Consider the following 60,948-nt stretch of genomic DNA (forward strand, 5'->3'; position numbering starts at 1 on the left):
TCACGTTAAGAAAGAACTGTGTGGACAAACATTTCTGCCGACGGTGGCTGCTTATGCTCTATATATACGCACCTAAAACGCTCATCGATAACGGCGTTGCCTGGCGTTTGATCTCTTTGCAACTACAAATATTTCCGTTGTCATATCGCCGCGTACGGTGAAAAGGGACAGCGCTAATGAATGCTGAACGTAGAGAAACTGGTAGCAATGAGGGTTATGGCAGAAAAGCGCTCCTCTGTTTTTTTTTTTTTTTTTTGTACGCTGTGTCTAAAGGTACGTCGGGCGTACCCGCAGTATTTCTTAAATTTTTTTATAATCTGATTGGCTCAGGCGTTTTGGAACTTGCGGGAGCGCTTTGGCTCATTTCTAAATTTAGGCCTAACGGATGTCCGACTTGGTTGGTTTACGATTATTTTAAGAATGGTAAACCAAGATTCTTGTCGGGGTCGGGGAAAGCCATTAAAGATTGCTTTCGGCACGATGCGCCTTTCGGTGAACCCATGCATGCGTGCATATTTCAATTTCTCTGCCTGAGTGCATGTGAGAATGTGGGCGTGTGCGTGCATGAATGTGTGCGTGCATTCGTGCGCTAAAAACTGAAGAGCAATTTACTTCGGTGTTTAGCATACATGCCAAAAACGCACAACCCAACTTAATTTGCAGGGGATGCTGTGGTGATTTGAATTATATTAATGCACCGATGGTCCCGGTGCAGTATCAACTATGGGACCCTCGTCTAAATATATATGCTCTTGTAACCTTCCTCTTTTGCAAGAGTCAATAAACTTTTTTTCATTTCTTTCGTTAAATAATGCGAGAGCATTACGCGGCCCCTTGAGTGAGAAAGCCGGCGTCGACCGTCGACGTCGGCGTTTGCGTCTGTGGCTGCAAAACAGCTCCTTGGGAAGCGTTCCATAGCACGAGGCGTTCCATGTGCGAACTTCAACTCGGCAGTAGCGAGAAGTGGCCGTCCACGCCAGCAAAGCACAAACTAGGGAATCGAAGAACGCACCCAAACGAGCGAACTGGAATGAAACTCACCATCGTCGTCAAATCTCCGATTACGCAAGGTGTGATGGTATGGCAAGGTTGATGTCTGGGCTTGTAGGTTCCACATGCTTAAGCTACAGCGCAATAAAAACACACACAAGGACTGCCTTTGTGTGTGATTTTATTGCGCTGTAGCTTAAGCATGTTATGGCAAGTTCAGGGCCGTAGTTGGAGCGGCTCAGATGTCACGAGGCAGGTGACCATATTAGGAAAACGTAAGTCTTTATGCAGAACGAGAAATGGGAAAAGACGGGAAAAAACAGATAAAGTAGTCGGACAGTCAGGCTGAACACGCGAACACACTCTGGAAGCTAATGCTCCAAGCATATTAGAGTCCAAGTCCGCGGGGCGCAAAGCACAAAGGTAATGCCTCACTTGGCGTCGGCGGCTGCTGCGGTGAGCAGAAGTTCCCGTCGATGGCGACTACCGCTGGCGGTTGATATCGTTGATGCGGCGGGGCCCAGGTACCCGAGGACAGTCACGGCGCCATGATGACGCTACCGTGGATCCGCCCGAAGAAGCTGGTCAGGCTTGAAGCACGAGCACTGCTTGTGGTAGCGCTCCCGCAGTCCGGTCGACTGCCGCTGGTCCGCCGGGCTACCTTGGAATAGACGATCCGCCGCTTCTCAATCTTTCTCGAACAACCCCGTGGCTCGTTCCTCTTCTTCTCGCCTCCCTCGTATCAACCCCTCCTTGCTGCTTGCGTCTCAAGCGGGAAGACTACAAAACCCTTGACGACACGAGGCGGAAGCAAGGCTGCAGGAGTTTAACTGGGCATTCAATTCAGGCTTGCGCATTCACGGCCTAAAAAAGTGCTTATATGTCCTTGGGCTTTATTTAAAAATGATTTGCTGAAAAAAAAAATATGAGAGGGGGGCAAAATAGGAGTACGAATAAATGGAGATGGAAGGTATGTAGCGCACCGCCGAAGTTTTCTTCTCTAAATACATTCAAAGCACACATACGCTAACTCGAGTTGGCGTATGTGATCTCGTGATCATTACATCCCATTAACTTGAAGGAAGCTGCATGGTTTAAAGCTAGTTGAAAAAAATTGGTTATTTCTTTGTGGTCCGTATAGTGAGAGCTTGCTTTATGAGTCGTATAGTAAGCCTCGGTTTTGAAAGGCACGTAAATACACTGACTTATACAATACTCAGAAGGCCCATGTCGGAGCCACCGTGAGTCTCTCTAGCTGTGATAAGCTTTATGGGTAATTGACAGCGATTGCACGCGTAGCCTACCTGCAGCCGGCGTGGACAAGATTAAAGGGACACCGCAACACTTTTTTCAACATTTTTCGAACTCTGAAATACTTGCAGAACGTATTCAACCAGCTCATCCATACTTAGATTTGGGGTCGCAAATGACCTCAGCATAGAATGGTTTCTCTATGCCCATCAGATAACTTGGAAACTTGTTCAAAAGATTTTAAGTGCAGATCACTTTAGGGGCTCGCCTTGTCGTCGTAGCTCGATCGCTGGAGCCAATGTGCGTTCCGTTGTAGCGGCGTCCTACAGAGGCTTCGAAAGCCAAGCGTTTTATATGGTCATAAGAGTTCGATACTCGTGAACCGCTGGCGCTTGTCCTACATCTCCCCGTTGTTTAGCGCAAAGTAAATTGCAGGTACATTTGAGACAAAATATACGTAATTAACCGGCAGCCCCCGCTTTCACTTAGATAGGAACGCTCGAGGGTTGGTTTTTACGATAGTAAACGAAAAAAGCGGCCGCGCAAAAAAAAAAAAAAAAAAAAGGCGCGTTCGAAATGACGCAGAAAGGCTCCAGCCTCGCAAGAAAAAAATTACGCGTTCGAAATGACGCAAAACCGCTCCAGCATACGAAATTAAAGCAAGCACAAACAGAACAGAACTCCCGCTGGCGCAGTTTTATAGGCAGGGGCGCGCGGGTACTGTGAAGGCGGGAAATTTTAATTTCATTGGACAAACCTCCATTCCATTCATCAATAGAGGAGTGAGACAGGGCGGCGAAGAGCGCGATGAGTGGTAGCAGTGAGCGGATAACGGTGCTACAGCCCATTATGGCGAATCACTGCTGTACACTTCCGACAGCTTTCACATCGAGTGTTGGAACGGCTTTAATTTTTTTTTCTCTCATTCTTGGCCTTGGCATTCTTCGACAGCTGGGTTTACGTCATTAGAGCGGCGTAGCAGCTATTGGCAGGCTTTCCTTCAGCTGCAGCAATTAACGCATTCGATAGCCACTTTAAAAAGAAAGTCACAAAAGCAAAGCAGAAACGGAAGGCGTATCTGCTGCCACGAGCAAATCACGCAGTGCCGCTCCGTACTGGCGATAACTACAGCTTTCGCAGTGCTTGCAGACGGGAAGGAAAGAGTGAAAGCGTTTATCGGAAGTGTTTAAGAGTCTCTTTAAAGTAAGGAAAAAACTGTACGGCAAGGCTGCGGTGCCGTTTCCATGTCATTGCTTTTCTTGTTCGGATACCTCCTGTACGACTTCTTCGACCATAGATTGCATTGTATTGCGTCCCACGAGGAGTTGGTGAGATGTGCTAACCGTAAACCACGTCTTATCCTCTCTACCTACTGGGAAGTCCTCTTAATGCGCCCTCTTTTTTATAGAGTTCCTGTGGCGGACCGTTTACGAGCACTTTTTTCTCACTCCAGCTTATCTTTGTCCGCAGTGTAGATTTGAATCTACACTGCGGACAAAGATAAGCTCGTAAAGATCTTTACGCACCCACCCCTGCTTCGATGTAATTGCGCTTATTGGAATAACTGCGCATCCGCTATTGAGAGAAGGCTTGAGATCCCATGCATTCGGCCGAGATGCGCTGTAACCTGACGGAACTGACAGCTTTCCCGGGGACCCACGCAGCTCACGATAAAGAGTGAAAAGATCCATTGACAGCTCAGACTTTTTAAAAAAAAATTATCCGCTCTTTTAGTGGGGTGCCCCTAACGCGACATAACTTGGTGAGCTCAAATCCTCCATGCCACTGTTCATTGGCGTATACGAATAAGCTTTCGAACTCAGAGGAGACCTTTGTGTGGTGCCTTATTGACAAAGAATCTTGAGCTGCAACTGGAAGAAACGAATTTGTCTGGCTCAGGTTGGTGGTGTACAGTAGTATAAACAGTGTGGGGATCCATTTGGCATACTCAAAGCTAGCATCATAGAGCTCGTTGGTGAGGTTGCCGTGGAACTGTATTTATTGTCCGACGGGCGACCAGAAGTCGTTCAAAAAGAAAAGAAAGAAAAAGGTGCCGCCTCTTGTGCAACTATGCCCACCACATTTCGACCCGAACTTGACGTGGCCTTAATTCCAGATACGCGGTTCCACCTAGAGTTTTGAAATGAAATATATATAACTGAGAAAATCGTGTACAGGCGGAGAAACGCCTCCAGCACCTATGTCTTTATCACTTGCGCCCACTCGTACATGACGCGAGTGCACAGGAAAGGGGTCTCGCCACAGAACAGAGACTGCTTCCAATTACAGTGTGCTGGTCGACTTTGAGTGGCGCCGAAAGGGTTATAATCACGCGTCGAGGGCCCTAAAAACAGACAGCTTCGCTCCATTCCGCACTGTCAACCGACGCCCGCGGCAGAGAGGTTGGTCGGAGCCGTCAATCAACGACCCGAAAACTACCTGGAAAAGCCAATGGCCCCGCAAAACAAACTCTCCGCTCGTAAAGATGGGTCAGCAGCAGCAGCCGGCGCATTAGGCTGCTTTTCCCCAGCGGCTGATGTACGTTCGGCCCAAATGCGGAGAGCAACGGGCCAGCGACTTTACGTTGCGTATGTGCGTGTGTGTGGTACTGGTCGCGGAGAGAGGGGGTAGGGAAGCGTGTTAGAGAAAGAAGCGCGGCAGATTCAAGGGCCGAGCGCGCGCCGGGGCCGCGGCGAATGCGCGTGAGCGCCGGACCATGAACTGCAGCGGTTCTGCCGCTCGCGAAAGGGCGCGAGGAGGGAGACGAGTCTCTGGTTTCCGGCTGCCGTCCGTCCATCTGGCGACGCCGTGGACCGTGACGGAGGCGACCACGGGCGCCCAGTGGGCCGCGCGTCGCCGTCCATGCTGGCGGCTTTGCTGCTGGCCGTCTCATCCGCCGTCGCGGCTGCCTGGCCCCCGACACCGCGGCCCATCATCCTGCTGCAGAACAGGCCGCGCTCGCCGCAGTACATCACCGAGCCCAGCGTCTTCAGGCACGGGTCGTTCGTGCTGCAGCCTCCGCCGCAGCCTCCGCCACCGCCCGGCGACCACCTGGAGCCCCCCGGTCGTCCCGCATCATCGCGACTGACCACGGCTCAGCTGGCCTACCTGCTCATCGGGTCGTGCACCGCTCTCAGCGTGCTCTGCCTGGCTGCCGTGGCCGGATGCAGTTTCCAGCGCTGCCGCCGCCAGCGGCCCTCGGCAGCCCGGGCGTCCACGCACCTACTGGACCCGAGCTGGTCCCTGGGGCCCCGCAACGTGGGGGCCTTCGGCCGCAGGCTTCCCTTCGGCGCCGCGTCCACGCTTCGAGGAGGAGGTGCCGGCTGCGGCGGCCCCGGCAGCGAGTGCTCTTCATGCGTCCCGCCGCGGTGCACTTGCGTGGCGGCCGCAGACTGGTCGATGCCCGTGTGCTGGTCTTCCAACGACGAGCGGCTCGTGTGAGCATCGATCGTGCGTTGCCACGGCCCGTTATTTGCCGGGAAAACATGGCGCACCGCGCGCTGCCGCTGCTCTACGTGAACATGGGCGGCGAGATGCTCTACATCCTCAGCCAGAGGCTGAAGGCGCAGCGAATAGACGCCGACAAGGCACACCGAGGTACGTTGGCGGGCCTCCTCTTGCGAGCGCCGTGCCTTTCTGCCTGGCCACACGCACTGCACGATGCTGTCCGTTTCCAACGAAGCACCCGCAAGAGTACACCACAGCCCGTGCCGGGTCGCACACTGCTGGCACCTTTGGCGTTATCCTCGCGTTAACCTCGTGTCTGGGGTATCCGTGCGGTGTCTTGAACTAAACTGTCCGATTCCAGTGACCATGGCTAGTGCCTGCAACTCTCGATCGCCTTGACGTGTCATCACCCATTTATAGCCAACCACCATCGGATGCTTCCGTGGCTGCCAGCGGTGCACAGGGAATTCGAAACTGTGACTGTGTCATACTGTGGTTTAAGTGCATCGATTGGACGAATTTATGAACGAAATCGCTATGCTAGCAGCTGAAATAAGCCAAACTGGCGAACGGACGATCCACGTTACACGTTTGTGTGATGAAATGTGGTGCTAACGCCTTTCTCGCTCCTGAAGACGTGAGTTTCATTAAAGTTTGTTCTCACTGACGTAAGATTTTGGTCAAATGCGTCAACGTTTTAGGGCGAAGCCCCTTAGGGGATGGGGCTGTCGGCGTCTCATGTCGTCGTCGTAAGCGTCGTCTATGTAGTCACGGTACTAAAACATCGGAACACTCGTTTACGCCTCGCGCTGGAGCGCTTCGTAACGCGTACCAGAAAAACACCGGAACAGTCGTTTACGCACCGCGCTAGAGAGCTTCGTGCTTCAAAGACAAGAGACTTTTACAGCAAAGCTGTATACTTGTACCCCCCAACGGTTTTATCTCTGTTGGCAAAAACGCCAAGGCGCCAAAAATACGCTTGCACAATGCATGCTTCGCCCCTCCCCAGATTTCACGTTAGTGGAGATGCCCCGGGATTTTGAGGAAACCAATGAGAAAATGACTTGAAAAAAAAATATATGGGGAAGATTGAATCCTGAGGAAGCTGGGGCGAATATTTAAAAGAAGATGAAATTAAGGTTAAACATTAAATGATGGTTGATGCGAAGGAGCCAAGTGTACAGATTTTTCTCCTCTTTTTTCACTATACAGCTTTTGTTTCCGTGCTTTCAATTAACTATGTGCGCATGGCCCTCTGGCAGACGCATGAATAATTGCATAGAAACCATTAATTAACTTTCTTGTGTCGTTTTGACACTGCAGAGCTGATATCCACCTTTCAGAACAAGGTAAGATGTTCTAGTGGTCTATATTGATATGGTAAGAACTGAAAATTCAGCCGCCATGAAGCACTGGAACTTGTCCAAGGAGGGCGTGTAGCGCCTAATTATGACAGAACTGTAGAAAAGCGATAACTTCCTTGGCGCCTTTCGCAACAAATTGTCACTGTACATATCAAGGCGAGAAAGAGAGAAAAAATTCTTTAATGAGACCGAAGAGGTCAGCCCTGCATAATGCTGGGCTTGCTACTTCAGATGGTTGGTGAACATATGATGAGGGTTATATGCTTGCATGAATAATACAAATAAGAAAACGAAAAAAAAACGAAAGAAACTCGACCAGACGGACACACGCACACACGCACATAAAAAAAAACAAAAAAAGTCAGAGGCGGTCACAGGCTGGAGTCGAGTCCAGAGTCTCCGAGAAAACGCACAAGAGCTTTAAAACCCCGCACCGCACTGTCTTCGCTGTTCCAGGTGCCTAAAAAGTCCTTCATGTTGAGAGTTCTCGCCCGTAATAAACTTCGCGCTGTCGTTCGCGCCGATTTCTGTCGTTCGCGCCGATTTGAAGCGTGGCCAAACACAGAACAGTTTTCTGTTTGTAGTATACTGGGAATAACTGCAGGCTGCAATATGGCTAAAAATGTTAGCTGATAAAATAGGGCATCCAAAGCTAACTGAGATAAGTTTTTCTTTATGCGGTGTACATGGTACATCGTTGTTACGAGACTTACGACATGTTACTTGTTACGTCACTTGGTGGTTGTCGAAGTTTGTATTGGGACTGTTGGCGCCCATTCGCCACTCGCTTGCACTAAGCGCCACGTCACGAGCGGGTAACCAGCTTAGCTGGCATTACACGCGGCACCTTGGAAATGTCTAAAAGAAGAAAAAAAATCAAAACGCAGCGGCTTTGGTGATTTAAATTTCTTCTTTGAAATGAAATGTGCATTTTGAATTAACAGAACCCTGTTAACTTCTAGAAGCATTTACTATGTTTTGTCTAAGTTGCTCCCAACGTCACCCTTGCGGTAAAAAAATACACAGTCTCTATAAGTTCGAATCCCCTTCAGAAATGCGCTCCCTCAAAGTCGTCGTCAAAAAGCGAGATCAGAAAATCCACGACAAAAAAGAAATCTGCGACTGTTCTCCGAGACTTGCTGCGCATTAAAAAATTGCACGAATATAAACTGGTGTAAACGCGAACACAGAGAAAACAGATGTGACGGATTCGGTGGCGAGTCATATTTTCACACGCCAAAGCATAAGCAGAGACGCTGGGATGCATGACGAGCGAAAATTTTATAAAACACTATTAGTAATACCAGAGTCCTTCAATGGTATTAAGAGACTCTGGTAATACCGTGCAAGAAGACTTCCTCAAGCTTCAAGTACGTTTCCACGCCCATTGTCGTTAGGTCAGCACTTTAGGATCGTGGGCCACGCCCGTTTTTCCCCCATATTCGTTGTACCCGTTGCAGTCCCACTGTACGGTCGTTTCGGAGAGAGAGAGAGAGAGAGAGAGAGAGAGAGAGAGAGAGAGAGAGAGAGAGAGAGAGAGAGAGAGAGAGAGAGAGAGAGAGAGAGAGAGAGAGAGAGAGAGAGAGAGAGAGAGAGAGAGAGAGAGAGAGAGAGAGAGAGAGAGAGAGAGAGAGCAAAACTTTATTTCTCGAGCAGAGGCTGATGTTACGGGGCTCGAGGCATCCCTAGTGTGGAATTCCTTGGCTTCGACTAGCTGTCCTTGGTCGGGTCAGCAGGCTGAGATTGGGCGTCCGGTTCTCTTAAGTACAAAGTGATGGAAGTTGAATGCCTCAGGCATGGAGGAAAGAAGAATTCCAGAGACGGCATGACATCACACAGCCACCCTTCCCAAGAAAACCTCCATTGACGCCACACTGTTTTTTTTTTTTCCTTTCCAGAGCCGGCAGTGGCCGACCCAGCAGTTGACCAGCGCTAATTTTTTTTTTTGTAGTTTCATGGCTGGTCCGGTCCCTCAAGGCGAAAACCACCTGGGGACATGCGGGCCGAGTTTGATTTTACTTTTTATGAAACTTGTCGTGGGATGCCATCTCCCAATCCTTTTTCTCCATGGTCTCAGCTTGAGGATAGCTGGTTTAATGGCGCCAACATCTGGGGCGCCGGTGTTCCGCGACATTTCGAACAAATTGTACGGTGGGTAATTCGGAAATAGGCAATATTACTGAAGCTCACTGTCGCGAATTCGGTACTGTGTATGTAATCAAGAACCCAATCAGGCCTAGAAATAAACTAGTGGGAGGTAGATAAATTGACTGTAGGGAATATGGCAAAGCTGTGAATGAAGCAGCACAGGGATACATGGGCTGGTCATCCTTTGAAGCCACGAAAATAGACAGTAAAAAAATGAGGATAGGTAAAAATTTGAGAGGAAGGACCAGAAAGCTGACCGCAAAATATAATATGACTGGAAGTGAAAGCGGTGTATCCAGGTTATACGAGGAATTGAAGGTTGCAGAGACGACTAACAGGAAGAGTAGAATAGAAGCCAGAAACTCCCTTGCCACTTGCAAATCATCATCATCATCATCATCATCATCCCATTTATGTCCACTGCATGACGAAGGCCTCTCCCGAAATGGTAGAATTGAGCAGAATACTACACCGGAGAGTCGTGCTGTGAATGATGCACATGCTGATCAGTGAAAGAGTGAACGAACAGCGTCCACATAACTGATACTGAGGGTTTATGGGTGAGCAACAGTTTTAACTTCAAGGCCGTAGTTGTGACGGAGAGGAGGCTGCAATGATTGCACGAACACAAGCAGGGAAGAGAGTGGATCAACCCTAGGTAAATAAAATGAAAAGAGATCAAAATCAACGGCGTTCGATTTCTAATACGAAGCTGTCTATGGCGAGTATTCAGGATGTTATGGCGTCCGCGCGGAGAAACTGAATTGTGCCAAAGCCAGCTTACAAAAAACAATCTTACCCCGATGAGGTTATAGGGCCTTTATATCTCGATATATATCAACATGGCTCAAATTGCCCCGAAAAGATGTTTTCCCCGCAATGCATTTGTCATTCAAAGTAAAGCCGACTTTACGGCAATCGGCGCAAGCTTGGTCTTTGTAAGCTGGCTTTCCCACAATATGTGTTGCACAGTGAAGCCTGCTTACTCACACAGAAAAATGCCATGTGAACAGGTCCCGATAACAGCGACGTGCCGCTACAAATGCGGTGTCCGACGAGCGTGCCAGCGAAACGGCACGTAAGCGACGAGCCAGAACCGATGACGCATATCGGCAGTCTGAGAATGCCGCAAAGCGTCTTCGGTGGCAAGGGGCCAACTTGGAAAAGTCCAAGGGCACGTACGCAAGGTTCCAGAGAGACTTTCTCGGTCGTCATTTCGGCTCGAGCTGCAACGTGTGCGACAGACTGTGGTTCGATAACGACCTGACCGCGGACACGAAAGTCCGAAACACGCTCGCCGGGGAAGCACGGCGTTAATACTTCCCAACGCACGCAGCTTTGAGGGACAACCTCCTTCACAGATTTTTTTAAGTATACATTTCGTTACGGAGGTAATAAATAACTGCTGACTGGAACAGATAAGGCTCTTCTAAACCTGCAGACGGTACGAAGAGCAAGTCTCCAATCCGCATCACTGCCGTCATCACTTAGCAACACGCGCGACAGAACCTCTGAGTGTCACTTGCATTGTTGAAAAATGTATGCTTTGGCTGTAACGGCTTACAGATAAAAATAAGGAAATAAGCAATACCAGAGGGTAGCACGCGTTGCATTTGTGTGGGGCACAGTTTTATATATACGTCGTATACACGGAAAGTAATTTTCGAATGTTGCGAAATTGCAACGGATGCCCTACATTCGTCCGAAAGTTAACCTGGCTTCCATTGTTACCCTTCCTAGCATGGCTTCGATTTTTAATCATAATCATCACTATCGTCGTCGTCGACAGTCACCTGGGGCGAGATTCCGTTTCCTTGTGTGTACAAGCTCATCATTTCCTGTGCACTGGAACCCTACTTGGAATGCGACTTCACTTGGAACACTCCTGTTATTTCATGCAGCTGGTAAAGGGACTCCACTCTTCTGACTCAGTAGCGTGGGAGTGCAACCATAAGTTTTGGAACGAACGACCCCGGATTAGAGCCCCAGCACTTCTAATATTTTTTTCCCAAGACTCCTGATTTTTTATTGTGAAGTGTTCTCTTAGTTCAAATCTGCGCACCGTTTTAAAAGTGGAGTGGTATCTTTTAGTTTGGTTTCAAAGTAGAACGCGGCATCGCAACAACTTTAATTAACGTCTTGCATCGCACCGGAAGTACCGGGCTTGTAATTGTCTTGAAACGGAATATCGCTTCCCTGGGCTAGTATACCTGGTTTCTGCAAACTGAAAGACAACACCCCGCCCCTATTCGTGCCGGATTCGCTCCCGCTTTTGTTGGGGCTGCATCCCAAGAGTCTACGGTACTCATTTTCGGGTGGCGCAGTGCCTTATTACGTGCCGGCACAGCCCGTGTCGCTGATCAACGCCGCCACGTGGTGGAATAATGCGCCGTAGCAGCGGGAATTTGCTCGCGCGCGCTGTCAGGCGTGCCGCACTCGGCCGCGGGGGCTGCGCCAGCCTGGCAAGTGGAGCATGCCGAAGTCTCGTAACGAGACGTTGTAGTGCCCCACACGGGCACAGCACGCACGCGACACGGCTCGTTACGCCAGCGGCACGACGCCCTTGCTCCTATTTACGAGAGCGCCCCGGTCCACACACAAACGGCCGAAGAGCTCTCCGTGCGCGGTTTACGTGAGCATACCGTCAAAACCGGATATAGCAGAATCAAAGAGGATTCGTAGACAACTTGTGATTCTGCAGTCGAACCTCGTTATAACTAAGTAGTATCGGGACAGCAAATTAGTTCGTTATATCCGATATTCGTTGTAACAATAGAGGTAAAAATCGGCTGTAACAAATCGACAATCTGGCTCGTGCAAAAATACTTGATACAAAAATGAATTTTTTTGTGGCTTCGAGCCTACTATACGCAAGGTAAAACCTACCTTTCTCTTTGTTCATTTTGAGCTCAATGAACCAGAACATGAGTGCGTGAAATTACAACGGAACGGGTGTGATCTTCGTCTGGTGGATACTCACAGCACTGAGCAGCATGAAGTTTTCCACAGTGTCCACGAACAAAAGGGCCTTTATAGTTGTGCAGTTTAGGACTATGGGGAGAGAGAGAGAGATGAAACTTTATTAGGCAGCTCAAGTCCGAGCCGCGGAGTTATCAGTCCACGGAGGAAGGGGGTGTTCCACGGTCCTCCGACGGTGGTGGGCTTGGCGGAGGTGCACAAAGAGTTTCAATGTGGGCAGCCAAGAGGGACCACAGGGCTGCCCGTAGGTTTTCAGGGGGAGCGGCCCAGCTAGACCACGAGTAGGGAATATCAGGGGGGAAGGGGTTGGTCGAAAGAAATGTGGAAGACGAGGTCGCCCGTACACAGCGCCAATATGTATGTTCATGGTCCGGATAGCCACCGCATACCTGACAGTGCGGACGGCCTGGTGACTTTTGTATGTAGTGGAGGAACAGATCACAGGGGAGGGACAATGTCTGCGCCTGTCTAATATATGTAGCGTGTCTCCGTGACATAAATTTAGATGGGGAGGGAAGTACCATTCTTGCTTTGCGGAGGTTGCCGAGATGTTCGCGGCGCCTTTTATGGTGCATTGCTCTATCCTCTTTTGGATTGTATTCCTCAGGCCACGGCTGAGGGCTGCCCGGGAAATGAGCGTCGCGGGCCAGAGCGTGAGCTCGTTCATTACCCTCTATGCCTTGGTGGCCAGGGATCCATTCGAGGAAAACGTGTAGGTGGGGATGCGCGTGCATATATGTTGTCAGGCTAGTGTGTATAGGGGATGGAATGTCATTCGAGGCGAAGCTTCGAAGTGCTCCCTGACTGTCCGTGCGGACTGTAATGTGGGCGGTCCGATGCTGGTGAAGTGTAATGGCTTCTGCGATGGCTTGAGTCTCTGCAGCTGTGGGCGAGGGGACGTTGACGTGATGCCGTACGTGAGCTGTGCAGGGGCCAACCGATGCCGTAGTCGTTGTATGGTCCACAAAACGGGCGTCCGTGTAGTAGGTGTCATGGATTGGTTCGGGCAGATGTTGAGCGCGCGATGCTCTACGTTCTTGATCTGTGGCTTGACTCATGTGTTTTGGTATGGGTAGCACAGTGATTCTTGGTATGCTTTCCCAGGGTGGCGGCGAGGGAGTGATGGGTGGGAGGTGGTCGGTGGGATACCCGAGGGCGCGAAGAATCTCCCGCCCTTGCATTGAAGTTGTTAGTCGGTGGTGCTGAGCTTCATGATAAACTGAGGCTTTTTCTTCAAGCGTGTTGTGGAGGGCAGCGTCATTAATTAATGCTGTGGGAGCGTAGAGAGGCACTCCCATTTCTATGCGGATGCATTTTCTGATGGCTGTTTCGATTTTGTTGGCTTGTGTCTTAGTAAGGCGCTGAAAAGGGTATGCATACATGACGCGTGAGAACACGAGGGCTTCCACTACTTTGCGTAATTCGTGTTCTTGGAGGCCTTGATGGTGTCGCGTCACGCGGCGGAGCATTTGGTGAATTTGGTTAATTTGAGCAATGATGGATTTGACCCATTCTGTACTTTTACCGTCTTGTTGGAGGATGAAGCCCAGGACCTTGATGTGGCTACGACGAGGGATGGGCAAGTTGTTTACTGTCAGATTAATTAGGTTGCGATATTGGTTATTTTTCTTGGTTCTGTTGTCCAATACCACTACATATTCTGATTTCTCGTTTGAGCAGGTGAGTCCTACGTCATGGGCGTGCCCGCTGATGATATCGAGACCCTGTTGTAACGTGTATTCCTGCTCGCCGGGGCTACCCTTTGTACACCAGAGTGTGACGTCGTCAGCGTATATGGCGTGTTGAAGATTTGGGATAGCGTTCAGTTTGTCGGGGAGATTTTTCATCACTAGATTGAAGAGCGTTGGTGATAATATAGACCCTTGTGGTGTGCCTCTGTGAAGTGGGTAAGGCCGAGATGGTTTCCCATCGGGTCCCAGGATGCAGATGGTTCGGTCTGTTAGAAAATTTTTAACGTAATTGAAAATACGGATACCCGGTCTAGTTTCCTTGAGGCTGAGAAGTATCGCGTCATGGAGCACATTGTCAAATGCTTTTTTTATATCTACTCCTACGATGGTGCGTAATTGGGCTGCACTTGGCTGTGCGTATACGTCCTCATGGATGCGCTTGGCAATGTCCTGTGTGCTCACATGCTTTCGAAATCCCACCATTGTGGCTGGCAGGTGGCCGTTGTTTTCGAGGTGCCATTCCAGTCTAGCGAGCACCATCTTCTCCATTAGTTTTCCAACACACGATGTCATGGAAATAGGGCGGAGGTTGGCGGGTGTGTTGGGTGGTTTTCCTGATTTTGGAATGAGGGTAACATGAGCTTCTTTCCATTCGGGGGGTAGGTTTCCTGATCTCCAAGCCCGATTGATATGGTCGAGAAGTTCTGCAAGTTTCTCGTCAGGCAGGTTGCGGATCATTCCGTATGTAATTTTATCGGGTCCCGGGGCCGTGTTGCGATTGAGTTGATGCAGTGCCATGTTTAGTTCTCCGGAAGAAAAGTCCGAGTTGATTCCTTCATCCTCATCTTCTGGGGCCGTTTCTGTGTAAATGATGTCGATGCGTGTGGTACTACAAGGGGGGTACAGTGCGTTACGGATCTGTTCTGTGATATCATGTGGTGTGCCTCCAATCGCTAAGTGAAGCCGTTGGACGGTGTATTTTGGTTTTTGTTGTCCCAGTAGTGTGCGAAACAGTTGCCAGACCCTTGCCATATGAAGCTTGCCGTTGAGCCCTTCGCACACTTGAAGCCTATTCTGTGTGGCTAACTTGTCGGCATACTCTTGGGCTTCGTGATTGAGGCGGTAAAGGCGTTCTTTGAGCACGCCGTTATGCTTGTCACGTTTCCAGCGTTTGACAATAGCACGACGCTTTCTCCAGAGGGTTAGGAGGTGCTGGTCAATGTAGGGATTGGATTCGGTGCGGGCTATTCTTTTGGTGTGTTTACGGACGACTGTCAAGATGACGTCGCTCCATTCAGCAAGGGTAATGCCGCTTGTGTCAATTTCTTGCAGGCGTTTACGGACAATCGGCCAATTCGTTATACTTGTTGTGGGCCTGTTTGAACCGTTTCGTTTTGATGACCGAGTGAGAGGGACACTTATTTGGATAATGTTGTGGTCGCTCCCGAGAGTTTCTTCGGTGTCACAAATCCCGATCTTACCTGGATTCGAGGTCCGTTAATCGCCGCCTAGGACTATGGGGTTTTTTTCCAAGTAGCTCCTCAGCCTCTTGGTCAAATACTTCTTCGTTATATCCGATATCGCGCAGCTCTCACGGTTTCAGTTTCGTTATAAAAGAATAAGCGTCATTTTAAAAAAAATTGTGAGCGACCAAAGTCTGAATTTAGTTCGCTATAACCGATAATTCGTTGTATCAGTGTTCCTTATAACGACGTTCAACTGTATATGCAAGATACAGTCATTGTGTATCCCGGTTTCGTATAGAATTTGCGATCTGATAAGCAGCACGCGATGTTTGCAAAGAGTGCGCGGTTTCTGTGAGAAAGAGGGAATGAATCCTTATTTAGCTGCCAACTGGAGTTTCTATAGGCGTCGGCCAAGAGCCCCTGGACTCTAACAGTGTCCTTGGCCAGCTGGACGGCCCAGACTTGGTCCTCCATGGTCGTAGCAGCACAGAGACGGTCTCCCACTGCTTATTGTTATTATGGTTGCGACGTATTGTGGCTGCCTGCAGACATTGCCATCACATGTGTGCTGAGTTTGCGCTTTCCTGGCATCTGTGGCATTCTAAGGGGTAACGCCCTGGGTAACAGTAGTTATAGGCACTGTGACCAGATTCGGACATGAATACGTCTGAAGAAGTCTCCAAACCACGGATTGTCGTTTAGTTAGTGGGGAATGCGTGGGTAGGTAGTAGGCCCGTGTCGGGACACGCGTCTGTCCCTGCCCGACAGGGAGGCGATACCATTACCTAAATTGACGTCGTTCGGTCGGGCGTCGTACGCGGAATATTCTTTCCTGGCCAGGCCGCAATGAGCAAGGGTGCAGATCAGATGAATCTTACTGCTTCGTTTTAGGGGGTCGGATACGGATGTTCAAATTGCGGACGCCTATTGGGAGAACTGCCCTCGGAAGAAATCTATAGGATTGCAGATTTAAAATTTTCGTGCAATGTATACAATATTACGCGAATTATCGCAGTGTTTTACAGTTTTACAGCACAGCGAATAAATAGCAACACGGGAGCCTCGTGTAGGTCATGGAGACAGTCTCGAACTTTTTCATTTTATTGGCTGGGCCAATAGTGCTGACAGTACCTTAGGTACAAAAATTCTGCTCCAGTTCCTACGAGAGACTGAACTGGACAAATCTCTCTAGATCACAGACAGAGCAAGTGTGTCACGATATCTACTCTTTCGCACTGTGGCGTTCATCTATTTATTTTTCTCGGGTTGGTGTTGTTACTTATTTTTTCCCGTCGTTTACTTTTCATTTTGTTTCAGCGTTTCCATTAACGATTTTCTTTTCTATTGTATTTTTATGTCCGGACTCTGTTGGCAGCATTCTCTTGTTTTTCTTGTCCTTTTTTTCTTTTTTTTTAACGTTTCATGTTTGTCTTCTTGCTGTAACCCTAATGTCTGATATTCACCACTCATTAACGTAGTCACCCCCCATCTGGTGTAGCAAGCCTTGTTCCTAGCAGGGCCGACCTCACCAGTTCACATTAAAGAGCATTCTCTCTCTCTCTCTCTCTCTCTCTCTCTCTCTCTCTCTCTCTCTCTCTCTCTCTCTCTCTCTCTCTCTCTCTCTCTCTCTCTCTCTCTCTCTCTCTCTCTCTCTTTCTCTCTCAAAACATGATTCTATTGAGGGATCAGATCAATTTAAACGAGCTGTAATTGGTGAGAAATTGAAGAGCTTCGATCGCAGTTTTTGTGGGCGCACGCTTGAAAAGTCAACGCATTGTATTTCTGTTAATGTCTCTTTTCCCCTTGGCTCTTTTCACCAGCTTTACGAGCGCAAAAGCAACGCACTTACAGCAGGCTGGCCATTTACGACGCTGGTGCTTCTACAATTGCAGCGGTCAAAACCAAATCTAGAAGCCTTCACTACCGTTTCTAGGCCTCAACTCATAAATTGTACAGATTTATGAGCCAACACCACCTAGGACTAAAACAACCTTCAGCAGAGTAAAACTTGTGCGGTGCGGCTTAAGCCAGCGTAAAAACGCTCAAAGAAAAAGAAAATTCCCTTGGCAGCTCTTTGACAACATTCTCGAGTGCAGTACGGCTACTTTCCGAAGAGTTGGCCATACCTCCAAAAACGGGTGAGCCTGCACACATTGAAGTGCGCTATTTACGCACTCCGTAATTCGCACGAACCGAAACGAGCACTTGAGCCTGTCATGAAACGTCGCATTTATTACAGTTCACACCTGTGTTTTAACGCCCGTTAACCCTCGCTTAAAAATCAAGAGCACGCGCGTCCGGCATAACATGAACATCTCACCCGCCGCTCTTCTTTCGGCTGCGTTGCCAACGCCGGATTGCGCCGGCCCGACGGAACCGGTTGCGCGAAATAATGACCGGTATTCGCCAGGAGTTCGCGCATCGTCGATGTGTGCGCTATGCTGCAGCCTGTCATCTATAACTGACAGCTCAGCGGACAATACGGGCCAACTTAATTGAAGGTTCTGTACGCGTGACCCCTTACTAAATGTAGGTGCCGTTCCCAGGGGCCGACTACGCGTGCAACGTTGTCTTTTTTAGGCTGTATTTTTTTTTTTTGCGTGATCATAATATTGTTGCCCCGAGCCGTCTTTTTTTCTTCTTGCAGTTATAAAACCTCGAAATGAGCGAGGATTTCGTTTCTCCAGGTACCGCGAAGGCCGTTATTTGGAGGCTGTATAGAATACCGCTTTGTATAATTATTCCGAGTGGGTTAACATTTATAATAACACAACTTCGTGTGCTTCCGCGTATTCTCACCATGAATTCTAGACCAACCTCCCATGCGTTTCATGTGTTTTTAGCCTTTCATCCTATTGGAAAACTCGACTGCTTATGAGAGAAAGAGCGATAAAGAGAGAAAGGTTGAACGCCTATTGGAGCAGATGGTGGAGCTTGAGCCGTCACTTGGTTGGTTGGGTTGGCCTCAGTCCAGGCACCCTTAATTGGGTCTCGCCTGCAGCCCCGTCGCGGGTGACCAGCAATGTTCCGACTAAAAAACCAACTAGCCCCATTTCAAGCTCTGGTTGACCAGAGAGGTTTGGTCAGCATGGTCAGGGCAGGTCAGCAGGCCCTCCCACGGTCGGGAGAACGATTGCGGACAGGGGGAGACGTAGGGTGTGTTCGCAAGCCAACACCATGGTGTTGGCTTGCGAATATAAGGCAAATGAGATGGGATTTAATACCCTTTACCGCGACCGGAAGCTCGCTGAATGATTCAGCTGTCCCGATCCCACTCTACCTGACTTCGGGTGGATGCTCCTGTCACACCCGGCCGTATCGTAATTTGTTCTACCTGGGTAATTTTTCCTGAACCTTAGACACGGAGGGAAGCCGGCTGGAGCCGGTTTATTCGCCGCTTCTCGTATCCATGAAACGTTTATAGGCACTCCGTAGAATCGGGCGCTCCGTGCCGCGTCGCGTGGTCAACACGGATCTCGTCCGTGGCGCAAATGTGTGCAGTGATGTCGGACATCGTGGCGGCCATGCTGGGAGCCCGCCTGGTGAACGAGCTGTTCCGGCTTCAGCCGCTCTACTCGGCGCGGGCCATGCGCTCGCTGTTCGAGAAGATCACGCACTCCTCCGTCATGCGCCTCAGCCCCGCAAGCATGGACAAGGTGAGTATATGCGCCGCAAACGGGTAGGAAGCGCGTCTGTATAGCTGACCACCACGTGAAGCCCGCACAGATTTTTGCTCGTGGCTTCCCACAATGGCAGACACAGGAATAAACAGCTACAGTCCGGTCCTTTTATGCTAACCATGGCAATACCGAACTGAGCCCCATTTTAAACACTAAGCACGGCTTTGAGACTCGCATATTCTGTTGTTCACGCCAAATATGCTGCTTTTTGATTGGTCAGTCAATGGCCCTTGTAGGACTGCTTTCGTTCCGAAGCATGGAACTCCTGCCACTTCCGTCTTAGTTACACCCAGCGCAATTACAGACGAAGCAGCACCAGCTATCCCCATTTGTCGACCTTTTTTTTTTTCAGCTGGTGAGAAAGCTTCCAGAGGTAACATATTCACATACCTAGCTTTCTCGCTCAAAATTCCCACCTCTCAGGAACCTAGCAAACCCACTTCACGAAAGTGATATTTGGCATAAAGCAAGGCGTCAACGTGAATAAAAGAACATTCCAGGATTCTGAATATTTTGTGTGTAATTCTATGTCAAATCATACTCCCCATGCATTTCTATGGGGCGGTTTCCATGGCTCAAGAACCTAGTCGCGCAATGTGCGAGACTTGAAACTGCGCACAAAGCAAGCTTTCTCCCCCAATGTTAGCTGCGCAAAATAACTTTACATTTCGCTGAAGAACTACGGAGTAATCGCTGCTGAAAGGACTGCCATGAGCGGGAAAGCTGCACATGCGACCATGGCATCATATTCCGCGCGCCCATCTGTCACTGCTCGGTCAGCCTATACTGTAAGCTCTTCGTTGGGTGCTGCTGCAGCTGTACGACCTGATGCGCATGGTGACCAAGTACCAGGTGTGGTCGTGCTCCAGCCCACGTGACCTGCTTCCGCTCACGCTCAAACACCTGGAGGCGGCAGGTCCCGGAGGCGACGCCGACCACGTGGCCAAAGCCGTACAGAAGGTCAGTACACCCCGCTTAACCAGGGACACTTCACTCTTAACAAAAAGGTTGTGGCATTCACTAACGAAACACTAACAAGTTACAATTGTCCCAGTATGCACTAAGTTCTTAGTAAGTGGAGGTAGTAAATGCAGCTCTAGTCGGGGTTACTAACTGAAGCAGGCAGTGAGCACCACTACCTTCACTAGTAAAGTCTAGAGATAACAACCGTCTGATGTACATGCGTTTACTAAATGGCCATGCATAACCTAATCCAAACGACCCTTATCTAGTGTATACTACTTTCTGCACCCAGGTAACTTCCTAACCATGCAGTTGCTAGTGGCAGAGCCTATGTACCGTACCGCGGGGTAGTAAGGTTCGTATATATAAGGAGTTAATAAATACGGTTGTTACTACCCTTTTACGACTTTTTTTATTAACAGTGTTGTGTGGTCACTGTAAGGGATGCCGCGTGTTTGAGAAAGGGTTCAGTGCGAGTACCGAGCCGTGGTGGGTAAACAATGTGCCTAGCTATGCAGATAAGCCCTCGTGTTACTCTGAAGGTGTCTGCAGCTAACGCACACAGAAAGGAAATGCAAGTTGAAAGCGATGGGCCCTTCTGAAGGCTATAAATCAAGGTAAAAAAAAAACAATGCCAATGAAATCAATTGAACGGATGCCGCACAAGTTTTGAAAGGATACAGGCGACTTCAACTGAGTCGCGATGGCATTTTTTTACGACGTCACAGAGCCAGTTCATCGAAGCAGGTTGTAGGAGTGTCTTTCGGGGCTATCATGACATTTTTGCCGCTTCCGTCCTAAAAATAACCTGCAAAGCATCTCATTACTGCACAATGCAGAATCTTTTGCGCCGTTTCTGCGCGTTCTTGACTTATCCAGACCATCAGTGGAGGAAGGAGTTATCAGGAAAAAATGGGCCGCGTATCTGTTCCTGTCGTTGCAAATCGAGGCACCCTACTTCAATGTTTATAGAACCGCGTTGCTCTATTCCACATGCATTCCAAGCAGAAGGTGGAACCTACCTAGTGGAACCTTTGGTAACTGTTGCCGCTTGAATTCTTAAAATTCCGCCAGAAGATATATAGTGGCGCGCGGGCGACAGCAGGTGACAGTGTGAATTTTTTTTCTGCAGAGGATGTAGTATTTCATTTCCCAAAACTGAACAATCTATGATTTTTTTATAAAGGAACACTGCAAATATCACTTTTGTATTAATTTGTTGTCTTATATTTGCGTAATGTCTTGTTCTTGTTCAACAATGTTGACAAATATGAACATTTCACCGGACTTAGACGTTTAGATTTGGCTGTGAGTATATAAGCGAGTCACAGACAGACAGACAGACAGACAGACAGACCAAACCAAAATTTCTGGGTTTGAGTAGCCCAAGAAAGACTATCGTCTTTAAAATTGTCTGCACTCTGTCACGAAAATCGGAGTTATGAACCATAAAGCGCTTCCACGGTTAATCAGTGGGACGATTCTCTCCTCTTACGCCCGGAAGCGGGTGATCAGACACATCGCTTTTAGCCGCAGCGCAATGAACGGCGTGGTTCGCGCGTTGCACTTCTGCAGCACCTGGAGCCCCTGGACCTGGCCAGCCTACAGCGGGCCCGCTACGCTCTGCTTCGCTTCTTCCAGGACGTGCACGTTCGGGTGCGTACAGGTGCACGTGCGTATGTTGCTGTGCGTGATCGATTCCATACGGATACCGTGCGCCACCTGCTGACCTGCTGCGTGCGTTGCTGTTTGGTGCATCAAACAGCCACGCATTATAGTCGCTGGAACGGCTCTTAGAGGGGCAATGAAGACAGAATGATTGTTTGGCTGGTTAAAAACACCGCTTTGTCCCGATAACAATGATGCCAATTTCATCGCTAACTTCAAATAAATAGTCCAGATATTAATAACAACAGATGAAGCAGTGGCACTCTCTGGCAACGTCCTTATGTCGTTGCAGAACCTTGTCTGTGCGATCCATGGCATCCGCCGACCAAAGTCGCTGCCAAGAAACAAGACGTTGAGGTTGGATAGTGGGGCATCTATTTCGTTCGACCGCTTGAATGCAAGCGTGCAGTTAGCACACTAGTAAACATCTTTTTTGTCTTTCCTTGCAAGGGGATGTGAGAGATACGAGATTCTGTTTTTACGCTGTTATCCAAAACTTTTTTTACATCGCTACGCCGCATGAAACCATCACTCCCTACCGTATACGGTAGGGAATTAACCGCCCCTGTCTCCTGGTTATAACCAGGAGACAGGGGCGGTTAATTATAGGGCCACGATCTCCTCCGCCTCTTCGCGATATATATTCTGAGTTCGTCTGTCTTTTATTTTGTTTTCAACTTTGCTTCCCGCGGTCAGCTCGTCAGCCACACTGATGAGACGGGCACTGTGTCATCACGCAGGTCTCTGTGCTGCTGCGGAGCGGGGCTCAACGGCCCAACGGAAAGCTGGCCGTGGCCACCAGCCCGCCGCCTGGAGCCCCGAGACCGGGAGCTATCAGGTTTGCTCTCTGCGCTGTGCCGCTTACACGCACTGAAGGAATGAGAACTGGGCATATTGCACGGAAACGAATTGTGCTACAGTCCATTCGAGTGGGTTTGAAATGATTAACAAAACACTGGCGAAGCTTGCACTAAGTTGCGCAAGGCTTGAACCACAGCGAAGCTGGAGGATTTCTTTTTTATGTAAGCACTGATGGACACACCTACACGCATTGGGTTAGGTTTGAAATTGTTTATTTACATGTTCCGTCGTCGCCTTTCACTGTGGTAGTAGTAGACATCGTCATATCAATCTATATTGTCACCCTCCTCATGCATGACTGGCGGGTCCGGATCGTTTTGTCGGCAGGCTTTCACATTTCTCCCTAAGTGGAACGCGTCAGCACGCGCTATAGAGCCGGCGGCAATCGGCTTCGCGAATTGGGCGTCTGAAGCGCGAGCTGTCTTGCGCTCCACCCTTGGGGCGTGTGCGCACGTGAACTATTTTTTTGGTATTTTTTGCGAGCACCACGCGCAAACCTGGACGACGCGGGGCGCTCCTTGTAAAGCGCATGCTCACGCGCGCGGTAAACGGCGGGAGTAACTTTGGTCCAGTTTTTTTTACGACGCCGCGCACAGCAACTATTACGGCCAGCAACAACACCTTCGCTGTTAAAGTACAGCGCAGCTTTGACGGGGCATGAAGCCACCGCCAGACGCAGTTTTCTCGTGTTTCCCGCTCAGCCTTCAGCGACAGTCTCCAGCGCTCGTGTGTGACTGGTCTCACTGCTGTGCCCGTCTCTGATGCACTGCATTTTCTTTAATACATAGAAACTGCCAGATATCAACCCAGAATCTGGTCGTACGCCGTCTTACCTAAGAAAACTGTCATATCAGAACGTCGCGGTCCAATGGCACACAGACTCGACGCAAGTGCAGACAGGGGGCTGGGGTGCCATTTTAGGCCGTGGGAACCGTGCGTTACAAAAAACAGTTCCATACATAACGTTTCTCCGAACTGGTTCATGTATGCCAATGTTATTTATAGCGCAGAAGAAACCTCAAACATGTATGGGGCAAAACACAAGAACATATATCCCTAATTCAACAATAGCCTAAGCGAACTGACATGAGTACCGAGAGATTTCACCCTGCATGCTGCTTTTCAGTCATCCGGTGTCGCGACAGGGCTCTTCTTTTCGGAAGAGTCACACCACCGATTCGACAATTTAGTGTGCATGAGAGAATTTTAGTGAATGAGACCGGGAGGGCAGTTAAGATTCTCGCAACGCTGGTAGAAGGTAAAAAATTGGCTGAACGTGAAATTTCTACGAGGACTATACGAGGCTCGTTGGCATAACTCACGATAACAGAAGAACGACGGACTCATGATTTATAACCTAACACAGAAGCAGACGTAATGGATGTATTCTTCTACAAAAGAGTTATTTCATCTGTTGTGCTGCACTTTATTTTCGCTCGCAATTTATTGTTTTTTTCCTTGTAGTAAGCGTGTCTCGCAAGCACATTACGGTGTACTGATCTGCATTAGCCGTATATTGTGCTTTGCGCACTCGCTGTTCATAAAGGTACCAGACAGCCTGCATGATTGTTAGCGGCGCTGCGCTCGGGCTCCATCGACTCTATCAGCCTCTCTCCCCCCCCCCCCCCTGCTCTCTCTCTCTCTCTAAACACACACGCACAGACACACACACATACACATGCTTGTGTACGTGTCCTGCATTGGAATGCAGGACACGTCGAATTTTTTCAAGTTCATTTTAGTTTTCCTTCTTCTGGCACACATGAACTGCAGCTGCATGTCCTGCGTTGACGCAGTTGCACTTCTATAACAAAATTGCGCAGGTGGTCGGGGGTATAAGTGTTTTAAGGGGGGTGCCTTTTTTAACGTGCTAAGTGAACGTTCACAGTGCAGTGAAAAGATTTATACGAACCATCTAGAACTCCCCCCCCCCCCCCTTTTTTTTTTTCCCCAGATCCCACAACGGGCCTCTTGGCCTCCTTCTCATCCATTTCATTCCATTCTCTCCACCGCAGGGAGTGGGCTCCCGGAGGCGTTCTCCTCTACGAACGCAGCTTCGCAACCGATGACAGCTCTGAACCCAGTGGCGCTCGCCCCGCTCTGGGCGCCAACATGCAAGTCCCTTCTGTGCACCGTTTACTGGCCCCCGTCATCCCCAAACCACCCTCGGGACCCGCTATTCTCGTCGCATCTGCATGGCTAATAGTTTCATGACATCAAGATATCCCTAGAGCAGCGTTTCTCAACCATGAGCGTGCCGGTGACATTATGTGGGCTTGAAAATGTGATGGAATACCCTGAGTTCATGTATGCTGGCTACGTGTCATATTGTCAAACAGTTTTCTTTTGCAGCTGAAGTCACCCTTGCACCTACCTCTTCTGTGGCTGCCGCATTTCGTGCGCCTGGCTTCCTTGCACAACAGAAGTGTTGCGCAAAAAGCCCACTTCAACACGCGTGCTACGCGGGGAAGTTAAACTTGCATGCAATGCAGCAAAACCACTTTTTTTTTTTTTTAAAGCGAAGCTTTAGGGTTTTCACCGACGCCGTTGTACGCCAATATTCTCTGCAGGAAAGCCATCTTTCTCTGACGATGATGATGAATGGTCGTAGGTGAAGAGCAGGAAAAAAACTCTTCCCGTGGCCGGAATCGAACCTGGGTCCCTCGCGTTATAAAGCCGGCGTCTATACGATTGCTCAATTTCAACATGGGGTCAAAGCGAACGCCAAGCTGCCGGTACCGATTGGCGCCGTGCACCCCAAACCCAAACGTTAGGCCTACGGAGTGCACACCCGAGAGTTGCCGTTAAGTTCGGGCACCTCAGTTAATTAAAACCGCCCAGAAACTAGATATCGTTCGTTGGGTTTAGCCTGTTTCCGTGTATTGTGTTTGTTTTCACGCCGGCCGAGCTGACTTGGGAGCTAGGGGCGTGAGGAGAAACCGCTGAGACTTCTTTTGTGTTCACCCGACGAGCAGGTACGAAGAGGGCTCCAGACGTTCTGTCTACCCGACTGTTACACTGCTCATAGCTACTGGGCGAAGTTTCCATTCGTCCCACGTCTGACCCTGGCTACTCGGTGGCTGGGATGCGTCAATGGGTTGGACATCAGGCTTTGTTTTGCGCCCAGCGCTGGGCGTGTTTACAAAGCAAGGAACTTTTTGGCGGCGGAGCACAATCATAGGCATGGAGGACAATGTTTAAGACAGCCCGATCGAGAACTGATGGCCGGCGCTAGGTTTGCTTTTAGTTGGTTGGTTTTCATTTGTGTTATATTTGTGTTTTCGCGGAACACCTCCGTGTTTCCGTATGAGTGAAAGAGGTGGATCACGTGGCTATTTTGTACTCACCTAAGTTTGTCACTGTGTCCAATCGGCACCCTAATGAGGGTTAATCAATAAGCCATCCTCACTCTCAAATTGTGACGTCCCTGTTGAGGGTGAGGTTTTGGCGGTAAAACCGAGGAGTTTGATGTTTGTAGGCAGAGAGGGGAGCCCCGCTCGATGCGGGCTTAAATTTGCCCGGTCTTTCCTATGCGATCATGAGCGTTGAGAGTTGTAAATACAGTAGCCGACCGATTTTTGTGACCTGCAGAAGAACGAGAAATAGTCCGACTAAATGTACAGTCCGAAAAATCTGCGAGTCTTTACTTCTGTGGGACAACTGACAGTTCCTCGCGAAAGTCCGGAATATCCAGCAAGTCCGGATTTTCGGAGTCTGAAAAAACGGTCGGCTACGGTACGTAGTGCAAATGAAGTGTACATATTGTACATCTTGTTTGCTTGCAGTAGACCGTCGTCGGCCACGTGCCGTCGGCCAACGAGCCGTCGAGTCATCATTTCATCTGATCATCGCTTCGATCATCGACCAATCGATCCATCTGTTAGGGTCTCATCCTTTGAATTTAACGTGATGCGTACTTCTAGAGTAGCACGTACTCGCAGTGTGGGATTGGCTAACCAAATAATCAATCACGAAAAAGCTTCGCGTTCAGCCATCTTCCTCGTTAGACGGAGGGGTGCGTAGTTTTTTTTTTAAGTTAGCGGCAAGACGTGCAAGGAGACAAAGTGGAGACAAAATGCAAGTTTGGTCCATTCAAGGATAACTTTGACACCACATCTAACGCAAAGTAGTAGTATAAACGTCTATTTGCCACAAATGATAAAGGAGCGGAGGATGATCTCCTGCGTTGGTCTTGAGGTGATCGTCCCATTTGGTTGGCTTCCCTATGGATGCCATGGCCTGCCGCAGCACGAAGAGCCCGGTTCACCAGACCGTTATTCGATGTACCCCACATTATAAAGCTTCGAATAACGCAAACTTTATTAAGTGCGAATGCACTTCTTAAGCGACCCTGAACCTGCGTCCACCGGCGATGTCCGCGCTCGTGCGAATGCTCGTGCCTGGCCGCTGACATGGCACATACCCACGTGGGGGATTGGCCAGGAATCTCCTCGTCTTCCTTCGCAACGGGGGGAGATGGGCGCGCGCTGCCTGGCCGCTGACATGGCACATACCCACGTGGGGGCCGGATTGGCCAGGAATCGGGCGTGAGAAGGGCTAATGCACCCGCTTAAAGGAGTACTGACACGAAATTTCAAAGCTGAGATCCGCTCTAGCAATCAAGTACAACGACAACACAAATAGGTGTCTGTGAATAAATGCATCTTTCTTTCTTTGTAGTTGTGTGTGTGTGTGTGATCTCTCTTTCGCGAACATTACCGAACCGCGCAAATTCAACTCGTGCATTCGCACTTTCACATTCTTCCCCTCGGGGAAATGCGGGGAATTTTTAGAATAAGCTATATATTTAGGAAAAAAAGAGGATGGCCCATGCGGCCCAGTAGCGCATTTCCCGCAGCAGAACTGATGATGTCATATGTGCCAGCTGTGCGATTAGCTGAGGCTGCCAAAAGCAAACGCAAGTTAAAGCAGGGCTTATAAGCTTGCAGACCGAGCTATTTGCACTTAAATTTAGTGCACGTCCTATTTATAGCAGTAGGAGTGGTGGGGTAAACAATGGCAGTTTCGGACGCACACTTAAACAGAAGCAACAGTGCGCGCACTATATGCTTGTTCTAGCTTCACAGCAGGCCGGCGCTTTGGAGTTGTCTCGCACGACACTGGTAAACTGGCATACGCAACATTGTCTTGTGTGACCCTGTTTGTCTAGAATACCAATGTTTCACAAAAACGATTGTGCAAATCCGGTCAAAAACAAAGTGAGAACGGACAGCGGGCGTATATTGTTGCGCCATCTAGAGGACGGACGGTAAACGAAGCAACGAAAGAAGTTTTGTCATCCGCTGCAGCCCTAGTCAACATAACATTCGTTTCAAATACCTGCCCTGAATACGTCGTCGCCGACATCACGAATCACCCGATTTAGTCGTAGAATTGAAGTTTTGGCGTAATTGTGTAATTTCTCAGTCAATGAAGCATCGTGTGCTGCGGAACAAGCGCTGGGGGGGCCTCTGAAACACCTAATCTTTCGAATAAAACCAACTTGAATTTTGTCTTAATGGCCCCTTTAAGTACCCTCACGGATCTTTTGTGGACTACGGACTCCCATTCGAGAACCACTGCCCTAAAGTATTCACACTTGAATGATGATATAGTTTATTGGCTAATCCATGGTTCATAAAAACGGCGATGATTGGCATATTTAGCTGCTTGGTCACTCACGTGGCGTGAAATACGGCCAAGATAATGATGGTTGAGGTTGCTGCTCTTTATTATTTTTTTATCGTCCGGGCTATGACATGACAGTGTTATTATCCATATATATCCCGGCAAAACACTTTAGTCCTGACATAAGGTGTGGCTGATTGGCAACGACCGCGCAGGTACTCCGGTTCTTCGTCGTCCTCGTCATCGGCGGCCCCGTCATCGTCCGCCCCGAGTACGGGCCTTGCTGAGCTGGGCCTGCTGCTGAGGCTGCTGGGACCGGATGAAGAAGAGCCGGGGCTCGCAAGCCTCGCACTCGACGAGGAGCTACTCAGCTGAGCGCGCACCGGGCTGCCTCCGCCGTAGTGGAACGCTGCCTGAAAAAAATTAAACCCAGTTCCACCCAGTGTGAAATCTGCCGAAACAGCGGGGCTGTGGTTCTCTTTGTGTCGGCTCGAACGTCAACGGCCGCTCGGCCGAGCACGGCAGCGCTAGAGTGTACTCCTTCTAGTTCACTCTAGCAGCGCCGCAACCCCGCAGCTGAACGTCAGTGGCGAGGGACTCCCTCTGCTCTCCGTCTCCGAGAAACCCGCCTGACTGACTGACTGACTGACTGAAGTAAAGATGGCGGAAATGGGGAAGGGGAGAAAAAGAAGGGGGAGAGAGAGAGTGAAACTTTTATTGAGCATTTATATGCGTGGGGATGGCTTCTTAGTCCAGAAGTCCAAGCGTCGTCTTTGCACGTTCCGCCCTCTCCGCCAGCATGACCTGGTCGGCGAGGTGTGCGCTGGGCAGCGCTGTCTCCCACTGCTAGAGGTTGGGGTTAGGGAAAGGGTATGACAAGTCTGAGTTTTGGCTACATTCCCAGGCTCCAGTGGCTTCTGCGTTCGTCTTCGCTCGGCTGATTAGGTCCGTTTGGGTCTATATATATATATATATATCTATATATATATATATATATATATATATATATATATATATATATATATATATATATATATATATACCTGAGAGGCGGTGCTTTCTATTCAATCTAAGAAAAAAACAAATTTAGAGAAATTCATTTTTTACTGAAAGGTCCGTATTCAGTTTTTTTTTTTTAATTTCTCGCCATTTTTCAACGTATAAGGACATTTTCGAACTTGTTACCAGGGCCAGTGACGAAATTTGAGTTCTTGAAACAATTTTTAGGTAGTACACGACTAATCTGCGGCCGTTAAAGCTCCCCTTTTCGCTGAGCACAAGGTCGCGGGTTCGATTCCCGGCCGCGGCGGCCGCTTTTCTGATGGAGGCGAAAAGCAAAAACGCCCGTGTGTACGAGATTTCGGCGCACGTTAAAGATCCCCAGGTGAACAAAATTAATCAGGAGTCCTCCACTACGGCGCGCCTCATCGCCTGCGTTGCGTCGGCGTGTTAAACCCTACAATCTATCTATCTAGCTCCCCTTTTCCTTTACTTTTTTTTTTTCATTTTCGCTACTCCCTGGCTGGTAGCAATGTGCTCGCAGCGTGGTCAGCCTCAAACCACTTTGCCCCTTTCCTTTGAAAGCCTTTTTTGTGTGCACGCTGTCGAAAAAAAGGAAATAAATACGTGCAACGCTAACAGCAAGCTCGGGGGGCGCAGTTTTGTTTATTTTGCCCGAGGCTACTGCCAAGAATAGCAGACGGGCAGCCCGCGCATGCGCATATCGATACTGAAAAAGGTCCATGCAAGGACTGACAAGAGTGAAATTTGGGGTCATCCCACAGATGTCACGAAAAAAATCATTTTTCAATTACGCACGCACTGTCACCTAAACGTTTTTCTTACTCTTCAGCGAGGAACATATGCGATATGAAATGCTAAGAAATTTAACAAGTGCAGCGAGGAAACAGAAGACAAAGGGCTTTACCGAATGTACGTTCTATTCTAGAATTCGGCTGCATCTTTTTTCAAGTTATCCGTTGTCAAGCTACGTCCGTTGATTATTTCAGAACGACAAGCTTTGTACGTCCCTATACGGGTGTTGTACTGGAAGGCTCGCATCCTTCATCTGATTCCCCTATTCAAGGTGTTAATAGTAGCTGCATACCTTCGTGTAATGGAATTGCCTAGTTCAAGGTGACAAATGATCTTCGTTCACTCCCCATCGTCCTTCTTCCCTCAGCCATGGCCCAGGGACAAACGTCCGCAAGTGGCGTTTGGTTGGTTGGTTGGTTGGTTGGTTGGTTGGTTGGTTGGTTGGTTGGTTGGTTGGTTGGTTGGTTGCCTCAGATTATGGCACATACCCACGCGGGGGATTAGCCAAGAAGCTTTGTATCTAATCAGGATGTGACCTCTATTATTTTAGATTCTCCGCCAGGGTTTCTTGCCTCTTTCTCATTAAAGCCTATCAATCAATCAGATCTGAAAATTTAGAAAAGGTAATACAGAAAAGAAATGTTTAATATGTGGGGAGGATGTGGGACACTCCTGCATTCGCACGTGTACCGCACTTCAAAGAGAATAAAGCTCTCCCGCCCTGCGCCTCGCGCCATGCCCTTGACGTCATGCGCGTGGTGCCGGGCAACCATTCCTTCCAGCATGTGTGCTGCCATTATCATCACCATCATCATTACTCTTTATTAGCCACCGCCACCGCTATCATCATAATTTCTCCGCTAGTTTCCGGCTGCCATTCCCTGGACTACCTGGACCTCAGTAGGTCACGAGCTCTGCATGCACCCCGTTCGTGCCAGCGTGCGCTCCCCCTGCCGTCCGATCTTCGCACCACGCCTTGTTCGCCACCCGCTATACCTGTGGTTTCCATCTCACCGGTCTGCTCCAACCGCCTGGCGTATCAGAGAAAACATAGCTTTGACCGTACCGTCGGTGAGCCTCGAAGACGTCAGCCCCAACTCTTGAGCTGATCAGCGCTTCGGCAGCTTCTCTTTCACGACGACTTTCCGATGGGCAAGACGTGGGTCCGCTTCGCTCCGGAAGCGTGCAACGTGGCGCCAGCTCCTGGTTAACATCGCCAACCAGCCCCTCCACCGCAACCGCATCCACGGCAGATCTACGGTATGGTCTCACGACATCGGCGAATGGAGCTCCCCCAGGAAGGCAGCATCACGTGACGCTGTTCGGGCACCGGCACCTGTCGTGATGGCTCGCCGTTCTGAGGTGACGACACGCATGCACGCAGATGTCCCTCGATGCAAGCCCAGAAGATGGCCGGAACGCTGCTGATGAACTCTGTTCGAACGTGGCTCCCCGTCTGGGGTGGCACGACCGCGTCGTTGTCAACGACGTCCCGGCGCACTCATCAGCCTTACAAAATATTGCTTACTGTTACCAGGACCTGTCCGAAGTAGAATATTTTAGTATGCCTCATCGGTCTGCTTCGTGTGAGGCTACTCTGCGCGAAGCCCGCAGCCCTCATGATGTAGAACGCTCACACAAAGGATGACAACTGACATACAGCGGGCCCATCTACGGGACTTTCGCAGTGACCGCCGCACTACAATAAAGTTATTACGAATGTCGAGGTGGAGTCCGGACCTGTCCTCGTGATTTTCGCTTAATAATCCGGAGTGTTTTAGTAGGTTTGAAATGGTTATGAAATTAAAAGTCCACGGGGAAGAGGAAGGGTGCCGATTTACTTAGTTTTGAGGGAGGACATGCAGCTCCCGTGCTTTATAGATACGGATGGACGGACGGAAGACGGGTGAATGAATGAATGAATGAATGAATGAATTGTAACTGAAGATATTTTGTCACACTTCGCACTTGCGTGCTGAGCATATATACTTGCACCATTCTGCATTCCATCTCGTACCGATCCTCTTCATAAAACTGAAATGTATAGGTGCTTGCAAAACAAGGGCATGCATTCACTATTTCATCTCGCGCATTGCATAAGACCGGAACTAGTTTCCCGGACCAACAGCTCTCCGTGCGGTGCACCAAACCTTTATGCGAAAGCATGGTAGCTCGTTGAACTAAAAAACGTAGTCGGCATCAAAAAAACTTCCATGGGCTGCGATGGGTCATGGGATACCAATCACAAATTCAATCATGGAAGAAAAAAAATATAAGGGGAAGCCCTGACATCACGTCTACTAAAGCCGCGAGAATGCCATTTTGGAGGCCTTTTTTTTTTTACTTGCACACACGCCACCTCAGCTTCCCCTGTCGCCTGCTCCGTCTGCCACGTACCCGTCAACCGTAAGATAGCAGTTGAACCGCGCCGTGACGTACGACCTCAGTAAACCATTCTTTCGCCGCAGTTGCTACGACTCCGTTGCCGCTGCCCTTTTAGGAACAAGAAAAAGCAGCGTGACTTCCACCATACCACCTGCAACGCTCAACTTGAAAAAGGCGCTTAAAAAATACACAACACGAGCACGAAGAAGGACGGGACGAGCACGAAGAAGGACGGGACGGATGCGTGCTCGTGTTGTGTATTTTTTAAGCGCCTTTTTCAAGTTGAGACATGCACCAACTAGCCCAACAACGTACTTTACTGAAGCACCTGCAACGCGCCGGATGGCTAGCGGGTCATTTCTTGAGTTCTCTTTCCTCAGACTATGAAAAAAAGCGTGCGCCTCCGTTTCTAGATTGCTTGACAAAGCCTGGGCATGCACAAAGCCACGTGAATCAAGGAGTTCGCCGCCGCCAGCCGAACTGCTGGCGGCGCAGCATAAGGAGGAGGCGCGGGCATGCGCCTGCCTTATTGTAGGCCTGAGGTTAGCTTTCATCATGGAGGAAAGAATTCCTCCATGGCTTTCATGATAAGAGGATCCATTATTTCAGTATGCAGCTTTCCACCCCGGGCCTCTTGTACTACTTGTTACACGTCTATATATGGGCCCTTCAACATCGGCTGCGGCGGCGGGTCCTGCAACAAGGGCGACGTGGTCGTCCACCAAGGTATGCAACGACCGGTGGAGGAGGCAGAGTAACATATCATCCTGTCTCGGCAATATGGCCCAAAGGTGTGGCGTAAAGCCATAAAAGATCACAAGGGGGCCACACATCTTGCCATGGCGGCCATTTTGTTTGTATAAATATCATCATCACCAGCCTGTCTACGCCCACTGCATGGCAAAGGCTTCTCCCATTAATCTACAATTATCCCGGTCCTGTGCTAACTGCTACCAATTTATCCCCGCAAACTCCTTGATCTCATCTGCCCACCTAACTTTCTGCTTCCCCCGCGCTGCCATACTTGCCTTCTCTAAGGATCCACTCTGTTAGCCTTAATTACCAACGGTTATCCTGCCTTCCCTGCCCATGTCCTTTTCTTCCTCTTAATTTCTACTAACATGTCATTAACACGCGTTTGTCCCCTGACCCACTCCGCTCTCTTCTTGTCCCTTAATGTTACACCTATCCTCTTCCGTTCCATCGCTCGCTGAGTCGTTCTCAAATTTAGTTGAACCTTAGTTATCCTCCAAGTCTCTGCCCCGTAGGTGAGTACCGGTAAGATGCAGCTGCCATACACTTTCTTCTTCAGAGACAACGGTTGGCTGCCACACATTATCTGAGTGCCTGCCGAATGCACATCTCTGCCTCATGGTTGGGATCCGGGGTCACAACTTGGCCTAAGTAGATATATTCGCTTACCCCTTCCACTGCATCGCCACCTATCCCATTTATAAATATAGGTTTTAAGCAATATTCCTTGCAATGGGGGTCAGGATCCTCCTGACACCCCTGATTTACGACACTGGTCAAACCTGAAGTTCTTGCGCTGCTCGATAGCCTGCGAAAGCAGACGACAAAGGTTAAGAATAAAAAATGTTTAAGATAAACGTATAATTTTTAAAGCTAGAATTTTCTCTAGAAATAAATTCTTTGCATTAAGTTTTAGGTTCTGCCACAAAAAGACAAACTTTTGGTTTCTACCTACATTTTCCGCAAAAGGGCTAACGGTCTAACCTTAGTTGTTTTTTTTATTTCTCTAGATTATACTTCTGCAACTCGAAATCGGCGCTCACGTTAGTTTTGTTTGTCACTGTGCTTGAGCGTGTTAGCGCAGTAAACAGTTCGTACTTAATTGATCTGCCCGTGGTACTGGATATCGCCCAAGCTGCGTATAATTAATTGCCCAAGTAGCAGCCTTCGTTGTAATCGCGTGTCTCTTTCGTGCCTGTTGCCGTCGGTGGTTGTAGCAGACGAAGTGCCCACGGCCACGCACCGATGTTGACTGCTTTGGTGGCGTGTTCCGTACGGCCTAGGTAAGGCTGTTTAAACGGTGCCACCAGGCATGCTTGCTCAGGCGGGATCAGTTGTTTGCAGTCAGTAGCAAAACTTCAAAGCTACAAGCAGCATCGACGATGCAGACAATACACCTTTTTCGCGACCTTGTCGACGAATGCCGAATGCGTGCTTTTCGCTTGTGTGCTATCAACTTCAACTGGCGGTCGACATGTAAACAGGAGGTGTGATGGCCAAAACCGAGCTCGTTAGAATATCAGTGTGTATGCTTTTCGCAATAGATTATCCGTAACATCGCCCACGGAAGTACTCGACCAAACGGATTAACTGCCTTGGTCGGTCCGCGCGAGCTGTCATTAATTTTTGTGTGCAAGCAATGTCACGCACGTTGCTTTGTTTCATGCTTGTTTTATAATAAGCGCCCCTCAAAACTAGCAGAAAGTGGCTGCGTTAACTTTTTGTCTCTGATGATCGGTTCTATTTGTCAATCGATATATCGCTTTGATATGCACAATAACTAAGATCATTGCTCATTCAAAGCTTAGCGAACCTGCTTTATATTCAGATTTTTATTTGGCGCGAAGGTCAGGTTGTACATGTTGTATTAAATAGTGGATTATTATGTTCATCTAGTGAAGTATAAAAAGGATTGTTTGAACTGGTGTACAAGTCATTGAATCCAGCAGTTCATTCCCATTGAATTCCACTGAGTGACCTCGACAGCGTTCCAAGCAATTGCATGTATTTTTGTTTTGACATCTCATAGCGCTATCCCAAAGTGAGACTGTGGGCGCTGTACGCCACAGCCAGGGTTTCAGGACCTCCAACAAAAATACCCAATTTGTTCTGGCATGCAATATGTTGGCATGCTCTGCATGCTAGTAGATTACAGTAAATTACAGGGAAGCTTTATGGACAGCGTAACCTTGCAGCAAGGCATATAATGCGCACTTGAAGACATCTCACCCTGACCGGCAAACTATCCACTAGAGTGACAATACATAAATGAAAAGCAAGTTTTTCAGATTAGGGAGAAAACTCGGGTGGAAGACATCATATATGGCCTGAGTAAAGATCATCGCATAATAGGTGTGCTTGTAAGTGTAGGGAGAGGGCTTTGTATTGCAGTGGACATGAATAGGCTCATGATGACGGTGACATGATCATGCTTAAAAATTACTGGAAAAGAGAAATTTTCTTTGCGCGTTTAAAGGAAAAACAAGGACGTGCAAGGCATTATAGCTGTTTTCTCTAAATGGTCTAAATGGTGCATGACTGATATATGAGCAGCGGCTGGAATTGTGCAGGGAACTTGCAAATTTTCAGCGCGCAACAAATTTCTCGCAGCAGCAGTAATTACTAATGCTTTTGCACACTCGTCTTTATGATGTTTCTTATTTCTTATTACTTCTGCATTGCAGGGCCCATGCAGGTCTCAAGCTGCTGAGTGGGGCGCGGCTTCCACCTGGCAGACCAACATTGCGGCACTACACGCCGCGACGTGCCGTCCTGTATGTACCTGGCAGTGATGAGAGGAAGATAACGAAGGCACTTGGATTGGACGTCGACTGTATGGTGCTGGACTGCGAGGATGGTGTGGCGGCCAACAAGAAGGTGCCTCACTAAGCCTCCATTGTGTGCACCATAGGGGGCACACAAAAAAGCCACCTGGAACCCTGCTGTTTTAGCTAGGGAATGCAAGTTATTAAACTTTGTGCGGTGCCTGCAACGAACTGAAACGCTGCGTGAACAGGGACCAAAAAAAAAAAAAAATGGATGGTTATCGAACACTGCTTGCGTCATCTATGCTTAAGAACTTAGCAGTAGAAACTTTTGGGATTGACTAAGCAAGCACACATAACTGTTATGTAGCATACGAATCGCTCAATTGATGAATGGGTAGCAGCATTTTGCCGTCTTGGGTGCACAACTGCACAAGCGAGGGTTTTGTGTTGGAAAGCCTCAATGATGCCATTTGCCTGTCTGGTTTTGTATTTCTTTGTACCTGAATGAGCTTTTGGCAATACAGGCAAAATCTGCAAGGATTTGAATTACTGTACATATACTGTACCACTGTTTTTACAACCATTATCCTTGACTTCTGCACAATGCAGTGACCCCCACTAACCCATAGAGGGGTACTATTTCTAATCTCAGTATACAGAGCTGGCAGCGAAGAGTCAGCATTGCAAGAGGGTGTCAAGGAAAACTGGTGACTCTTGCACCATCCAAGTAATACACAGGAGGAGGGAGAATTATAGGGAAGGAATGTTGCGCTTTTGTGCGAGGCGCAGCGGCATTCCATCCCTCTTCTCGCTCACGTGAGGAGTACTGGCACAAAAAACATAATCCTATTGCTCATGTGATAGAAACGTGCACGCCACACACTTCAGACGGGCACCTTAGTAATGCTAGTAGGAGTTACAAGTCTCCAGACTGCAGCACAGAAAAAAAAACGCACACAAGAACAAGAAAGTGGCTGACTTCCAACTGTGTGTTTAATAACACAGAAAACGTTATATGCACGTAATACTTCACTACAAGAACCTGATGAACAACAAATCAAAATGCAGTCCACTTAATCCACCCGCCATAGTATTGTGTGCCCACACAGGCTTCGTTCCAGTATGCAATTTCTTTTGCAATGAGCGTGACAGAGGCTCCACTGTTTTCCTCTGGCTCGTGTTAAACCAATACCAATTAGCCCGAACTTGAACCTTACTAAGTTACAAGTGTCACCGTTTCTCCCCTTCCAGAAAGAGGCCCGGGAGACTGTGGCCCATGTTCTGAGCCAGCCGGAGAGACCGCAGGTGCGTGGAGACTTGGCGGTGCGCGTGAATGCGGTCAGCACAGGCCTGGCAGGGGACGACCTGCAGTGCATCCTGGCATCCTCCCACCTGCCCAGCACACTGCTGCTGCCCAAGGTGGAAGACGCTGACCAGCTGGACTGGGTGGGTCGGCATCTTCTCGCATAAGATTGCGGATGTCTCACTCCTTTTTAAAAAAAACGTGCCTTTACTGGTGGCAAATCTCAGCTGATTAGCAGTGTATGCTTTTCTCACTGCCGTTACTTCGCACATTGCGAGTGCACAATTGTTCTGATGAAGTCTTGCAAGTTTTCCATCACCACCGATTTTTAGGGAATGCTTGGGAGTACGTCGTGTTGACTTCACATTTATTTGTTCTGTCACTAAAAATACCTTCAAAGCCCAAGTTAGGGCCTTGAAAGTGTCAAGAAAAGTACTGGTAAGAGTATTTCTAGAAGTGCAATTTTTACAATGACAGCGTACGTAATTAAGTGCCCATTACAACATGCGAGGTCAAGAAGTGCAACCTGTGGTGGAAGTTTTGGTGGCTGTAGTGGTGGCAGGAAGACATTCACCCCTTTGAGTTCAGAATGAATAAGTAGCAAACTACATGTGTGTGTGCTAAATTGAAATTTCTTTTTTTGTCAGAAAGATGAAAAATGGTGGTGCCTTTCATGGCCCTAAGGTGTTAAAAAGTATATTTGTTGTCGTTTTGCCTGGGTATTGTCAACGACGTGTTTTTGTTCTCCTTGGATATACCGAAATGGTCTGGGCCCTCACCAAACCTACCTTGAAAAAATTTCTATGGATGACTGTAGTCTAGAGTAACTTCTTCCCTTTTGCTGGTGTAGGTTGACTTAGGACGTAGACTTATTTGTGTGTGCAGCGGCAAAACTTGATATTTTAATTACCAAAACTGAGTGCATAGCCCCCCAAAAGAGCAGAACAGGCTTTAATATGCTCAGAACAGCTGCAGTCGTAGAATGGAACGCAATATCTGACCTGCGTAGTGGATGGAGTGGGACTTCAAAAAAAAGGAACTGGCGATTACGGTACTCCCTAATGCGATATTTGGGTGCAGCAGCAGTGCACTGAGGCAGCACTCACTCGTGGGTTCTCTCGACGGCAGCGATGATAAGGCTCTGCGGCGGTGGCACGAAGTGCTTCTCAGGAAGGTACCGCGAACTGGGTCTTAAGCGAACGCACATCATAGTCACGCACCTGCCCCCCTCACATATTCACCCCAGCGTGACGCTGTCGAGCGCCTTGTGCGGGCACAGCATACCGCCCCCTCCCCCACCGCACCCTTTCGGAGAGCGCTGGCGCGCGCCCTCCCCTCCCAATTTTGTGACACTCTCCTCCTCTGCTTTCTTTCATCGTTCGCTTTTTCTTTCACTCGTCCGTCCAGACCATCGTTCCCTCGGTTATGCCAATAACCGGCTCAGCCCAGAGACTTCCGCCAAAGGGTTGTGCCCTAAAAATAAAAGGCATGAGTGTTTGACCCTTCCCTGCCCTATGCAGTTTTCTCCTTACCTTCTTTTTTTTTTTTTTTTGCCATTTTTCTAGGTGACAAGGCGTGTGTCTCTGAATCCTTTGGCATCCAGCACTTTAGATTGCTTGTGTTATCCACCATTTATCTAGTGATGATAAGCAGCATCCAATCAGTGGACATGGTATTTCATGTGGACATGGCATTGCAATTTTACTTTCAACTTGCAGGCCCTTAGAGACACATCACAGTTTTACACTGCTGGCCACTTGGCAGCCAAGTCATGCCCTTCAGGTGCAGCTGCTGAGGCCTTTTGTAAAGTGCAGAACTACAGTCCGCAGACCGTGATCAACAGGCCTAGAGTCTGAAGTGCGGGCCTTTTTCTGTCAGGTGAGGGACCAAGTGGAGCGTGCTCTGGGCAACCGGCAGCACCAGCTGGAGCTCATAGTGTGTGTGGAGACCGCCCTGGGTCTCCTCAACTGCCAGCGGCTACTCGAACATGCCGCCGCCACCGCCGCACGCTTGCGGCTACAACTGGCTGGCCTGCTTTTTGGCTCGGATGACTTCACGGCCAGCATTGGTAAAAGCCTCTGGCCGTTTGATTGTTGGAAGCGCTTGTGCAGTGATTAGATGTGTGCGAATATTCAAGTTTTCAAAACTGGCATTTGTGGTTTATTCATATTCGGCTCTGGCGTTGAGTACTCTTTGGTATCACTGAGAGGCTGAATGTGTAGACATTCGTATTCGGTTAAAAAATTTCACTGTCTGTATGCCCTGACACTAATGTGCAAGTAACACATTAGTAAGTTACACTAATGTGCAAGTTGTGGGAAATGCTACGAGCAAAAGCCTTGATGAAGTGATGAAGTTCAGCACACGTATGGGCCACTAAGCAGACTTTCCATGGTTGCATTGTCACAAAAAAGAAAAAAAAATGAAAGCACTAGCCCTCCTTAGCATGATGATGGTGAAAAACTTATATTCAGTATCAATCAATTGGTTTTTATTTTTAAACCCTTTGCTAAGAGTCGGCCAGTATCTCTTGAGACCTGCTGGGTGCCTGAGCTTGATTGATGATCTTCCGTTGGGCTTCTAGGTCTGAGCTGAGCATCAGAGCCTCCCAAGTGTTTATGGTGTGTGTGCCGCCTGAGATTTCACTCCAGGGCATCTCATGCCACCTTACGCCTGCTTCATGCATGCGCCCCTTGGCATAGCTCTGGCGCTTCGCAGGAAAGCCACCTTGAGGCGAATTTAGAAGTACAGGCACATTTTGTGGCAGAGCTAAAGTTTTGCAACACTTCCGGGTTCATAAAGGCTGTGTAACCAGAAAAACAAACTGAAACCATTCTTTCTCTAAAGTATTAAAGGGGGTGATGGTAAGGGGTGCACCGAAACATAATGGCAGTGTCACCTGGTACGAAAGAACGATGATGTAGCAGCCTCACTGAAGTGAGCACATTATGGACCTGTGGCATGGCCTCATGGGCACCACTTAAAGTGAATAATTGCTCGTGTCCAGTGCTTGGGCTAAGAAATGAACCACGGCTGTTCATCCGTAAACAAGTATGGAATGGCACGAGGAAGAATGGTGGACATTGGTAATTATCTACCAATTTATAGCTGAGAAAAGATGAATTGATTTTGGTGCGGCTTAACGATCAGAATGACAAGACAAACAGCCTGCTTGTGTACAAAGTATAATGCTTTGGAAAATGCATGTTTCGAAGGTGTCGGGGGGAAAGAACTATGCTCATGTAGATGTTTGCCGCTCGAAACTGCAGCCCGTCTTTGAGAGCTCAATGGCTTGACCGGGGCTTTTGGTGGTTGGTGGCTGTGCCCACCCAAACGCTGAATTAGTGCCTGTTCCCGCAGGTGCCCGCCGCACGAGAGAGGCCACCGAAGTGCTGATGGCACGGCAGCAACTTGTCGTACTAGCCAAGGCGTTTGGCCTGCAGGCCATTGACATGGTCACCATAGACTTCAAAGGTGCGTGTGTGCTTAGCTCTCTCATACACATTCATGCTGTTGTTTTCATCCAGTCTCAAGTAAGTAATGCCATCCCATAAAGATGGTCAGGTGTATGGTGGCACAGCTAGCATTACCACAGGCTTGAGCATGTACCAATTTTACCATTTGGGTTCACGGTGAAAAAAAATAATACCTGTGCTCCACTAGTGTCCGAAGGTCATTTGAACCAAATGTCATTTGACTCAAATGCCAAGTTTTGCTGCTACACTAGGTTTTGAAATGCCATTCGGCTCAAATGACATTCGAGCTAAATGAGCACTGAGGGAGACATTTGGGATTTCAAATGCCATTTCTAGCACTCTCGTGCACAGCGTTTCAAGGCAGCATAAACAAATACATTACTGGCGTACTTAAAACGAGCAAAATATTCTTAATTGTGGGACTTTGTTTACTTCTTGTTCACTTAAATCGTGATATCAAGATGTAATAATTCCGTACTCTCAGCACAAGCAACAAACCAGTGTTGCCAGACAGCACAGAAAACCTCGATTGGGATTCAGAATTAAGCAAAAACCGTGTCAAAGTTTACGTTATTGGTAATTTCATATCATTTTAATACGAAAGACTGCAGCTAAATTTGATTGTTGCATTATTGTGTAAAAACAGAATTTGACAGCAGCAGTGCCATGCAGCACGGCAAGCGAATGCTAAAGCTTTTAAATGCCATTGAAATTGTAGTGTAGCACGGCGTATTCTGAATGGCATTTGAAGCACACCATTTGAGTCAAATGACATTTGGTTTAAATGACATTCGGACCCTAGTGTAGCTGGGGTATAAGGAAGTTGTGGGTGAGAGGTTGGAATGTCAGCACAGTTTTAATTATCCGATTGGAACTACTACTTTCATTTCTTTTCATGTTGGGCTATGGAGCAGTCGGGGATTAAAAGCAGCTTTAAGAAAGCAAGAAACTTCAGGGAAGATCAGAGAATTGAATGTGATGACTATGGTCAGACACCTCTTCTCATAATTTGTGTAATTTAATTGGCGTGGGTGGGATTCTTATTAAAAAAAAAAAACTTGCGTAACAGCTAAACTCATCAACAGCCTTGCCTGCTTTTGGTGCTAGCCACTAGAGTGCGTGTATATTAAAGGGAGCAAAATTGATGCGAAGACACCTCACGGCGTATGTACCAACCCGAATTGTTCACTGGAAGCAGCGAAACATCACATTCCATAATAGAAAAAGAGTGCCAGAAGGACTAGCACATTGCCTACAATGCACAGTCAGCTGCTCTGTACGCTTGGTTGTTTCGGCTTGAAGCACAGGCTCGTCATTCTTCAGCTGCAACGGTGTGCACGCAGAGAAAGCGCTGAAAAATGGCAAGGCACGCAAACAACTACCTTTGTTTGCAGTGTAGCAAGCCTGCAGTAATGCCTAAGGTACTAAATTTTACAAACAAGGCTGGCCACTATGCAGAGATAACATGCAGAATGCAATCCGGTGCATGTGGCAGGTAACACACTGAATTGCGAAGATTTCGGTGAGTGGCTTCAAGTTGCGCCCGGTCCTGTTGTATGCAGATGAGGAGCTTCTGCGACGCCAGTGTGCGGAGGGTGCAGCAATGGGGTTCACCGGGAAACAGGTGATCCACCCGTCGCAAGTGGGGCCCACGCAGGAGGCATTCGCCCCGACTCCCGCCCAGCTCGACAGGGCCAAGCGCCTCGTGCACGAATTCAATCAGCACCAGCAGCAAGGGAAGGCAAGTAGAGAATGTGAATCTATGCTGGGCTGGCATCAACTCTTCACACATGAGCTGCCATTGATGCTTTGTTGTTGCCTCCTTCCAGGGTGCTTTTGTTTTCGAAGGCAGCATGATCGATATGCCGAGCGTGCGACAAGCCCTCAACGTTGTGGAAGCGGACCAGGCCATTCGTGGAGAGGCTTCTTCGGCAAAATAAAGCGCCCCACTCCCCTCAGTTTTTGTTTAAAAATGTGCTGGGTTTGTCTCTTCGTAGGTCAGTGCTTTGACTATAGGCTGTGGATGTGGGTGTTGGAGCATCATATACATAGTGGCAGTGCACACGTTTTCTTGGAAGAAAACCTGGAAGAAAGATAAGCCATAAAAACATGCTTGCTGTATTAGTTGTGCATTGGAATTCACGGTTCACCCACTGGGTTGTGGTTTGTACGATTTGGTGTGCCCCACGAGTAAAGAAAGAGCTGGTATATTTTTTATCTGTGTTACTGTTTGCATGTCAGCAGATCACAAAGCTTGCAATGCAAACAAGCTGTGAAGCCTTGAAGGCCCAGTCCTGCATTCGCTAGTGGGTCGCTGTCACATTCAAGGAGAAAGGCCAATGATGCCACAGATCAAGGGCCAACTGCTCGCTGCTTAACTAAGATAGCGCCAACTCTTGCGCATGTATGCAAAACTGATTAAGCTAAAGCATGAAGTGGCCAGCACTTTTAGCACAACAGCTTGGTAAAATTCTGTCAGTGAATTGAGTCTCACTTAAAGGACCACGAACCACTTAGAAATTTAAATTTGTTTTGGTGTTAGAAGATCATCTGTGGACATTATCAGTTTGTGAAAGCAAGTGTTAAAGAAGGCAACTTCTTTTCATCATCTTGTATTGTACAGATGTGTTAATCTGGAAGTGCAGGAGTACTCTGAAAATCTCCGTGCCAACCACGTGTGAAATTCTCACATTTCTCAGTGTCTGTCCACTTCAAATCTGGCAACCAGAATTACGGCGCAACTTGAAACGGATACAGTTAAGAATTTTGTCTCAAGAATGTTGAGATTGATAAAGGTTTAAAGGATTGAGACAAGGAAGAAGCCCAAGAGCTAAAGAGAATGGGTTGCTGTGAGCAGGAACGAAAACCAGGGCTACTGTCAATAAGAGTGCAAGTATTGGGAAAATTTCATAGCTAACTCTATTGAAAGGGTGATTCAGACAAATGATTGCCTCATGCAAAACTCCTGCTTCCACTCAGTATTTTTGCACATTTGACACACAAAAATAGATCAAATATCTTACCAAATGCCCTTATAGTTAATTGTCTGTCCACTGTTGAAGTAAAACATTACCGATATCTGGTTCTGTGCTTGAAACAACTCCACCAGAGGTCAGATTTACTCATATGAAAGACAGGTAGGTACATACGCCAATTAGTCTATAGAAGCACGCGTTCCCACAGCAACTTGTCAAACAACCCTGTCGCTCTGCTATAACCAGCTGAAAGGTGCAATTGCAAGGACAGCAAACCCAGAAACAAATCGGCCTCTGTGTTGCGACAGCAAATTTATCTGCGTCACGACTTGCCACGAACATGGACAAGATTCCGTGCCTCTTCCTTCTCAGGCGTACATGCTAGCTTCCAATAACGATGCACAAGAATTTTTCTTCGGAACATTTATAACATGGCAGGTCACGTTTAAAATAATTCACGTCCGACTGGGGCCAGCATCCGTCTTCTGGGGGGCCGCTTGCCTGCGCCGCGCCTCCTTCTCTCGCTGGATTTTCTGCCGCATGTGGCGCGTCTTGAGCACCAGCGTCGACGGATTTTCCATGGCCGCCGCCTGCTTTTCGGCAACGGCGTCAGGCAACTTGAGTGCGGCCACCATGTCGATGTCATCCGGAATGTGCACGTAGCGCACTTGGCGGCCTTGGACGAAGAAGCTCGCATACGTCTCCTCCCCCCGGGGCCCTGTCACCGTCACGTCGCTCATCTCCACGTTCATGAAGCTGCACGTGCGAAATCACAGGGGAAAAAAAGCCAAATTTTAGGTGTTTAATGCGCCAAACTACACCTAGGCTATGAGGCGCACTGTAGTGGAGGGTTCCGGATTAGTTTTGACCACCTGGGAATCCTTAACACGCTCCGAAATCTCAACAAGTAAGTGTTTTTGCTTTTTGCCTCCACCATGGCCAGGAATCGAAATAGCGCCTAAGGCTCCGCAGCACGTCTTAGCCACCGTGGCAGTTAAAAGCACGCAAAATGGGCAGTTAATCTGTAGGCATAAGTGAATGACGGTGCCCTAGTGTAATGAGAAGGGCCATATAAACAATCCCACTGTAAAACAAAGTGCACACTATAGCACTCTCAGAATGTTTCTAAGTGATAAACTTTGCAGGCACAATGACCTGGGATGTTTACGGAGGACAGGAAGGGGCTACTTGGTTAATTCTCATCCCACTGCACCATCTGCATCGGCTAACGGGTAGATGAGTACACAAAATCTTGTTACATCCATTCGATGGTCCCACAGCTAACTGCCCAACTCTAACCAATATTTCTGTAAATAGTCCCAAAGGGAAAAGTCCTGCTGTAGTAAAAGTTTATATATCTGATCAAACCAGTTACTTCGTTAATGTTCAACCACCCTTCACTTTTAAGCTGAAGGGCATTATATGCCCTTGTCTTTGACTCTTCCCATGCAAAGTATGGGTTGGTTCGTCAAGAATTTTTTCTGCACAATTGTTGAGGGCATGTACTGCTGATACAGAACCTTTGCGCCACTTAAACTTGCGGTGAAGACGCTTCGTGCTCGTCTTTCATTCAGCATTTTGGAGGCACCATAACGCATGTATGCAGCCTAGCCTGCAAATTCGACGTTACTTGAATATGGTGCTTTTTTATTGCTTACGGTACGTGTAATTGGCTGCGTGTGAAAAGACAAAGTGTTCAGTTTGAATAGCAGGTCTTCTCTTTGTGACAGCAACATGAAACCGGCATCTGACTCGTCTGCAGTGGCTAAATAGACTCGAAGGTGAAAGAGCTGGGATGCAACATACGCCACACAGAGGCAGAAGTTCAAAACTTTCTGGGGCTGTATCAGCATCGTTAATCATTAGTTCTACTGCCGACGAGCTCCTCTTACAATATCAAATGGCAGACATGAATTTGCTGTTCAGTGCTGCTGTAGATTGTTCTTAGATTATATACAAAATTTTCTCCAAACTGACGTTATGCAGTGAAGCCCACTCGTTGTGGTTTTATGGTTTTCTCGGAATAGTGATAAAGAATAAAGAGATTTTTTTATCCAATTAAACTAACCAGCTTGAGCTTGACTAAAACAATGCCCACGATTTGTGTGTGTGTGTGTGTGTGTGTGTGAATTCAGGGGTGTTCGCGAGCTCCTTTCCGAATTCTCGGCTTACATGTGACAAGCCACATTGAAATTTTTGACAGCCCTTGTCCACTGCCCGCGCCTTCCTTATTATTGTTATATATATTTATACGTTCAATGCTTAATCCTAATACAAATAATTCGCACCACACAGCAAACACGCTCGCTTTGCCTGCCACAACTTCTAGAGCAGGCGTTGCAATTCGCGCCATTTGCATATCGCAGACATTTTCAGCACAAGACAACCAGCAGCATGCACAACTCTGGCGTTACAAAGACTTACGCATCCACACGGTCGACGGTACCCCAGATTATAAGCTCGTTCCGAAGTTCAACTGTCGTCTTGCGGCCGCGTAGAGCTTGCAACATCAAAACCAGTGACTTCGAGACTAAGGCACGTTCTCTTGGCGTACCCATTAAAAGCAAGAAATGAAAATGTTTGACAACGTATCTGCCACATGCAAAGTTTTTACAACAGAATTAATTAAAACTCGTCTCGTCCTTGCTGTTACTTGTCGCATAGAGAAGAAAGAAAGACTACTTCGCGTGAAGTACACTTGGCCAAGGCTTGTTTTTGAGCAGACGAGCGAGCACAGATTCGCGCTAAGTTAATGGGTTTCAGCCGTTTAAGCAGAGTCGTAGTCAAACTTTTTTGCATTTACTCAATAAAAATCTTTTTTTTATTGCTGTCTCATTAAAATACAACTAAAAAAGCAAAAAAAAAGTGTGTATTAACTTATATTTTAATATTCGTGCGGAAAGCTGGTTGCTCTGAATAAAAACGTTGGCTCTGAGCGACTCCGTCAATCTGATCCCGTCTGATCGGTCTGAGGTCTGAGGCGCTCTGCCTCTGAGAAAACCGGCACTGCCGGCACACCTCCTAACCGCGCGCTGCGCTTGCTGTTCCGCATCATTGCTGGCCACCTGAGCTGTCACAGGACGCATGGAACAGTTTTGAATTAGCTTTCTATTTGGATGTTTGTTGAGCGCTGCATTTTCAAGCCCGGTAATGACACAGGACGCAAAAAGCCATCTGGACCCGAGCTTCAAAACGAGAGGCACTGCGTTGCTGTGCATATCGTGGAACATCATTCTGTCCATTGTGATCGTAATTCTGAACAAATGGGTGTACTTGTACGTGAACTTTCCGAACGTGACTATGACCATGTACCACTTCGTAATGACCTTCGTTGGCCTGCTCGTCTGCCGCGCGTTCAACGTTTTCCAAGTGAAACAGCTTCCGTTGCGCGACATGATGCCGTTGGCGACGACGTTCTGCGGCTTCGTGGTGTTGACCAACCTGTCGCTGGGCCACAACACGGTGGGCACCTACCAGGTGATCAAGAATCTCACGACGCCGACCATCATGTTCATCCAGTACTTCTGGTACAACAAGACGTTCCCGCTCAGCATCAAGCTCACATTGGTCGGTATCGAGAAGCATCGAGGTGCCGTTGAAGTGCCTCTAGTTGCAGCAGCTGAGTTTGAATTCGCCTAGTTCCTTGAATTAGCCAGAGGCACCCGCTCTAGCACGGTTATTTTTAAGAGTAACATTATTTGCCTCCAATGGTTGGTGAAGTACCCACAACATGTTGGTTTGCTCCTACGCCGCCGGATCGCAGACGACAGAGCAGTGAGCGTTGTCATCCTGTGCCCCGCCCAGATATGTCATTCGAGCACTGGCCGAGCGCATCGGCTGGTTAGAGTTACCGTATATGCTCCCAGCGGAAGTTAGAGCAGCTCTTGTGCGTGCGGTCACGAAGCCGCGGGAAAGTCGTTCTTTGTACTTGCAGGGCCTACTCCATCACTCTCTTCACAACGTGTGCTTTCATGTCGAATGTTTTGGAAGCGTATTGTGAAGCCCGACACACTTTTTTTCAGCTGAAGCTTTTTTCGGGCGTCGCCTTTCTAAAGGGGCCGATTTTAGTTTTAGAAAGAATATACACGTACACAAAGTAGTATCGGTGAACCATTTTCAAGGTAACAGAAAAAATAAACTTGGGGCTCGTTTCAGGCAATACATAAGTGGAAATCTGTTAGAAGTTGCAGTGCTTTGAGAAGTAACCACATGGAGTGATGTTGGTGAGCAACTCTATGGTGCCTGGTAGTAGGCAGCAGTGACCAGGCCCTCTGTCGCTGAAGTCTGTCGCATAGCTCGGTATTGGCCAATCAGAAGCGAGCATTGCGGCAAGTCGGGGACGGAAAGCCCTGGTGGTAGTGTTGCTGCTGTTGCCTACGTGAATAGGTCTCTGCACCCACAGAGTTACGTTTTCTTGCGTACTTCACCAAGATCACTTCATGCAGTTACCCCTCTAAAAACAACTAACATTTCGACTGGTGAAAAAGATTGGTCCCCAAAAAGACCGGTCGAAACGTGAGAATAGCTCGATTGCTTTGCTCGGCCCGCACCTTTCATATTGCCCTGCCACATGCGATACCAATCAAGTTTCTCACTCAACAGGTTGTGCTGTGGGCAGAAGTACAAAACATACAAATTATTGAGGCAGTTTTACAAACAGGCAGTGTAAAAACTAAAAAGAAATGATAGAAAGCTGTTACCTACTCTGTGCCCCCTCGCTTGTGACCAAGAAGGCATCGGCCTGAGCTGTTAATTGTCGGAAGCGAGTCGCACCAGGGCATTAACAAATTTCTGCAGTGGGGTTTATGAATTCCTCCCTCTCCCATCATTTTGAAAGAAAAGATAACTTCGCAACTTTGTTTTACAATTAATTGTCTTTGTTTCTAGGACAGAAAAAGAGTGGGGAGGTGTGGCTATGGCACCACTGTAGACAAAGATTTGAATCGATATCAACCAACCAAACTTGATTTTGGCTGTATACCAAAATCAAAAGCTATGAAGGCCACATTATCTAAACCTAATGTTGATCAGTTCTGAGCACTTTGCTTCTGTTTCACTTTCTGAACACTAGGTGCTATACACCAAAACTACTTTGATTATGATGTTTAATGCACCGACGCTACACAAGTGATGAGGCACGCCGTAGTGGAGGGCTCCGAATCAATATGACCACCTAGGGACGTGTGCCGAAATCTTGGACACACGGGCGTTTTTGCTTTCACTTCCATCAGAAAAGCAACCGCGGCGGCTGGGAATCGATCCCGCATTCTTTTGCTCAGCACACCAAAACTACTAAATTATGAGTTATGATGCAGGTCGTAGCTAGCAGAGGGCTACAAACTTATTTTGACCACCTTGGGGATTATTAACCAAAATTGCACACACAGGGCTCTTGTTTTTTCCCCCACCAAGAAAACTGCTTTGTTTTACTTGGTTTTTAAAGATGTAGCCGTTTGCTTATGGTACCTTTGCTAGAAAAAAAAGCCGTAGATTCAATAGGAAAACTGTTTGATCGTGATACCTCGTATCACGTAGCTGCAAAAAGGATGGCATTTGGAGGTATATTTGACTTATAATTTGAGACCTCTCCCATTATGGTCAGCTGTGCTAGCACTATCATGCAGTCATGGGCACGTTACCGAAAAAAAGTAACAGTGTTACAGTTACAGTTACCTAACCAAAAAAAGTAACTCTGTTACAGTTACAGTTACGAATTTTCGAAAAGTAACTAGTTACAGTTACAGTTACTGCAAAAAAGTAACGTCGTTACTTTTGCGTTACTGAAAAGATTTGGCTTATTTAATAGAAACGTACGAAGGCATGAAGGTAGTAAAAATTACACGTAGTAAAGCCTACACGAGGGGAACCTAAAATGATGCACTCTCATGCCCAAACCATCAATCGTTGTGTACGCCTCATTTTTTTTTATTACAGAAGTTTTGCTATCCATCATAAAGAACTTTATTTTTTTGTTGCTGCACTCTCGCTGTAAGAAATTTATTTGCAAACATCATTGTAGCACAGAATTAGTTGTTTTTCAAAATTGGAATCAGAGAGGCCGAATTTATACTATAGCGAGCTGGATGACAACACTGCCGAAACAATCTTTCAATGTCAACTTAATTTATTTTCGCCTGCAATGCCGTCGCTTGTCCGCCCCGCGTAGTGAGAGAGTATGGGAAAAAGGGGGCGAAGGTGGCGGATCGACGTAAGGCCCTTGGAGGAATGGGGAAACGGACGTGGGAGTGCATCGGTTGTCGAGGTGTTTTTGAAACATACTCTAAAAATGCGCTTTGTTAACTTTTTATTTCGTGCTTGTGGTCGGAGACGGAGACCAATTTGAGCCATTGCCGAAGCGACGTTTGTCTGTGGGCCCTCAGAGTTGTTCTCCCGCCCCAACCCCCAGCCAACCCCCTTCCCGGAATGAGACAAGATATTTCCAAAGGGAATAGAAACTGAAATAAACGCTTTACTGTCCCCTCCCTCCCCCTCCTCCCCCCTGTCCTCACAAAGGCGGATTTCGCCGTCTAGACCGGGAAACACTGCTCTCACAATCCCAGCCTTCCACAGCAACCACGTCGCCGATCCCAGGAGCCCCTCCCTTCGTTTGCTTTGAGGCGTAGGCCGAACGAAGCTCGCCAAAGTATTCCTTGCACCCCATATTCAGAATCAGATGTAGCTACTGTTTTCGTTTCGGCCACAGCCCTCGAAACGAAGTCGAGAGGCTTTCCAAGAACATTTCTTCGTGCAGTGGCAGTGTGGTCAGACGTCTGCCGGCCAAGATGCTGGCTGGTGTGAGGGCACTCGGGGGCCACCATCGTTGGGGTCGTCGTATGTGTGGAGGGGCGTGAAATTTATTACTTCCTCGACCTCGTTCGAGTACTGTTGACAGCTCGATGAAGCCTCTAGACCAGGGGTCCAAAACGCGGGGTCCCAAATACGGCCAGGCGTCTCTAAAGAGCACAATGGTCGCAAGCAACGGCGACTTGTGAATCGAACGCTCTACAGTGCGCACAGGGCTGGACGAGCGCGAGGCCGCTGAGAGACTCCCGCGGCGTTTTATGACCCCACAGACGGGGCTGCACGTCGCTAATGAGAAAGCGACGCCCTGCCCGGAGTTTTCCAGGCTTCCGCGAAAGTGCAAAGGTTTCAGTGCGTTGTGCAGTGTTTATGGGTGTTTGTTTTTCTGTTCGCCTGCTGCTGAGGAAAATACTGCATCTTAGACTTAGAAACTTCGAGCCCTTAGTAGACCGCGTAAGACACCACGCACACGTGCATGCCTAAACATTTCTAGTCCAGATGTTTTTCACCCATTCGAAGGGAGTGAGCTGGCATAGATGAACTAGACCAGTGGTTCTCAGCCATGTCTGTCCCGGGGACCCGTTTTGTGCTTGCGAAAGTGATGGGGGACCCCACGATGGAGCCTATATTGATTGGTGTCATAATGTCAAACAATTTCTACTTGCAGCCTACGTCGCCCACACACTTATTCGATGCCCGCCTTTTATGGTTGACGCCAATGACGATGCGCACCATGTTAAACAATCTGGTCTTGAATCTAAAATTCTTCTAAACACCTACACGTTGCCTCTTCTGTGTCTGCTTTTTTCCTTCTCATAGCTGGCGTGTCGTGCAAAAAGCAGATGTTAAAATAGGTGCTGCGCGGAGAAACTAAACGTACATGTCATGCGGCAAAGCCACTTTTTTGCATTGCAAGAAAGTGCTGGCAAGATCGAGAAAAGAATGGCGGGAGTAAAAGTTTTGAGGTGGACTTCGTGGACCCCTCAAATGCTCTCGTGGACCCCCAGGGGCCCGTGGAACCCCATTTGAGAATCACTGAACTAGACGAAGGTTCTGCGGAAGAAAGGCCGAAAAAGTGAAACGCGCTAACTGAATATCGGCCGTTAATGAGTGTTGCTGTTGGGTAATTTTTTTATAGAAATAAAGTAACTGTAACGATACTTCTCGTTACAGTTACTCCACAAAAAAGTAACAGTGTTACAGTTACAAGTTCCTCTAACTTAAAAGTAACTAGTTACAGTTACAAGTTACTGAAAAAAGTAACTAGTTACCGGTAACGCGTTACTAGTAACTAGTTACTGCCCAAGACTGCTATCATGTGTAAACTGTGCACAATATTTACTGAGTACCATCTTGAATTGTTATGAACATGCAAGCCACAGGTAACTGTGACCCTGAAGTGAGGTTAAAATTTCAGCATCTGCGTGGTTGTGGCTTAGAGGTTAATAGGGTTTTCAGGGGGATTCCAGTAACATTGCGGCAATTTCTTAGGAGCCCACCATGGTCCCCATAGCAGAAGGTGAACATCCCGAATACATGGAGCATGAGAGTCAAAACATAAGAAATTATTGTTGTACATCATTGGTGCACTTTTGCTGGCTTCTGAAGTAATGGGGTGTTTCAAAACCAGGCACATTTAACTTTGTTTCAGCAGGCTATGAAATCAAAAGGCATCACTGTCTAGAACCTTACTGCGGAAGTGCAGCAGTTCTAACCTTTCCCGGGAACACAAAGACAAGCTCACTTGGAATTTGCACTGTGTGTTTTCATCTCATTTCTGCGAGGAAGCACATCCTGCTAACTAAATGTCTTTCCCAAATTTTTTAAATGAAAGATTTTCCTCCAGTTGGACTACAACTATGGGTGCCTACAACTGTAAGGCCAATCCCTAAACCCCCGCTGCAGATAACCTTGCTTCTTCCACTATTGCTTGAGCTCGGTAAAGAACATTCAAAGAGTCGAAGACATATACGCAGTTACTGCGATTTTCAATTGTGTCTGTGCTTATTCTAGGTAGCATAGGCACACCTAAAATGCTCGACTACCAATGTGTTTTGAACCCAAATGTGGCCTGAAACTTTATGCTTTGCCTTCACCTCTCTGCTGCCGCGGCCATCATCAATTTTCAAACGTGGCCGCTCTCTATGTGAGTCTAATCCGAGGCCTGTTCTCTGCAGATACCACTGTCGGTGGGTGTGTACCTGAGCACCTTCTACGACATCCGGTTCAACCTTTTGGGTACAATGTATGCCTTGGCTGGAGTGGTGGTCACCTCTCTCTACCAAGTGGTGCGTGCGCTTTGTGGTGCCTCAGCCTCTGGGATGCTATCTTCATGTGAAGCTTATTACACCCATGTGCGAAAGAACCTGGAAATGTGCACTGAACACTCTAAGTGAAATTTATTTAATTTAAAACATAGTGGTTGTTTAGCTGAGATTGAAGAGAGAGAGAGAGAGAGAAATAACTTTATTGGGAGAGGCTGGTGATCCTAGGCGTCGGCCAAGAGCCCTTGGGCTCTAGCAGCGTCTTCGGCCAGCTGGACGGCCCAGACTTGATCCGCTGGGTCGTGGCTGAGCAACACGGTCTCCCATTGCTCCGCCCGAGTGATTCTGCGCGCGGGTATAGCCGCCTGCGGGCAGGCCCATAGCATATGTGCTAGATCTGCCCTTTCTTTACATTTATGGCATGTTGTTTAGCTGAGATTGAAGTGTTTTTTTTTTTAGTAATTATATTGCGTTCCAAAGCTAAATCTGAATGAACAGCTCCCAAAGCTGCGCTCAAGTTGGGTGTTTTAATGAACTTGTAGCTTCTCCGTAAAACATTAGCAACCCTGCTATATATATAAAAAAACGAACGTTTTCCCTCTTCATCCTGCATATGCATGGGAGACAAGTGTACTACAGAATGTGCAAATTGGTGCAGTATTATGTGAACTAATAGAGCTTGGTGGATGCTCTTGGGAGAAGTTGTGCAGTTAGCTCACTCCCTCGTCTTCAGGCAAAATTTTGTTGCACTCGATTCTTCAGAACAGCTTTGCTAGTTACAACAGCTTTGCACTCCAAGTACTGCACCAGAGTGCAGTTGTGTTGCTGCCTGCTGAGCTCCTGATTGAGAGAAAGCTGGCTGCTGCGCACTTTTCTTTTAGTCGATGTGTCATGCCCACTAAATAACCGTGTAGAAACGGCTACTGCAGCGGAGTTGAGAATATTTGGCAACTGGACAAAATTTGGAAAGCAGGGGGTGGGAAGAGGGGGTACTCCAGCCCAAATCAAAAGGAAGTTGTAGACAGTACGTGTGATGTGCAGGATTAACAGTACTGTGCAAGCAATTGATGAAATACCAAGTGACAACATGAAGAGTGGCATGAGGAAAAAAAATGTGTTGCCTGGACAGGTAAAAAAGCATTCACGAAAGACACTGGGCAGAAGTAGCAGCATGGGGGGGGGGGACTTTTGGGAGAGATCCTGCTGCAGTGGATGGCGAGCAATGCCTCTTGACGAAGATGTTCATGATGATGTAAAGTGCCTCTGCAAAAACCCTGTTGGCACGGACAGTTGCAATGAGTAACGGAAACGTCTGCCTGCCCGCCTGGTGCAGTGGGTGGGTGAGAAGCAGAAGGAGTTCCAGGTGAACTCGATGCAGCTGCTGTACTACCAGGCTCCCCTGTCGGCTGCAATGCTGATGGTGCTGGTTCCGCTGGTGGAGCCACCCTGGGGCCCCGGTGGCTGCTTCCACCAGTCCTGGACCAAGTACCACCTGGTGGGTGGCAAAGACAACACACGCGCTGGCTTTTCTCTGCTTTGTCCATGACTTCGAGTAGCGCAAAAGAAAAAATGACAGAGGACACAGGGAGCTCTAGCGACGGGCACAAGCGCTACCAACCAGTAATCCGACAGGATTACCGCTACCAACTAGCCCACACCGAAACTTTGCTTTGTGTTTACGTCTAATTTTTCACTAGTTTTTTTCCCAAGCTTCAGCATTATCACCAGCTGACCCAGGAAGCTGCACTCTCTCCCCCGCCCCCTCCCTCGACTTCTGGCCAGCCACTCTCCCTGCTTACAATTAGTTTGATTTGTTTTGTTGATTGGTTTGATTAGTTTGAACTTGATTTGTTTGTTACTCTGAACCAAGATTGAGTGCAGCCTGAGGTGTTCGTGGATATTAAAAGTAGAAAACTTGTATTGCAGCATGGATGGAACCACTTTTGTGAGGTTAGATATAGCCGATGGGGAGGGTGTACGAGTTGGTACAGTTTGAATGAAATTCTCGAACAAGAGGGAGAGAGAATAAATGAAGACATTACCTTTATTGATAAGAAGGCCAAAGGCCTTGGTGGGGAGATGATGATTATAGTAAAGTGTTTGTCCACATTGAGACACCATGCAGACGAATTTGTAGCTGGTGAACATCTTTGGCTTCAGTCCTTACAACTAGAAAATCAACCCACCCTACATTTCTTTGTAGAGAACGTTGGTGGTAGCGTACACTGCAGTACACTCTAGGTTAGAATCGGAGTGAAGTAGCTGCTGTGGTGCCTAGCTGTATTGCAGGACTGTTTGGTGGTTGGTGTATACGGTTCTCTTTGTGGCAAAGGCGGAGAGGTGAGAGAGGTTAGGATGGTGTCCACATTACAGAGGGTGTATGTGAGTGGCCTGGTGTCGCATACGCCTCGTTAGAGAGGACTTTTCTCCCTGTTCGTCTTCTGTATGCGGCTAAGCCGAGAGGGTACTTATTTACTTGTTCCGGTTACCTCAAGGGCCGCAAGGAAAAGGGGCATTATGTGAGGGTGTGATGGTGTATGCAGGCGTCTTATACGTGTGTGTATCCTTCACAGTGTGTACGTGTTAGGTGCACTGGCAAAGGTGCGAGTGAAGTGGGGTGATGGGGGAGTTATACGTCTGAGCCCAGCGGACTATGGCGGTTTTTATTTAAGCCTTAGGCTCACCTGAGGATAGCTGCTGTGTTGCTAAGCGTGCGTGTGGTTGCTTGCCTGGGTGATAAGTGGGTTGGGTACAAGATGTTGCGGCATTTTGGCGGGCATGCTCTGACACCTGCTAGAGACTGAGCAGAGGCTCTCATTGCAGCTCCTGGTGCTGCTGACGGGAGTCGTGGCCTTCCTGGTGAACCTCTCCATCTACTGGATCATAGGGAACACCTCAGCGGTCACGTATCCTTGATTATCGTTGCACTGTACCGACAGCAAGGAAGAAGCAGCGCAGTAAATTCGTGGCGGAAACAGGTTGGAACTTTGACAAGGCCAACCCCTGGCCAAGAAACGTTTTTTTTGGTTCCCCTGTTAATTCTGTAGAGGAAAAGTAGTCTGAATAAGCATAAACTTTACCCACCGTGGTGGTGTAGAAATGTATGCATTTTGTTGCTAGATACAAGGCCACTGGTCCAAAACAAGCACACTGTGCCCATGTTTTTGCTGGTGACAAGATACAGGACAGCTAGAAACTGAACTGGCAGTATAAACTAACCCAGACCTTGTGTTACTGCACCCGTTACGACCCAGGGGTTGTTGTAAGCATCTAATTTTTTTCAGTTAGTTTAAGTGCTGGATGCAGCTTGCTCTTAGGCACTGTAACCCATATAAAAAGTTGTGCGTGAAGCTTCATTATGGAAGCTTGTTGCAAAGCTATCGGTGAATGTTGAGCACGGCTTCATCCTAACCAAATATTTGAGTGCAGTGGCCTGGAACTAAAAACAACGATTCTCTTTGCAAGCATTGATTAAATGGGACAGTGCTTCTTGGGGGAAATTCATGTGCAGGTGGTGCGAATTCCATGTGTTTCCCTCCTAATGGCATGCCTGTTTCTCAGCCTTCCTTTAGGTTGTCATGGGGGCCATGTTGTGCCCTGTCTACTGGGGAATGACGCAAAATTCATGGTAATTTTTTTTATAAATAGAAAATTAGCTTTAGTTATGTCAGACGCGGATTATGGCTTTACATTGTATGCTGACAAGACTGGGGGAGCATTCCGTGATCTATTGTAGTAAATCTAGAGCAGGACGTTTTGGAGGATGCTCGATTTGGGAGGCGCACCAATGGGAGCTGGCGTATCTCTTTTGCAGAATTCCGTGCATGTTTATTTGGGCGAAGCACGGAGGGCAACACACTTGTCTAAAACTCAGGTTTCGTACTTATAGGCTTATCTTGCCTCGGCCGAAAAGCATTTGAAGAAAACTATTGTGTCATTCTGAAGTCTTAACTGTATATTTTGGCCTCAGCATTTTTTTGTGAAAAGTTTTAGTCTGCAGTTCTGAGAGGTAACTAGTTGAAGTCGAACTCAGTGTTATAAACAAGAGTGTTGTGCACTGTACATGCAAGCGGTTGCTTCTATAGGGTTGGTGTACTGTGCTGAGATCTGTGGAGCGGCAGTTAAGATGCCGAGGTTTTGCCAGTTGTTAAAGAATGTGCCAGTGTTTGACGAAATCCCCAGCGCTGAGTCTGGCAAAATAAAATGGTGGAGTTACTAATGTATTCGGCCTGCCTGAATCCGGCCTGTAGGAGAGGTGTACTTCTCGTTATTTCACTCGTGCGAAGTGCAGCCAAATCGTAAAACAGAAAAAGCCACACTACCATCTTCGATATTTATGCTCGTAGAAAGGTTTGTTTTACTTTGTAGTTGAAACCCAAAACCAGGATTTTTTTTTTTTTCAACTGTAAAGTGTACATCAGAGAGTTGTTTAACTTTTGGGTGCTTTTGGGGGAACGATAATTTTTATCTATTTTTCCTCCTCAAAGAAACTCAGTCCACCCTGGCACCTTCTTTTCTGGAATTCAGGTACAATCTTAACAAGTGTGTGCTGCTTGACATGGCCCAGAGCCCGAGTGTTTGACCCTTGACCCTGCTGACGGCAGCTACAACGTGGCGGGCCACCTGAAGCTCATCCTGGTGCTGCTCGGGGGCTTCATCATCTTCCAGGACCCCGTGCACACGGAGCAGGCCATTGGCATTGTGTGCACATTGGTCGGAGTGGGACTCTACACCTACTTCAAGGTGCAGCAGCACCACAGCCAGCAACGCCGGCTGCTGCTGCCGGGGCTGGGGGGAGCCAAATCCATGACGGCGTAGTGGCGGCCTTCGAGATGCTAGGCGTTGCATGCGTTGCACCCCGCTGCCTCGATTGCGGTACAAACACCACCCAACCCCCGCACTGCCTGTAGCTGGATCGGAAAGCAGAGGGCATGACAGCTCTGAGGGCCGCTGTGTGGCTGATGAAAAGTGCGCGGTTATGAGGGTTTGGCTCCCACCCACATGCTTGGGGTGTAAGGGTTTGGCTCCCACCCACATAGTATTTGGGGTGGATGTCAATCTGTGATGCTCGCTTCCAAATCTCTGGGCGTTACAACGCCTGTCATGTTCCTGTCCATGGCTCTTTGAGCTGACCAAAGTTTTGTCTCATGGTGCTTAGTGAAGCTCCAAGTTTCTGCCCCCCTGACTTGCACAGGAAGTACATATGCATTTGCTGAGTGCCATATTTTTTCCCGTAAGGTAGCCAACTCTTCGTTACTTGAGAGTGTGTCCACTTTGTCTCGAATTTCTGAGCTTTGTTGTTTGCCAAGTTTATCAAAACAAAGACAGTTGGAGTGTTTTTTTTTTTTTTTTACATGCTTGATATGTAGGGTTGTTCGTTTTCGGGTTTTATATATTTTTTACATTGGTGGGTAAAAATCGGGTGCTAGTTTTTAAACTGATAATCAGGAAGAAATCCGTTTTTTTTATAAAACCATTCCCGGATTCGTTTTTTTTTTTTTTTTTTCGGGTTAAATCTGCAGGTGCACTATGTAATACACTCAGTTTGTTTCATCAGGAGGTATCACGAGCTTCTTAACCCTAACGAGTTCAAATTTCGCCTTGTTTTAAGCTGGTAATCGGGGGCGACAATAGGATTTTCTTGTAAATACTCTCAAAAATTTGGTGCTTCCTTGGAAATGAATCAGCAATGATGACAGTGAAGAGCATCGATAACTTGAAAGAATTGAAACAATCTATTCAGAAAAAGCCAGTCATCGATTTTTTACACATCTTTCATTGCATACATTATCATCTGCATGTGCAGCATGTCGGTCTTCATTCGGGACCTGTCCGATCGTGGAACGTATCTCAGCTGGTAAAAAGTTCTCTCGACATCACAGCTTGCTTTAGCTACGCACAACAATGTCAGTGCAGCAATTGCCAGCCTGGGGTAGCGAGTGGCAGAGTCATGCCAACATTCAACGAGTTCAAAAGCACCCGCCGCGGTGGCTCAGTGGCTAAGGCGGTGCGCTGCTGAGCACGAGGTCGCGGGTTCGATTCCCGGCCGCGGCGGCCGCTTTTCTGATGGAGGCGAAAAGCAAAAACGCCCGTGTGTACAAGATTTCGGCGCACGATAAAGATCCCCAGGTGGTCAAAATTAATCCGGAGCCCTCCACTACGGCGCGCCTCATCGCCTGCGTTGCGTCGGCACGTTAAACCCTACAACCCAATGAGTTCGAGAGCTGTGTTTCTGCAGCTTGCTTCCAGCAAGTACTAGTTGAGAACGGCGGACAATCAGCCCACAATTGTGCAGGTCGCTGCTTTAAAAAGGTCTATTCGGGGAGAAATTTGGTTTAACCCATTCTCCTGAAACATCTTCGAGGTGTATAAATCGGGTTTTACCCGGAAACGAACAACCCTGTTGATATGACAATAGAGTGATGCTTGCGAGCCCAGTAGGGCCTCTTGCACTGTGTAGGTGAAACTGGATAGAGGATGGATTGTTTGGTGTACCTAGTGAGCTTAAGGATCATTAGTGTGATGAAATGTGTCAATTTTCAGGGTTCATTTCACTGTGCTGCATTATTTTGCCCCAAGTACACATAACACACTCTTTTGTCTTACATCCTGAACTCCAAAGTCAGTAGCTACTAAGTTCAGGTATTGGTGCTAAAAAAAAGTTTCATTCGTCCCGATGCTGTTTCATAAAAATTGAGCTACCATCAAAACATTGCCATTGAAGCACAGTTTGGGATCGTTGCTTCGATTAAGTTTCTCAGTGCATCTGTTCTGTTGCAAGTTAGTCATTGTTTGAAAAAATTCACTAGCCAGGAAGGTTTATTTGTGTCACTAATGAGCTTGCTGCAGCTGGTGTTTGTGGAGTCTATTATCATCGGAAAGCACCACATGTTCTATGCAGTACATTTTCCGATTTCAATCAGTGCAAAGGTGTTCCTCCTTCATAGATTGTTTTGCTTTATTAAGTTGGCAAATATGGTCACCCTATTCACACTCATCCAAAAATGCTTGATTGTGTGAAAATTTCAAGCATGACTGAGGACCACAGGACGCGAAATTAATTAGCTTTAATTTTCAAAAAGAGAGCAATAGAGAAAGGAATGAAGTTCACGCTATGTTGTTAGCCTCTTCACTGCTCTACAAATGCCACCCAGCAGTTCACTAGCTGCTCAGCAGTCTGATCGCTTTGTCTTACCGTGGTCCTGTTATCCGCCTCTGTTGTTCCCCAGTTGAAGCACAGCAGCGAGGTTGCACAGCCAGCCACAACCAATGCCAACAAGCTGGCCATCAAGAGCTAGTCAAACAGAGAGCACGCCCCTTCTGTCCTTGCGGGCGTGTGCCTCGCACATTGTGACCAGTATAGCTTGCAGCCAGGGGCGGGCTCTCCCTGGCTTGTTTTTAAATAAACACTGTGCTTTGAACACCACGAATTTTTCCCTTTTTGTCTTTTGGACTGTCTGTGTGTGTGTGCGAGCTTGATTGGTTTGTTCTAACCAAATGTGTCCATGGTCCAGGGTCAAGTTGGCATTCACCGTCATTGCACAGGTCGGGAGACTCAAACTTAAGGTGGTAACTTACGGTCCGTGGTGAAAAAAATGGAACTTTGTTATAACTAGTTATGTAGCATTACCAGTTTGTTTGAATTTTGCCCCCCCTCCCCTCCCTCAACATGCATGTGTGTGTGCAGCTACACAGCAGTTGAATGTACCACGTACATTTTGTATTTCAGTGGCAATGTTTCTTTTCTTTTTATTTATTTTCAACAATACGTACAGTGGTACATTAGCTATAAAAAAATTACAGTCAAGGAGGCATTGGTGCAGTTTTTGAGGGGGCTCTCAGAAAGACAATAAAAAGACTGACAGAGAAACATCCGTTCTCTCCCCCCCCCCCCCTTTTTCCGGCACAGAAAATGACACTATATTTTTTTATCCATAAAGGTTTTCATAGGTTTCAACTTTGTTTGCATGGGCAACACGGTTTCGTCTAGCCATGCAAAAACTATATACATCATCTCACAATGATTGCGCACGCATTTTCGGGACTCCCACTGGGCACATCTCAGCTGGTACCGCAAAAAGCACGTCTAGCCGGTGAGCTGTAATTTGAAATAGGGAATGGAGGTATTCACATAAAAGCCTGTACTTCCAAGGAGGTTGTATACAACCTCCTTGGGTTCTCTCCACTGTCCACATAAACTACCTCTTCCCTAGCCTATCTCCTCGCGTGCCTTTCCTTCCCCATTCGGTGCTGAGCTAGGGATGGCTGGCTT

General features: G+C 47.9%; 5 protein-coding genes across 7 annotated transcripts in view; 4 read left to right on the forward strand and 1 right to left on the reverse strand.

The window, feature by feature from the left end:
- Positions 1–692, forward strand: part of LOC144153125 (monocarboxylate transporter 12-like) — a 22,806-nt gene extending 22,114 nt beyond the window's left edge. Inside the window, exon 6 of the mRNA XM_077684782.1 lies at positions 1–692. This exon is cut by the window's left edge and continues 688 nt beyond it. The gene's annotated coding sequence lies outside the window, so the exon portion shown is untranslated.
- A 4,590-nt stretch (positions 693–5,282) lies between these two features.
- Oscp1 (Organic solute carrier partner 1) lies at positions 5,283–28,586 on the forward strand. Of its 2 annotated transcripts, XM_077682559.1 has the most exons (7): positions 5,283–5,838; positions 18,838–18,992; positions 19,833–19,976; positions 21,555–21,635; positions 22,388–22,485; positions 24,524–24,622; positions 28,352–28,586. In XM_077682559.1, the coding sequence occupies exons 1-7, from the start codon at positions 5,406–5,408 to the stop codon at positions 28,509–28,511; spliced, it is 1,170 nt and encodes a 389-aa protein (XP_077538685.1). In that variant the 5' UTR covers positions 5,283–5,405; the 3' UTR covers positions 28,512–28,586. The 2 variants fall into 2 exon arrangements, with proteins under 2 accessions (XP_077538685.1, XP_077538686.1); XM_077682560.1 differs by lacking the exon at positions 21,555–21,635.
- A 5,529-nt stretch (positions 28,587–34,115) lies between these two features.
- On the forward strand, positions 34,116–42,594 carry LOC144153592 (citramalyl-CoA lyase, mitochondrial-like). The gene is made up of 7 exons (XM_077685232.1): positions 34,116–34,372; positions 35,774–35,966; positions 37,109–37,303; positions 39,039–39,228; positions 40,521–40,634; positions 42,199–42,377; positions 42,466–42,594. The coding sequence occupies exons 1-7, from the start codon at positions 34,335–34,337 to the stop codon at positions 42,574–42,576; spliced, it is 1,020 nt and encodes a 339-aa protein (XP_077541358.1). The 5' UTR covers positions 34,116–34,334; the 3' UTR covers positions 42,577–42,594.
- A 1,310-nt stretch (positions 42,595–43,904) lies between these two features.
- On the reverse strand, positions 43,905–46,376 carry LOC144153594 (U7 snRNA-associated Sm-like protein LSm10). Its single transcript, XM_077685235.1, has 2 exons — positions 46,036–46,376; positions 43,905–44,367 (listed from the first exon to the last, which is right to left on the reverse strand). The coding sequence occupies exons 1-2, from the start codon at positions 46,167–46,169 to the stop codon at positions 44,067–44,069; spliced, it is 435 nt and encodes a 144-aa protein (XP_077541361.1). The 5' UTR covers positions 46,170–46,376; the 3' UTR covers positions 43,905–44,066.
- A 174-nt stretch (positions 46,377–46,550) lies between these two features.
- LOC144153593 (solute carrier family 35 member E3-like) lies at positions 46,551–60,105 on the forward strand. Of its 2 annotated transcripts, XM_077685234.1 has the most exons (6): positions 46,551–47,178; positions 52,590–52,700; positions 54,010–54,171; positions 55,500–55,582; positions 57,281–57,419; positions 59,906–60,105. In XM_077685234.1, exons 1-6 carry the CDS (start codon positions 46,762–46,764, stop codon positions 59,972–59,974), a joined length of 981 nt encoding a protein of 326 aa, XP_077541360.1. In that variant the 5' UTR covers positions 46,551–46,761; the 3' UTR covers positions 59,975–60,105. The 2 variants fall into 2 exon arrangements, with proteins under 2 accessions (XP_077541360.1, XP_077541359.1); XM_077685233.1 differs by having other exon boundaries at positions 46,552–47,178; positions 57,281–60,105.
- The last annotated feature ends 843 nt before the right edge of the window (positions 60,106–60,948 follow it).

The sequence above is a fragment of the Haemaphysalis longicornis genome, unplaced genomic scaffold (genome assembly GCF_048455015.1).
Source record: "Haemaphysalis longicornis isolate Haplotype H1 unplaced genomic scaffold, Haemaphysalis longicornis Haplotype H1 scaffold_9, whole genome shotgun sequence".
Lineage (NCBI taxonomy): Eukaryota > Metazoa > Arthropoda > Arachnida > Ixodida > Ixodidae > Haemaphysalis > Haemaphysalis longicornis.

What these genes read in the sequence shown, in the direction of transcription:
- Oscp1 (XM_077682559.1), top strand. Translation starts at nt 5,406, where the DNA reads ATGCAGTTTCCAGCGCTGCCGCCGCCAGCGGCCCTCGGCAGCCCGGGC. An exon ending in CGCCGACAAGGCACACCGAG is followed by an intron (nt 5,839 to 18,837) that starts GTACGTTGGCGG and finishes AAATGTGTGCAG; the next exon opens with TGATGTCGGACATCGTGGCG. An exon ending in GCCCCGCAAGCATGGACAAG is followed by an intron (nt 18,993 to 19,832) that starts GTGAGTATATGC and finishes GTGCTGCTGCAG; the next exon opens with CTGTACGACCTGATGCGCAT.
- LOC144153592 (XM_077685232.1), top strand. Translation starts at nt 34,335, where the DNA reads ATGTTGACTGCTTTGGTGGCGTGTTCCGTACGGCCTAG. An exon ending in GTGTGGCGGCCAACAAGAAG is followed by an intron (nt 35,967 to 37,108) that starts GTGCCTCACTAA and finishes CTCCCCTTCCAG; the next exon opens with AAAGAGGCCCGGGAGACTGT. An exon ending in ACGCTGACCAGCTGGACTGG is followed by an intron (nt 37,304 to 39,038) that starts GTGGGTCGGCAT and finishes TTTTTCTGTCAG; the next exon opens with GTGAGGGACCAAGTGGAGCG.
- LOC144153594 (XM_077685235.1), bottom strand. Translation starts at nt 46,169, where the DNA reads ATGGGTACGCCAAGAGAACGTGCCTTAGTCTCGAAGTCACTGGTTTTG. An exon ending in ACCGTCGACCGTGTGGATGC is followed by an intron (nt 44,368 to 46,035) that starts GTAAGTCTTTGT and finishes TCGCACGTGCAG; the next exon opens with CTTCATGAACGTGGAGATGA.
- LOC144153593 (XM_077685233.1), top strand. Translation starts at nt 46,762, where the DNA reads ATGACACAGGACGCAAAAAGCCATCTGGACCCGAGCTTCAAAACGAGA. An exon ending in CCTGGACCAAGTACCACCTG is followed by an intron (nt 54,172 to 55,499) that starts GTGGGTGGCAAA and finishes CTCTCATTGCAG; the next exon opens with CTCCTGGTGCTGCTGACGGG. An exon ending in GGGAACACCTCAGCGGTCAC is followed by an intron (nt 55,583 to 57,280) that starts GTATCCTTGATT and finishes TGCTGACGGCAG; the next exon opens with CTACAACGTGGCGGGCCACC.